This window comes from Dermacentor andersoni, chromosome 8 (assembly GCF_023375885.2).
Source record: "Dermacentor andersoni chromosome 8, qqDerAnde1_hic_scaffold, whole genome shotgun sequence".
Taxonomy (NCBI): domain Eukaryota; kingdom Metazoa; phylum Arthropoda; class Arachnida; order Ixodida; family Ixodidae; genus Dermacentor; species Dermacentor andersoni.
The window spans coordinates 109,278,817-109,350,905 of NC_092821.1; the positions used below are offsets into that span (position 1 = coordinate 109,278,817).

The 72,089-nt window shown below is 48.4% G+C and overlaps 1 long non-coding RNA gene across 5 annotated transcripts; it reads left to right on the plus strand.

Moving 5' to 3' along the window:
- The first annotated feature begins 2,774 nt into the window (after positions 1-2,774).
- Positions 2,775-31,156, plus strand: LOC129384347 (uncharacterized). Of its 5 annotated transcripts, XR_008612082.1 has the most exons (4): positions 9,607-10,090; positions 10,683-10,814; positions 30,545-30,620; positions 30,976-31,156. It is a non-coding gene; the product is annotated as an uncharacterized lncRNA (long non-coding RNA). The 5 variants fall into 5 exon arrangements; XR_008612084.2 differs by lacking the exons at positions 9,607-10,090; positions 10,683-10,814 and adding an exon at positions 2,775-2,982; XR_008612085.2 differs by lacking the exons at positions 9,607-10,090; positions 10,683-10,814 and adding an exon at positions 3,768-4,560.
- The last annotated feature ends 40,933 nt before the right edge of the window (positions 31,157-72,089 follow it).

A 72,089-nucleotide genomic window follows, 5' to 3' on the forward strand; every position in this document is an offset into this window, starting at 1 on the left:
TTCTTGATTTGGAGCAAACGTCCGTTATTTCCTCTCGTAACTTTAGCGCGTCTGAAACGTTTCACTTAGTTAAGTACCTTGTTTTCGTCTAACTTTATAGCTGCATTTTGGCCAGCGCGTGCTACCACGAATATGATTTATAGGCGCCTTCGGATGCCGAAAATAGTATTTATCGAGCACAGCATCTCCATACTTCTTGCATCAATGGCGAGTGGCTTTAATCCTCGGGGAATCTAGCACAGTGTGCTGAAACAGTTGTTTGTAGCTGGCCGTATAACCAACTTAACTGGCTGCTTCGAACGTGGTACGCATTGCTAAGTGCTCAGTTCATCGAGCATGTCTTCTGTAGCGCGAGTATTTCTCAAAGTAATCCTCGACCGAAATTACAATACTATTCGTTGAAATGTATATTAAGTAATAAGATACTTCCGCACCAGGCTACACAAAAAGCAAGTGAGTGTCATGCGAAGACAATTTTGTTTAGCTTTGGTATTTTTTTTGCAATATAGTCAATTGTTTGCCTGATACGAGCGCGTTATATCAAGTACTAAAAGTGAGAGTCCGCAAAGGTTCTCGTTATTTTTTTGTCTTTTTTAACTTTGCAAAGGCACTCGCAATGCTAATTGTTTAAAGAACACTACCGCAATTTTATCTGACACTAGTCGCGTTTACTGTTTTACCGCTTTATTTCACAGAAGTAACACAGATAGTTGTTCCGTTAAGGACGTTATTTGGCAGTTACCAAGACATAGTGCTTGACCATTTGTCATTTCTGTAAAAAAAAAAAAAGTGGCACAGTAGATTAAGAAACGAAATAACTCTTCAAAAGGTAACGCAACACACGGCAGAAGGCTGAAAGGTGACCTTATGATAGTCCTTTATTTATTTCTTCAAGTACCGTACAAAAATTCGATTTGAACATGCTCAATTGAAGGATAGCGATTACATTACCAGAAATTCATCCGGATATTAGCCATTAATTTGTATTCGTTCCCGCGTTGGATTATTATTATTATTATTATTATTATTTGTTTAGAAAACATGCATGCACTAAACAAGAAAAGGAAAGTGAGGAGGAGGCTGAAGCATATAAATGGAATACAGAAAGAAGAGGAGGGAACAGGAAGAGCAAGAACGTTGGAACTTGGTGATGCACAAATGCAAATTAAGCATTAGTTCACGAGCATCGCGCATGCTGTTCATAACATATTATTGTTTGCAATTCACCTCGGGAGGAGAGGGGGGGAGACCCCTTTTTGTTATATCCCTCTCTTTTTATCTTTTTTTTTTCTGAAAGTGAGCAAATTACATATAGTTGGAAAACTTGGCTTTCCATGGTATTTTACCATGGTAGGTTATCTATCCCGCAGTATGGATACAACTGTTCGTCTTGCTGAGGGAGCGAAACCTGCGATAGCTGACTCAGAAAACGGTTCAGTGATTAGTCATTACTCATTATGTAACCGTTAATCAGTCGCGATAGTAAGGCTTAAGTCATCGTTAATTACAGCCGGCCCCGAAACACTGCCAACACAAAAAACGTAAACTAAGCTTAAGGGACAGCGCGCATATTGTTACGTTGATTTTGTTTTTGCCCTTAGCCCTCATGGACCCGTGATGCAACAGATACCAATCGTAATGCACTAACGCATCACTCCGCTTTTACTTCTTTCTTTGGAGTTTGCATTTGTATGCTCTGCGAAGCTTGAACGGATCCTTCTTTACTCATTCATGGCGGATAGTGCAAATGGAGCAGACGAATGAAACATGCCACCATGAATCTGTTCGTTCTTCTGTTCCGTAAAAATTATCCAACTACCAAATGGAACAACAGACGAAAAACAAAATGCGAACGTCTGTTCGTTGGCTCGTTCCGCAAACATTGTCTAACTGGTCTACTTATCAAATGGAAGGACAGACGAACGAAAAACTTCGACTGTCTGTTCTTTCGTATGTTCTGCCAAGATTTTTTGAACAGGTGGTCCGGTTTTCAAACGAAACCACCGACGAACGAAAAATGCGATCATCTGTTCGTTCGTCTGGTCCGCCAAGATTGTCTAACAGGTGGCCCACTTTTCTACGCTGTTGCAATTCCTGCCACACCTTGCCTTCTGGCCTCGCTGAAAAGCGAATACGACAAGTGTCACTCCAGTCGTTGTTTGCGCCCCCTCCACTCCGTGGTCCCTGGAAGTCGTCGAGTGTGCTCATTCCTGGGTCCTGCGAAGCCGCCTTCATCTGGCATCCCCACGCTTATCTTTCCGCGGGCCTCGCTACGGTCGATAACCCCCCTCGAATATGAAAACAAAACAAACAAGCAAGAATTCTTGACATCTCGAGCGCTAGTCCTTTTAACCATCGAAGTTGAGAAAGGCTTCATATGCTTCCACGCGTTAGTTACTTTAACAATGCACACGTAAAAATTGGTCAGCTGTTTGCGCTTCACAAGCTGTCGCTACACCCGAGACATCTAATCCAACTCAAACTGAGCAAAAATAACGATATTATTAATCCTAATGCTTTACATTTTGATTCTAGATGGCGCATACGTCTGTTAAACGACCTGAATGTTGCGTACGGAAAGCGGTCGAGAATTGTTGTAAATTTTCGCTACTATCAGCGGCAAGTGTAGTCCAAGCCAACCGCCAACGCCTCCGTCGTCTTATGTGTCAATCTTGGCGGCGAAATGGGCTGCACGCTGGCAACAAGGGCGGCGGCGCGCACGCGCGCTCGCGCGCCTTTCCGTCGTCTGCTTCTCTTCGCTTGCGCATTTCGTCTGCGTCGTGCGTTCAAAGTCGCGAACGGCGGGGCGGTGGCGTTCTCTGTGTATGTGCGTGCGTGCGTATGTTTGTGTGTATGTGTGCTGGCTGGGTTCGCGGGGCAACAGTTTGTCCTTGACTCGCTATTTACCACCCCCGTCGTCGCATCCGCTGTCGTCACGCGCATCGTCCACGCGATCCGAACCTCGGGCTTCGAAGTGCACAGGTGAGTCCAACCTTTTCCTTTTTTGCTTTTAATTTCGTCTTTCGTTCTCCCCAAACCACCCTCTCGATTCGTCCGGCAGCTTGCTGTTTTTTTTTGTGTGTTTCGTTTTCTTTTTTATCTCTTCTTTTCGGGAAGCCCGCTGCTGCCGCGTTTCGAGAGCAGACGGCGCGCGGCGCAGCAGACGTGCGCACTCACGCTCGTCGTCGTCTGTGTGCGTGCAAATGGCGCTGTGCAGACGACGCACGCTTCTGCTCACGGCGTCGGTGGGAGGTTAGAAGGGGGAGACGCCATGCTATTGTTATCCTGCGCGGCGGGACCCGCAGACAGAACGTGTGCTTGGGCCGGCCGCTACGCTCTCGGAACACCCGACGACGGCTTGAAAGTTTAGAAAGCTCGCGGATGTGCATGGCGGCGGAAAACTCGGGGAAAAAAAGTTTTTCGCATCATAAACACCCGCGCGGAGAAAACCGCGTTCGTTCCTCGCGAACGTCTGCAGCGTGAGCAGACGAAAACGAAAAGAAGCGTAGATGTCCGACGCCCTTGGTTCTGCTAGAGTTTCGTCTGCAATCGTCGCTGACGGTTTGGATGGATGGCCATCCAAACCGTCAACGGCGATGGCTAGGGCTAGCGAAAGTGCTCGCTTCGACGCTCGTGCCAAAACTTTTGTTTACATCTCGCGCCACTCTGGGCGAAGCGATTAAGCCGAAATTTGGGGCTGCAATTGCTACGACACGACGCACATTCCAAATTTAGGAAAGCAAAGTTGACTGCGCCCCCCCCCCCCCCCCTCCTCATTGAACTATGCGCTGAGACCGGGCACAGGGAGTTTCCGTGACGCAGTTTCGAGCATCGCTGAAAAAAGAAAGTTCGAATACATATATATATTTTACAATACTTATAGTGTCTCCCAAGATTTTTTCACCGACGGCGATCATCATTTCGTTTTCGCAGCATTCCGCGGCGTTATGTCCAGGTTCTGAAAGGTTGCCGCCGCATACACGTTGAAGGCGCTTCGGTGTGGAACGATTGAGACGGGAGGTCTTTAAAAATGGCGTCCGTGCAAGATGCGGTTGATAAAGAAGCTCCGCCTTCACGCAAAAAAAAAGAGAGAGAGAAAAAGAAAGAAAGAAACCGAAAGAGAAGCGTCGACGTCGGTGTGGCGCTGTAAGCGCAAGAATGCGTGTGTTGTACACGTGGTACATAGCCTCTCTCCGGCGATGCACTGCGTCCTTCGCCGAGAGTGGCTTCGTTCGACGTCACTTCAACGAAAGCAAAAGAAAAAAAAAATGCGGAGCCTGCGGTGACCGTTGCTCGGAGTGCGCGGCCACACCCAACAAATTTCCATAGTTTGGGGCATTGTTGTGCCGCGAAAATTTATAGGCGCTAATTTGAGAGCGATGAAAAAAAAAAGAGAAGTGTTAGTTCTGTTAGAGAACTCCCTTTTTTTTTTGTTCTGTTCACCCGATATTCTCGTCCTCCAATTTGCGCTAGAAACTTTCCACGCCATCACGCCACGTGGTGGTGACGGTGGTGGCGGCACGGGATCACGTGGCCACCCGCGGAGACGCGCCTCGATCGGTAAGTTTTGCGACCGTCGCATCTCGAAATTTGGGCAGAAGCCCGCCATCAGAGAACGTTCTTTTTTAACCTAACCTCTTGGGCAGCTTCGAAGAATCGCCTGCCGTTTCATTTGAAGAGAAAAAAAAAAAGAAATCACGCGACAGCTGGCGCGCGCGCGGGAAAGTTTTGGCGCGAAATCTGTTTTTTGGCGCGAATCGGCGAAGCGCGGGCTTTCTAAGCCTCGCGGCGATGGATTAAGTGGAACGAAACGACAAATGCAATATTTTTTGGAAAGCGAAAGTCAAAGGCATCGATAGCAGGCAGTTTCGACGACGGTATTCCTTCTTTGGTGTCAGAGAGCATCATTAGGCGCGCCGCGAACAACCTCCACGGACCACATGATGCTCCGCGTACCTGAACTGCCGCACTTATTTCTCAGCGTGACGAAACGAGAAGGTTCGGCATGTATTTGTCTAACGTGCGCCTAAATTACGCCGTGTAGATCGCCGCTCGTTAATTAAGTTCTCGAAATAAGTAAAATTAAAAAAGCGTTCGCGTCGTCAAGTGTTCGGCATTCTCAGAGACTACGCGCGCTTTCGCGCCTTTGTCACGCTGTTGATTGTCAAGATTGTCGTTGTCAAGTTGATTGCCGCGCTTTCAGGGGTCGATGCTAATGTCGGTAGACATTAACGCTAATCAAACAGTGATGTCTTTTTTATCATATGCGTATTTTGCGGCAAGAACGCGTTTCAAAGACAACGAGAAGCTGCGCTGATTTGCGACGACACCGACCAGCGTTGACGAAGCTCGAGCATTCTCGCATGGTTTTCGTGCACGTAGCTTGGGTAATAAGTTTCGAAATGTTGCCATAACACGAGCCGTCGATAATGCATACTTAAAGTGTGAGTCTTATGTACAAGCGACAGGACGCGCGGGCCCGATAAAGATTGGCTGCGTGAACGGGTATAGCGCGCTCTGCGTTCTTGTGGAATGGAATACCGTGACGTGAAGTAACGCATAAACGGTGCCACACGAATTTCATTAGTGAACCGTGCTGCCGGCACTGTGGTTAGTTCGAACTTCTGATTCGACGATTTCTATGACGTTGGTGGGAAATGAGCCCTAAAGTTGGGGCTGGTTGGCTTTCCGTTCACAAAGCTATTTAGTTGTCTCGAACTTGCGTCACGCTTAAAAACTTGCTAAACAGTTTGTAACCCCCTCTCTGTGCGATTACCTCACTACGCGACTGCCCGCTCACAATGACGGTTAACACACGGGAATGCTCCTAGCTCTCGGTATGTTCAATGGATTTTATCGATTCACTGAGAGGTTGCACGCAGCAAACCGCGGAGACGCGTCAGCCATGACCTCACGCTTAAATATAACGTATATGTTTATGGATTTCGTAGTAAGTCCGCAACATGCGAATGACGGTTGATAAAAATGCGTCGTGTCCAGCGAAGTGGGATTTCATTGACTTATTTTATATAAGAATATAAGATTATCAAAAAATGGGTGAGGGGAAGGGGAATAAAACGCGCAGTGTCAGCGTTTGCTGGCTGGCGTTCATTCATCGACGTGTAGCTAGTCTTGAAATTGTATGACGCTAAATAACCAGCCGAGTAATTTTGTGACTACTTCCCATACAATTAAGCTTTGTAGCACCCAGACAGCGTGATAGCTCGCTAAGATTAAGTGTGCGTCTTCCTTCGTTAATGAATGCTATTTTACTGGTTAATTTAGGGGTTGTCTGCAGCAAACATCAGTGAGACGCTACTGCGAGGATGCGTCGCTCGACTAATTTCACGTTTTGTCAATCGTGCAGTAAGCGTAGAACGTCGGCATGGGACGACCGTCGATGAAAATGCTCTGTTTACGACGACTTGTGTTTTAAATTCGCATTTTTTGGGTGATAATTTCTAAAGAGGCGGAACTCGCAGTGTCATCGCTTGTCGCGGGACGTACTACGGTGACGTTGTTGACATTTAGCTTAAGCCGTTTCTCTCGGATTCATGGCCCTCTCACTTCCTTCATTTTGTTTCATTTCGTTTACTAACGTGTACGCAAGCGCATGGAGACTCGCATACCCGCATTCTAAAGAAAAGCTACCTACACTGGAAAATAATTTACCCCCTTAAAAGTGAAAAAGGGTGTAAATGCGCTTACAGCTCACATACTTAGGGTGTTATATATATAACGAACACCCTACGGGTGAGAGTTATAGACACATTTACACCCCTTTTTCACTTTTAAGGGTGTAAATTATTTTACAGTGTACGCTCTTACTGTTTGTACGGACAGTCAACCAGCGAGTCCGTAACGTCGTACGTGTTATTAGCGAAGGTGACCGATCAATGTCAGACAGCATTTACGCAGAAAACATAATGCTTTTTGAATTCGGCCCCTCGCCCGCAAAACAATTACTGAACTTGTTCTTAACTCCTATAGAAAACTGAGCATACATGTCGACCATGTACTTACATTTCCAAATAACCTTATGAGGATTCAAGCAAGTATTGCCGTGCAATCTACTATACGTTTTGTAGTTGTTTCAAAAAAGGCCTAGCTGTTTGCGTTTGGTCGGAACACGTTTACAAGACGTCTATTTGCCGTTGCGAAAACAGGCGCAAGCGCCGCTTTAGTCGACTTTTGGTTGAAAAGTTTGGCAAATATTTGTTATCGCGATTTCATTGCAGTTGGAGTGTAAGAAGCTGTGTTTGAACGTGCCCTCTTTAATAAGCTTACCAGTTTAATATTAGGAGAGACTGTGGACTGATGTTTTCAAACACGTCAATAACGTGTAACGGTGGAGCCAAAACTGGGGGATAGGCATGTACCTTATAACGAAAAGTGTACGTGACCACGAATTTCGTTTTACGAGTCGCTTCGTTGCAATGATTGCAGTTTCTCACAGCTCTAAGGGCACACTATAAGTGGGCTAAGAGACGCCCAGCATTTTCGAACACGAAAGTGGAAGTTCTCAATTGCTCAAAACTCCCAGTTTACTTTCGCCGAAAATATTTTCCGTTCTAACCTCACTGATTGCAACGCGTTCTTCAGGCAGAACGCAGCTGTCTACTTTGAAATGAAGTATTCAGTGTGCCCACTAAGCCTTTTTCTTAACAACAAACACAGCCAGAGCTTTGTATAGCTGCATTCGGTCACTTGTGTCATGGTGTGCAACTATAGCTTACAACGATCGAGTATATTCTCCAGATTTCATGACCTCTGTGACATGTGGTTTCTCTGGGAAGTTTCTGTACCAAAACTGGGTGCATTCTGGTAAACTGCAAATTTAAAGGGGCACACGTCGTTTGCAGCACTGCTGAAGGTACGTGGCGTACACGGGCAATATTCCGCTTGCGCGGCGAAATACAGTTCCAGGTATAAATGATATTCGATTATGGGCGGGATTCGAGAGTTTTGCTTTTGCTTGATACATGTTACGTTACAGCGATTAGTGACACGTTACGACCTTTGCATACGCACGTCGTATGCCGCGAATGCAGCAGACGCTGAGCAGACGACGCGGCGCGGATGAACACGTCTCGAGGGGCATAGGGCCAAGGAGTCTATACTGGCCAAGGAGTCTTGCCGCCTCCGCAGTGCCGTAAACGACTTGTGAGATGGAATGTCTAGATCAATTTGTACTGTCGAAGTGTTCGTTCAAAAATTTACTTTCGTTAATCTCAAGAGTACGTTTATTATTAGAAAATGAAATGACGAATAAAAGTTTCATTTTTGTGAATTTAACGTTGAAATCCCAGCGCTAGAACGTCATGGTGACGTCACATCTGTAAATGTGTTTTTCTCGTATTTGGATCGTTGTGAACGGTGTCCAAATTCTAGAAACTTGCTAAGTTCCATCTTTGGTTACCTTGTAGCATAGCCTGATCCATATTTACCGATAAGAAAATTTTGCTCCTGTCCTCGCAGACACCGCCAAAATTCATGACTTAATGGCGGGCTGGAGCTCCAAAAATGCTTCCGGCGCAAGCAGTTCCCAAGACCATAGCCTTCGAGATCTGTTCCACTTACACGCAGGGAACCGTCGCTGTGGCGCGGATTGGGACACCGCCTATATGTGTAGAAGGGAAATTTACTAATGCGGCACGACCCAACTTTTTTATTACCGTCTCTTTAAAGATGGGACGAACGTGCAATACGACAGACATGGACGCCCGCAGACTCGCAACCGATTTTCATTAAAACCAAGTGTTAAAAAAATTCTTGTAACCCTTCTACTTAGACATGTTGTGGTCAATTTCGAGCAGACGAGGGCAAACTGAGACAGTTATCAACACGATGATGGCTTACTCGTGGGACAGGTGCTCCAGAAGGAGAGGCAAACTTTTTTTTTCTGTAGCAATAAAACTGACGACTGGCTGTAGCATGTATCCTCAAGTTTTCCTGTAGACAAGCTTCGTGTTTGTAAACAAGAAGCCCATGACGTCGCCATCGCGCAGGCGCATTGGACAGAATAGGAAAAAAAAACTTTTACTTCTCGTCCACCCACTTCAGTTTATGGCCGCATTAATCTGCTGCTTTGCTTGGTTCCAGTGTATGAGGACAAATTGCTCAGGACCAATAGCATAATGCGCCTGCTATAGTGCCGGCTATAATCCCCATTCCTCTCTCAAGAGCGACGCTTCGAGGCAACTTCGCATTCTAGTACGCCCGATCTCCTTAGCAGAGTGGAATACCGCACATACAAGTCTCACCAGACTGCACGGACTAAACATTTAGGGCAACTCGGACCTCCGGCCGGCCTGCCGTCGGTTGTGGCTTGAAATTGCCTTCACGAATGTCTACTCAGCGCTAATTGGAATGGCTGATATTCCTGGATGTGAAGTTTGCGGATGCGAGGAGAACATTGACCACTTGCAGTGCCACTGTCCTCAATTTCAAGCACAAAGACAATCTTTGTCCAACACATTGAGGAAACTAGATGATCGTCCACTGAGTGAATAGACGGCACTAGAGCATCGTCCCCACCGATCATCGGCTCAGAAGGCAGAGAAGGCACTTTTGTGCTTTCTGAGAGCGTCTGGTTTGTACGAGTGGCTTTGACTCAATAACTGCCTGTGCACGTCTCTATACCTTCTCTCTCTCCCTTCTCTATCTTCCCCTTCTCCCTTCCCCCAGCGTAGGGTAGCCTTTCAGACGCTTGACTGGTTAACATCCCTGCCTTCTTCATATCCATCTCTCTCTCTCTCTCTCTCTCTCTCTCGTGCCGGCGCAGGTTCGCGGATGGCAACAGTGAGCAGCTCTCTGTATGACGTCATGGCCTGAAGCAGGCCTATATGTGAAGTGCCTCGAGAATACTGGCCGCGTCTTCGAAAACAAGTTGGCTCCTGCATCCACGGCAGTCCTCAGCTAAAAGCCAATTACTTATTTTGCCACTGCTCATTCTCCGCCAGCCTTTTTGTTTTACACATCAACCACTTTGGCCGATGCGCGGCCGTTTCAGCGCAGTTGAATGTAGCGAGTGGTATAGACTGCGCCGACTGTGCTGACGTCACTTCCGCCACCTCCGCTCCCTGTGAAGGTAAGACTTTATTTCTCGGGGTAGCACCGGCTGCAGTATAGCCCACGTTCGCATTTCTTATTTAACAACAATGGCAACTTATTTCTTCATGAAATCGCAGACCTTCAAAACTTATCCGCAGCAGAAAATGGTGTTTGCGCCCCACTATGGGTACCTATGTTCTCTAGTCCGTTTAGGCAACTTGTGCAGGCATGGTATTACTATGTGGTCTTCTGGAACATGTCATGGATGCACTCTTTTATCTTTTTCTTCATCTTATCGTCCTTTAGCACTGATATTAATCCGTGGCACACAATCGAGGCAGCGTGGTAAGAGTAACCTGCCACATTGTGAATGCCACATCGAAAAAAAAAACTGAAAACTTGAAATAATCCCATATGATATATCCTCGCGAAATGTACTATTTATTGCAATGACTTCAATCCTCCTCAAAACTAACTTTGCGTAATATTATAACAAACACGAATAAATAACTTTACGTAAGCTAAGGATGTAAAGTCGGACGCATGTGAAGCTGCATGGAAGTGCTTTTAATTACATTCCTGCCATCAGCATTCGTGAAAATTGACGCTAGTTTTATTTATACCGTTAGGTCCTTGCGTACAACAATAACGCACCCGTGAAGCGCGTTTAGAGTAGCCTGAGTTGGCACGAAAAACCCAAGATGTACAGTACCAATATTCGAACCTACCGCACGATGTTTCAACTTCATCTCTGTATACAGGTAAGTAAAAGCGGTTTTTAAACGAGATCATGTTCCTAGGGGTGGCCAGCGCAACCCCGACGAAAGACAAAAGGAAGTACGTGATACGAGCGCAGACTAACAACTGGTTTATTTTTTCAAAAAAAAATTTTCCTGCCCACCCCTTGGAGCATGTTCAATCACCAAATCGCCCAGCTGGCCGGGTTAATTCCCATTTAAACGAGTTCACGGGAAAACTGCTACATTGTCCGCGTATATACGGGATGATTCTGCCTTCAGAAAATAACCGTGGCGTTTTAAAGAGAAATGATTTTGGCCGAAACCATCACGAGAGAAATGTCGGCGTTAATGCGAAGAACATTGAAGCAATGTAACGACGCACACCGTATTGCCAACGTCAAAGCGTGCAATGCACGAGACACCTGTGCACCTAGGATGCTGTCTCGCGCTACCCCGCCCCCCCCGCCCTCTCTCCTGTGGGCACGCTGCTCCATCTGGCGGCGCCGCCGTGAAGTAGGGACGCGGTCCGTGGTCTGAATGTATTCGAGGTGAGATTGATTCCGCCTAGCACCGGAGAAATTCGAAAATTTATTTTTTCGTTGAAGACCGGCGCACAAAATCAGTGGAACGCACCCAGATACCGAAGTTGGTGCTACGGTTGGTGTGCATCCCGGTTCCCCCAGCCCAATGCTCTATACCGTTAAAGACTATTAACTGCTTGGTGACCGAAAATGGCCGGAAAAGGATTAGTGACACGCTGGAAAGTGCGCGAAGTGTATCCTAAAAAAATGCTAATAGCGTCGAAATGCGTTTCATTCTTTTTTTTTCACTTTCGTAATTTACCACTTGGCAATAAAAACCGATTTGGGAAACGATTATGTCCCTAGTTAATCGTCTTCGCTTCTGAGGAGGAAATGGGAATATCCATTTGGTATTTGGCAACATAACGGTTCTTGTGTGGGATCCCATATGCAATTGTAGTAATGGTGGTTGTGGGTCGCGCGCGCGTGTACGTGCGTGCGTGCGTGCGTGCGTGCGTGCGTGCGTGCGCGTGTGTGTGTGTGTGTGTGTGTGTGTGTGTGTGTGTGTGTGTGTGTGTGTGTGTGTGTGTGTGTGTGTGTGTGTGTGTGTGTGTGTGTGTGTGTGTGTGTGTGTGTGTGTGTGTGTGTGTGTGTGTGTGTGTGTGTGTGTGTGTGTGTGTGTGTGTGTGTGTGTGTGTGTGTGTGTGTGTGTGTGTGTGTGTGTGTGTGTGTGTGTGTGTGTGTGTGTGTGTGTGTGTGTGTGTGTGTGTGTGTGTGTGTGTGTGTGTGTGTGTGTGTGTGTGTGTGTGTGTGTGTGTGTGTGTGTGTGTGTGTGTGTGTGTGTGTGTGTGTGTGTGTGTGTGTGTTTTCGGCGCTCACTTGTATACACCAACTACTTCCTCAGACATTCCTTTTAGAACTTACACAGGTGTTCGGGAGCGTCAGAAGTATGTTTTAAGAACCACACTGAATGTCCGCCTGGTTTCCTGAAAGGTTGCACAAAGCTCATGAATGATGCACAGAGATTGCATTAGCCGGGGAAAAAATGTCCTTTGTGGATGAGCGGGCAAAGTTTCAAAAGCCTCACCTAATTACTGGTATCGCAAAAAAAAGTACTTATGCAAGTGCTCGAAAGCACTATGCAGCCGCTGTCTGCAATGTTTGCCATTGTGTAGGGGGAATTGAATATGGCACCTTGTTCCATTTAGTAGAAATGAGAGGAGAAGGGGCGACGGCACGTTAAGGGTGATGGACCGCCAGTGTTCAATGTTCGCGGATTAATTACTGGCTTTGCAGCTAGTTACTAAATACTCTTTCTCTGTTTTCATAGGTTACACGAAGCGTGTAGAAAGCTGCCCGCCGGGTGTCATCGCAGAGCTGAATCTGGCACGTAGTTTAAAAATCTGGCAGAACTAAGGGACAAGTTACGCGTGATGCGTGTACAAGGTTTAGAATGTGGGAGAATTACTGTCTTTGGAGTGAATTATACTTATGCGTGCACTCCAAAGGGTACTGCTACACGTATTCTGTCTACCGCCTAAAACGTCTTTCAAGCTCTCTTCGTTGGACGGGATGTGACACCGGCTTGGTGGAAATGGGCGCCACCTTGTGGGTGGTATGCGCGCAACGTTTGCAGTTTTTCAGGACAACATTCATTTGGGCTAGATGGTGCATACTTGAATTAGGAAGGAACAGCGCCAACTAAGACCACCACGAGAGGGAGAACGACACAGGACAAGGCGCTTGTCCTGTGTCGTTCTCCCTCTCGTGGTGGTCTTAGTTGGCGCTGTTCCTTCCTAACTTACAGTTTTCTCGGCTCAATACCGCCTATTTATTGCCTCCCTCGAAACATCTGCGCATGTGCGCTGAACGCGTATTGTCCGGGTGTCCTGGGAGAACGAAATGTTAAATTTAATTTAATTAAATTGTCGGCTTTCACGTGCCAGAACCACGATCTGGTTATGAGGCACGCCGTAGTGGGGCACTCCGGAATTGTTTGGGTTACCCGGGGTTCTTTAACGTGCACCTAAATCTAAGTACACCGGAGTTTTTGCATTTCGCCCCCCATCGAAATGCGGCCGCCGTGGCCGGGATTCGGTCCCGAGACCTCGTGTACAGCAGACCCACACCATAGCCACTAAGGAACCGCGGCGGGTAGAACGAAATGTGACGCCATGTTTAAATCTGAAGCAAATAAGGACCATGATATATGGGTGATACGTGCGGGCAAGGAATTTTAATATGTGGGGTTCGAAATGCGAGCATTAAAAAACTATATATTACAGAACAGTTAACCGAAGAAGAAAAAAGAATTATGGGGTTTTACGTGCCAAAACCACTTTCTGATTATGAGGCACGCCTTAGTGGAGGACTCCGGAAATTTCGACCACCTGGGGTTCTTTAACGAGCACCTAAATCTAAGCTCACGGGTGTTTTCGCCCCCATCGAAATGCGGCCGCCGTGGCCGGGATTCGATCCCGCGACCTCGTGCTCAGCAGCCCAACACCATAGCCACTGAGCAACCACGGCGGGTTGCCGAAGAAGAGCAGCTTAGCTGAAAACGTGGCTGTGGTTACGAAAGGTCGCAGTCATGGCGCTCTTTGGCCAAACCTGGCCCTTGCGCCACAAAACACTACACATCATCATCACGAAAGGTCGCACAGGTCTGCCGTTACTTTCCTTTTAACCACGGCAATAAACAAAAAACAAAGAAAAATGAACGTTTTTTTCCGTAAGTGCGTTCACTCCTTGGAGGTCTGTAACGTTTATCTGCGCTTTCGAGAGAGAGAGAGAATAAACGACTGATGGTATACCGATGTCAAACCAGCAAAGCAAACGACGCCCAAGCAACCCTTACCGACTTCCGCGTAACGACGGCAGCTTTGAACATTCGTGCTGGCGTCCTTCTGCACACGGCTCACTCTTACGTGGCGGTTCCTCGTAAACGGCTCGTTGGAGGTGAACACCAAGTCGACTAAGATGTCACGCGTGGGCAGTTTACTGTGAAACACACCCATCGTTCTGCGTAGAACATCCCGGAAACATTCAAAATGCGACCAGGAAGTTGCCAGTTCTTATTTATTAATTTCCTTCTCCTTCCTTTTTTTTTTTTGGGGGGGGGGGGGGGCATTCGGTTCCGGCGCATTACTTGGTAAAATCGACGAACTCGTTCCGGATGGCTTCTCCGCCCTTGGTAAATGAAAAGTGACGTTTAGGCGCACCGCATGTTCGAGCAAAGAGCCGTCCCGCATGATAAATGCGTGCACGACGCCCGCTAGTTGTTGTTGTGCGAGTCCTTAACCATTCGATGCGGAACTTAAGAAATAGGGTGCGCTATATGTGCGCAGTTTAACGCATCAAATGTCGTATTTGCAAGCACGCGAAACGCGTAGCCTATGGCAGCGCTTTTGGTACGCTGGAGCGAGCCTCGAGTTGTGGATAGTTGAGCAGGCAGATTACGAAATAATTGTTCACTGTACTAACTAGATTTTTAACCCAATTAACAAATCGTCCTTTTGCGCGGATGTACTCTTAATGAGCAGAAATAAAGGATGAACAAGTTGCAAGTTGTAATTTCCTTTGATGTGGAACTGGGTTCGAGCAATGCAGCGTTAAAGACGCAGTGCATACCCACAAGGAGAACTGGCTACTCAGCGAGAAATCAGCGGGCGAACTATAATGCCACAATTTGCGGGGGAAAAGAAATAAAAAATGAAAGAAAAAGCATATAGTGTTGGTTAATAGCGAGAGTCACGAGGAAGGCAGTGGCCGATCTAGGTCAATTACTCACAGGGGACCCTGATAATGAGACAGAAATTTACAGAAAAATAAGAATGGGTTCAAGTACACACGGCAGGCATAAACAAATCCTGACTGGTAGCTTACTACTGTCGTCGAAAGTTGAAGTGTACAGTCATTGCATTCTACAGGCGATAACATATGGGGCAGAAACTTGGAGGTTAGCACAGAAGCGCGAGAATAAGTGAAGGACTGCTCAAAGTGAGATGCAACGAAAAAAAAAAAAATGGACGGGAACCATCTAGGCTTTTTCCGAATGTTTAGTTATCAAAGTGTTATATTTAAGCTTGTGAACGGGCCCTTCGGACGCGAACGTTTATATATAATCGTGATATACTGTCTACTCTCACCATCACCCTTCTTTCTTTCCTAGTCCCCTCCTCCCATCTGACTATTATCTCAGGCCGACCCCACTGCGTTTACTCAATAAATTCTTCTCTCTGTCTCTCTCTCTTTCCCGTATTTCCGTATCTGTTTGCTTCACGTATCGTGACGGCGGTTAGCTGGAAACTGGCTTGATTGCTTCCCTCTTTGTCCGTTACGCTGTCGTCGGGGTCGGACCACTTCGTCTTCACCATATGTAATATTTTTTTTAATATAAAGATTTGGCCCACCACGAGCTCTGGATATTGAATTCGTGCCCCTTGCTGCGATGCAAAGCGTGGGGTCGGAAGCGCTAACGACTCGGCTGGTTTGGTTTACCTCTTGTTTAATTTTTTTTTAATCTTTATTGCGTGCAAATATCAGTAACGCCGAGCGAAGGTTATTTTATTACATTTAGATTTACACCGTAAAACACACACACACACACACACACCGCTGCACCGTCCAACAAAAGTTAGAAAATTGGGCATAAAAAACACAAGCGACTGCAGTTGCGAACGCCGCTGATGAACGGCTCCGAAAGTTTCGACCACGTACGCACTCGAGCAGCATTCCCTCTCGAAAGAGACACCTGTGGACGTATTCCGGGACGATCACTTTCGGCGATGGCATCGCCTCGGCCGTCAGGCGCACGGTGATTGGCTGGTTTTGAGCACTACGTCACGCGAAGGCGATAGTATCGCCGAAAGTGATTGTTCTAGAATACGTCCCTCCCTGGCTTAATTTATTGTGGCTAATGCATGGGACACCCAGATGCAAAGGAGGCACCTGTATCAACAGAGACGAAACACACCTGTCTCCAAAAAAAAGGAAAAAAGGGCACCCACAGTGGCAGACGCGCTTGCACCGAGTACCCACTAGGCACAAGTGCGATACAGATTCACGAAAAAATGACCGTGGCATAGATCTGGGGGTGTCTGCACATCTGTAACACCTCCGCTGACTTTTGGCCGAAGACACTGTAGTCCCAACAAGCTGAGGTAGCGGACACTCCTTTCTCTACCTCAACGTTCGCCTTATTTCGGCTTGGACCGGTACGGCGTCTATGCCCCATGCGATTTTTTTTTCACTAAATGCCTCCTCCCTCCCTCCTTACCTCCCTCCCTCCCTCTGCACCTCCAGCACCACCCCAGATGACACCTTTCCCCCAACAAGATGAAACACGTCATTCGAATGGCCGCGGGGTATTCAACATGGTGGAAAACCCCATCGAATAGGGAGTAATGTCCACCTCTTTTCCCAAGCGTCTAAGGCAGAATTTCCCGAAAGAACACCGAATCTCTACGATATACAAAGAAAAAAAATGATAGTGAGTGCCTCTCGCACGCAGCTATCGGGAAACGTTTGTGCTCGTCAATCAGCGCTGGGTTTAGGGCGCCTCGCAGACTCTGAGAGTGTTGCGTGCTGCCCACGCGTTTCGGAGGCCACAGCAAACAATAGGCTGAAGACGACCGTCGTATGCATTGCAACGAAGTTGTTCTCGAATGTATGGTGCCGTCCGTTGTGAGAATGGGCTCCAGTCGCAGTAAATGAGTTCTGCAGAGTCCAAGGAATTGCTGAAGCCTGCCGATATTTTTTTTTTTTCTTTCTCCCTGTGGGTGTCCATTTCCGATGACATCCCCAATGACGCGTGCTCTTGTGGGCGCCTTTGTGTGCTCGTTGAGCCCGTTTATAGCATGCAACCGCCGTTCATGAAAAGACACGTGATTCGTCGTCGTGAATTTGTACATTCGCAGTGACGGGGGCGGATGCGCGGCTGGCGTCGTCAGCTGACAAGTCCGGGTTCAGTGGACTCTCGATGCTTAGTTATTCTTTTGGGCGTCTCACTTATTGCTTTACGCTTCATAGTGACGATGTTGCTGTTTTTACTTGGAGCAGTTCGCGAGGGTATTTCATATTCTTAACCTGTGATTGAGTTTGCTTGCGTTATGTCTATTTCCATGCTATGCTCCGGGATTAAAATGGCATGTAGCTTGGCATGTAGAGAAAGCACAAAGGGAAGGATACCTTTTCCTATTACAGCAACTTTTGATACAGACATGACGCAACCAACGTGCCACTATTTGCAGTCACCGTCAAAGTATTCAGTGAACATGTGAGCACGAGCTTGATGAAAAAGAAACCAGAGATCACTTCGAGGATTTCAGCCTGAGAACAAAATTATTGCAACCATCGTCCGTATCAATGCTTATACTACCCAGTTCTTCAGCAAACCCCTAGAGTGTATGTATTATCCTCTTAGTATAGCCATACACTTCGCTTATTTACATAGATTGTAGTGACGCTATTTGTGTATTATAATGACGCGGTACGTACCTTCTTAACATACTGATATTCGCCAAACCAAAACCATGTGAGAACCGCGCGGTATCTGCCCTTCTTTGTCGATTCAGGGCCGGGAATGCTTGTGCAGCTGTTCCGTCATTTTCTTTCATTTATAACATGGGCTCTAACATCTGCGTTCCTGCACGGATGCTATGTTGGAAGTCATGTAAAAATCTCACGGCTTTGTTTTGTAACACGAAACATTGCTCAGTCATTCTAGAACCATGCTGCAGCTAGCACTGGTCGCAGCACCACTAACAATAATTTTTGGATCGTCGGAATTCGCTGTTCCCAACTTTCCGCCTTTACGTCGTGTGCGCTAATAATATAATACAACCAGCACTGATCGTGCCACTAGCTACCACTTGCGTGTCTGAGTGTGTGTGTGTGTGTGTTTGCCACTTTTTAACGGACGCTTCAGCAGAAAAGTATCCGGCGATTCAGACCGATTCGAAATCCTCCTAGTGTATATCTAAAAAGTATATATATTTACCCCGTCATCTTAAGTAGGCTGGCCTGCGTCAACTCAAGCCATACAGGCAGATTTCGACAGAACTAAGCAGACGATGAATGTGCGCAGGCTAGCCTGAACAAAGCTCCAGATGGGCACCGCTTACCGCGGGAAGCACAAAGTACCCGAAGGTAGGGGAAGAAGAAATAAAGGAACTTGCTCGGACACTCAAGAAGACAAGCAGCCAACCGTATAACCGTCATCGGTATCCTCAACAGGAGCAACATCACATTCCGAGCGTATCGAGCAGGATGTAAGTCCGTACCATTCATTGTTCCAGAATCTTTTGCTCTGCCAGCAGGCGGCACCACAGCCTATACCTGTAATCTAGACAGAACGCAGCGGTAACTATACAGCCTACCTGCAAACCAAGGAGGTTGGCCTCGCAACTGACTGACCGTGATGGCAGCATCCGCACTAGAGCTCAAGCTGCAGCAGGTCGGTAATGTAGAAATACAGCGCAGCGAGCCGTCGCGGTACTATAAGCCGTGGTCTTCATTCTCAGCTTGCAGGTATGAAGTGAATTCGCGTGCATTTTAGGCCTGCCATGGAATTCCTTCTGTTGTTTTCCTCAAGCCAGCTTCACCCAATATATGATGTCTCTTCTGCCGATACTTGCGCGACTTTATTAATAGTTGCAATTAAAAAAACTGAAAATCGAAGCCCACGTGCACGTCATAAGCGCCGACTAGCATTCTAGCGCGGTGTCACTGATGACGCCACAGGCGGAGTTACAACGCCGAATCTTTGTGTCTAAATGCGCTAAGTATTTGAGCTCTTTTCATTCGAAGTTCACGGTCGTCGACTGACACGCACAAACTGGTTCATTGAACCATGCGTGCGCAGACTCTGGTCGGCAAAAATGTGGGCAGGATAAAAAGGGCCCGAAATGTCTACACTAGGCAATCTGATCGACGTTGCAGGCAACTGTTCACGCACCTTCCGTGGAACGTTTAAATAAAGTAATAATGATGTGATTTCGAAACTTACCTCGACGACTCCATTGCATGCTAGCTGACACAGCTGGGACTACTGCTGTAGTGCCTATATATGCTCCCTAAAACTACACGAACAGCCATACGATCATTCACCCGTGGGACGACGCCCTTCTCTGTGGATTTTCTAGATCGCGAATACTTACATCAGTGATTGTTTGAAAGAGGATACGTATCGTACGAAGGCGGCGATTAGCAGTTTCACATGGTTAACCGTTAAGCGAAGAAAGGGGTAAGACAGGCAGTTGCATATCGTTACCTGCATCTGATTTACTATTGCTCGTCGCTCCGAAAGATGAGTTCACACACAGCACCAAGCTTTGCCGCTTCATCTGTATAGCGGCGTCTGCCTAAACTCGGTACACCGAGTGCAAGACTATTAATTCCTGACGTCTTTATCTTCGGCGAGCAGGTTTAGCCTAACGCTCCTTAATTCCACCAGCAGTCGCATTAGTTCGCCCGATCACGTGCGACTCCCCCCCCCCCCCCTCACTGCCACGTCCATTCTACAGAAACCGTACCGATCGAACGCTGATCGGTTGCCTTTCCTCTTAATTAGGCAGCGCTTCAGTGGCGATTAATTCTAAACGGCTAATCTTCTGAAGTTACGTGCCTCGAAGAAGGCCGAGTGAACGTGTCCTATTAGTATTCTACACGGACACGCACGAGATATATAGTTGCGGTGGTCAGGCAACTCGCCTTCAATCGCACAGGTTATAGTTATGATACAGAGTGTGGTTATAAGATCGCTGTTTTGTAGTGGCGCTCGCAGGCAAGATAAGTCATGAAAATCCGCAAGCCAGAACGGCTGACAAAGAAAAAAAAAAGTGTGGTCATTATGCAAGTGCCACCTAGCTTCTTCGCGATGTCGATTACTTGAGAGTACTCGGAGATCGCAATCGTAAAACTGGTAGCGTCTTTACCCCCCTCTCTCTTGTGGCTTCGTGAGAAGCACAACTGATGCATCGTTTAATCAATTTATTTGTCAAACCGTTGGACACTGTGGCGTCATAACAGACGACCGCGTGAGGCAGAACGAGTGCCACCAAAGAACCACGACGGTGTTACACCACGTGACCACCTTCCGCGTAATGAACTTACGACACATGCAGATCCTCGGAATCGAAACCGAAAATGGTTTGGGAAGAAGCCGGTACAGAAATTTATTTGGAATGTTCGGAGACTTCCAGCATCCTTTCGTGGTTTTCAGAGTGCCGAAACCCTTGCAGACATTACGGGTGACATTCAATTGAATTTCAACAGACAGTCCATTAAATGCAACGTTAAGTCAATAGAAATCCAACGCAATCTGTATAACGACATTTCGTACGGGAGTGTCCATGTATAACCGAATTTCGCCATAGACTGGCCGAATAAGTTTTCAGCGGGGCTCCAGCTGTCAGATTTCAAGCTTATTTTTTGCCCGTAATAAAAAAATATAATACTAACATACGTTAATGCCAAAGTGTGCGAAGCTAGGCTGGTTGTTTTCAACATGGCTCGTAATGACTAACAGTGCAGTAACACTAGGAAGCAGCTAGGACGGCAAGAAACGCAATAAAAGAAAGCGTTGATAGCCAACAGGGTCGCCGCGTGAACTGCATCGCTAAAAGCGATCAGTGGCCAGAGAACGGGCCTGACATGACCTATCGGGATCATGATCATCATTGAGTTGATGTCCATTGCAGGATGAAGGCCTCTCCAAGCGATGTCCGATTACCCCTGTCTCGCGCAAGCTGACGCCCCCTATCATATGCTTGCAAATTTTATCATTTCATCACACCGCCACGTTCTATGCCGTGCTCAACGCACGCTTCCCTTCCTTTGGCTCTAATAGATCACTAGTTATCTGCCCTACGCACTACGCGGCCTGCCCAGCTCCACTTATTCCTCTTAATCTTGACTAGGATATCAACTACGTCACGTTACTTCTCAATCCGCACCGCTGTCTTCCTGTCTCTCAACGTAATGTCAGGTAGTCTTTGTTGCCATCTTGCGCGAGCCTTAGTTCCCCTCCACCTTCTCTGTTGACCAAACAAAATCCAAACTAACCTATGTGCATACAAGGGATGAAGTGTAATAGAAGATGAGGATGACTATACTTATTCGAAAAAAAAAAACAGACGTGATATGCCATTCCGGACGCCGTCAAATTCTGCCATATGCCAAATTATGCAATGGCGGCGCCGCGAGCCAATCAGAGAGGCCGCAGCATGCCCTCTGAGCCATTCACGGCGCTGTCAAGATGGTGAATCGGACAACACGGTGGAATTTCAAAAGATCCAGAGTAGCACCCCCTCCCCCGTCCCGAAGTGGACACATTTGGGCATGGCGGTCTGCACACCGTCTATAAACCGGCTGACTTCATTTTTTTAGTATTGCCCATGATCGTCAAACACTTGGCGATCTTTAATTTTTTTTTTTTTGAAAGCGAGGGAATTAGGGTGGTTGCTTGGGCTAGTTGCTAACTCATGATAAAAACGAGGTAGAGCGGTGGGTTCTTGATCACGTTCATGTTCATGTTCAGATCGTGTTCTTAGTACGATGACTTGACGTTAGAACACCCCTTGTGACTGCCTTTCGTTTTTCTGCGCATGCCCCCTCTCGTATATACACACGCGATGAGGCAACGCGACATCGTCGGAAGTCAGCACAGTGTATGTCCTGTCTCGCAGTCCTTTCCTTCGCTCTGCGCATCGTTTTTATCGAGGGAACTTCGCGGCTGTAGAAGCAAAAAAAAAAAATGGCTGGGCGAATTGAGAACGGGAGCAAAAGGGGTGTAGGGTGAAGAAGCGGAGGAAGATGACCGGCAATTCCTCGTCGTTCGTCTCTTCGCGTGACGGAGGAGCGCTCGATGAAGAAGGACAGTGGCGTCGGACGCCGACAACAAGCGAGCCGGAGGCGCGGGTGGACGCGGCTCGCGAGCGGCTCCAAAGGGCACACGCAACGGCATCGACGACGAAGAAGAAGACGAAGCGACGGGAGGCGTCTGTGGTTCGGCGGCCGAGGAAGAAGAAGGAGCGAGCCGCTGCCTCCTCCTCCTCCTCCGAAGCGAGGCCGTCGCTTTCTCAGGGGTGGGCTGGCGGCTGCGCAAGCCACTTCCGGATTCCAGCGGGAGAGTTACCCCCGCTGCCGGATGGGCCGGCCGTCTGCTCCCCGCTCTTCGTCGTCGTTCTCTGGGTCCGCGAAAGAGATCAATAAACGGCCGAGTGGTGGCCCGGGCCGCTTGCGCGTGTGCCCGTTGCCTTTCGTTTCTTTCTCTCTTTGGCTCCGCAAGCATTCCGCTTGCAGGAAGATTTGAAGTCCATTACGATGGCCGTTAAAAGAAAACAAGAAAAGTCATTTCCACGAAGGGTCTAAAAAATTTCTAGCTCAACGAGTTACAACGAGAAATAACGTGTTCTTTTTTTCTTTGTTTCTGTTTTCTCATCCCTTGCGGGCGCCAGTCAATTAGATCCTTTGAAAGTTCAGAAGTTACTGACAGGGGTTGAAGGAGCAGTGTCACTGAAATGAGCGTTTCGAGAGCACGACTCACCTTGGCCCGGGTAGCAACTCTCTGACTTTGCTATCCCTGATGAAGACGAGTTCTGTTGCCGAAACGTTCGCTTCAGTGACATTCCTCGTTCTACCATGTGTCTATCACTTCGAGCTTCCATCTTCTGTCAACCTCCCTCTTGTTTTGCATTGAAAGTTTAGTTTCACCATGCTTTTTATTTTGTCATCTTCAAACGCTGAAGAACGTATTACTGCACAGTGGATCAAAAATATTCAATCGTTCAGTGAATTTTTCTTTTCTCAAGTGTACAGAATGCGTACCTACGGGAACGTCAGATGTGAGAAAATCAACTATTTCTTTGCTAGCTTACTTTAAAAAAAAAACACCTATCCGGTCACTCGAAATATATGCTGGACGCAAACGTTCAGATAAACAGTGAAACGAGTGAATCCACTACATGATGACATACGGATACCGAGTGCAAACACCCCGGAAGTCTACGTTCCAATTCGTTTTACTAAAAACATTTTACGCGTGTTGTTCAAGCTTGCAGTACGGTTTGAATCAGAAGGGTTTCAATTTGTTTACGACAAATTTTAAATAATGTATTATTTTCTTCCGTGTAAATTTCGCTCCGCAATGCGCTGTCTTGGCGTTCACAATTGTGCACACAGCGCCTTGATGGGTTGTGTTCCTGCATTCTCGTCTGATAGCAATTCTAGAAACACACCTCATACGCATGGAAATTCAAAACTGGTCCATAGAAAAAAAGATAGTGTTATGGTTAACCATCGAACGGGAACTCTTGCACGTGCCAGAAGTTATCCAAGGTTTGGGGCGTTCGGGTTCGTCGCGTAAAGCGAGGAAATGACAAATCGAAACTATAACGCTTGAGCAGCAAAATGGCAGCGAGCAGCTAATGCAATTCTATCGTGCCCGACGTGTGGCAGTTGTATAACCGGACGCGTATTCTAGAGCTCTCCTGCGCTCAACAGTACCCCCCCCCCCCCCTCCATCGACTCCAGAAAGTAGATCGCAGCGCCCTCCCTCGACAGAAATAGTTACTGCGCTTCGTTGGTATTTCATGGCGATTCCTGAGAAGCGATGCGTCTTCATTGTCCGAGCCGTGGCGCTGGGATCAGCTGACTGGAACGTTAACAGGTCAGCAGTCGAGATAAGCAAGAAATGTTTAGTGTATTGGTGGGGGGGGGGGGGGGGGAATAGGCAAGAGGTTGATAGGACTGGACCCGTTACAGGTATAGGTAAAGGTACGAGCTATATATCGAAGTTTTCAGTAAGGGAAAAAAAAACATTAAGGAGATGCATGCAAAAATGACAGACTGAAAAGCATGCATAGCATACCTCATCAGCTCGAGCAGACTAGGTGAGTATTTGTGACCACCCCGTTTCAACGGGGACGCCAATAAATTATCATCATCATGGAACGGAGGAAGAGTTTCCTTCGAGTCGGAAGTCGTTTGAGAATGCGGCTCAAGGTTCCGGTCTCGCGACTATCCTCACTGAACACCTTTGTCTTTGCATTGTTTCAAAGCAGCGATCCAACTGTGTTGTTAAAAGGAAGCTTTAGCTCAGGGGACTCTGTGTAAGCACATGGCAAAGGAGAAATTGTACACATCCTATGGCAATTTATAGCCTAATGTTTGTAGGCCACTATACAGCCCTGTCCCATATACCCTTTGATATTGGCCACACCATCGACTATATCATACTATTTCTTGGCGCTTTTTGGCAATTACTAGCCCTTGCGCCACAATACCATGTGCATAATCATCATCATCATCATCATCAAAGGAGAAATCGTTTTTCTCGACAATCACTGCGCCTAATTCAGTGAGATTTGTTGTATTAAAGACGTTAGAATGTTGTAGGCGTACGAAGTTGAGTCTGAATTCATTTCATCTATTTTTTTTCATGGTGTGAAATTCTTGAAAGCTGGAAAATTAAAAAAGACGGTAGTATCAAATTCGCAGCTCTGTGACTGGGCAATCAAAAAAGAAAGAATGCAATAATTCTGTAAACAGTGTCTAGTAATACGTCTAAAGTGGACAAAAATGATTTATTGTAAATCGCTCTGAAGTGCACTGCTATGCCTTATGAGCAGGACTTTTGAAGAACCCTCGGAAACTTTGCAACAACTTAACGTAAACTGTAAATTCACATATCACTTTTGTCCTCTGGCGATGCTCTAAAAGCCGAAGCTTACAAAACTGCGAAATCTGATTTTGGCTCGGAGTTACGGACTTGCGAATGTCGTGCATCATTTTGCTTCCTTGCAAACCCTGGCAGTTCAATAAAAAAAAAGCATCATTCTAAATAAGAACACTATAAATAAAAAGTTTCTCGTCTAGAATTGTTATGATTAAACTTTTCTTCTCAAATGCAACAAATTTCACTGAAACCGGTCCAGCGCTAAATGCCACGAAAATCTTTGTATGTTTTTTTTTTATTATTATTGTAGGAATATTTGAGTAGGGAAATCAGACCTGAGCCCACGCTAAAGCTTCTCGTGCGTTGAACTGGAATGTGTTTTTTTTTTTCTTTTTTGTGTACACGTGGTTGGGCATAAAAGCGTTCGGGCCTTGGCTTGTTCCGGCTGAACGCCTTTTGTCTGTCCGTTATCTCGCTGGCGTTGATCCCGCTGTGTTGTTGCTAAGATAATCGTGTTACGGTTTGTGTCTTCTTCGTGGGTGCGTGTGCGCGTGCGCGGACTTGGCGAGGACGCGACGCGCTCGTTCGTTGCACCTCGCTGTCTTGTCAGCGCATCGTTTCACTGTCAATAAAGCGAAGCGCCCCCCTTGTGCCGTCCATGAAACTAAATAATAATGAAAAAAAAAGCAAACATTAGGTTGGAAAGATAACGTTGGAATGTCGTGTCGGCCTCGCGTTCCTCGGAAGGGCCTTCTTCTGGGTGTTTCCTGCTCCTCCTTTTTTTTTATACAGTCGTTGACGTCATCATTGCGTCACGAGAGAGAGAGAGAGAGAGAGAGAGGGGTCTGGGAGCTCTCGTCGGGAATCGCTCGCATTCCAAGGTCGCCCCTCCCTCCACATCCCCCCCCCCTCCATCCACCCGGACTGACAACCTGCGCGACATAAGCATAGTGGGTGTGTTTGGTTGTTTCGTTGTTTAGTTAGTTTTTTTTTGTTTTTTTTTCAATTTACCTGTGGCAGTTATACTCACTGAATTGGATTTCCCGAAGAGGCGAGCATAACTTACACGAGAAATTGTAATTGTAATTGGCCACTTGTGGTGAGGTTTGATCGATTAACTTTCAGACCGTTCACTTTACGGCGCGTGCTGACCGGCGTGTAGCTCCACTTTTGATTAAAGGATAAAGCTTTGGCTCCGGGATTAAACTTTGCTTTCCTCTATTGAAATACGCGCAAAACGCGGGAATGCTTTTATTGAGACAGCCGCTGGATCAATTTCAATGAAACTCATTGAATTCGACAGAGATAATTTAATTCTAGCAACTCTAGGAAGCAGGGAGCCCGAGTTCACAAAACTCTCCTGTTTTTAAGCGTTCTTTACTATTGGCCAGCGGCGTTCTCTAATGTTTCCTGCATCAGGATTGGTCTAGCATTTTCTCTTACGAACAATTCTAGCGCAAATCTTTCCGTGAACGGGGGCCCAGAATTTTTATATAAGACCTCGAATTATTTACAAAAGATTGTCGAAAATCGATAACATTAAGAAAAATATAAGAATGCGATGTCTCCAAACCTATCTATCTCTTCGCACCAAATATATATAATTGTATTGGCGTTGCGCGACAAAGTAGATGCTCATGCGCGAAGAAACAGAAGATCAGGGGATGATGACGGATGTACGTACGTACAAAATAATGGTAATAATAATAAAATAATAATAATTCATTACTTGAACGCATAAGCAAAGTCTGCCCGACTCTTGGTCAATCCCCGTGAGTGGGTATTCGCCGAATCCATCAAGGGCATCATCATCATAATCATCATCATCATAATCATCATCATCATCATCATCATCATCATCATCGTATGAAAGCGATGAAGTAAAATCGTTTGCACTGACGAGCCATGTTTTGAGGCAACAGCAACTTCCTTCCTCCCCGTCCTAGAAGTGCGGCGAAGCTGGCCGCGACTTCGAAGAACGCCTGAACGGCGGGCTTCATCCGCGAGACGTGAACGATTTCTACGCTCCGGCGACGGCGGTCACGTGACGGAGTCTTAACCAGGGCCACGAGACAGTTGCTTGCGCAGCTTTGTCGCACACCGGTGCATGGCGCCGACGTAGCGCGGCGGGAACTTGAAATTGATTATGAAGAACGACCGAGGAATATGGAAGGAAGTAAATAGGGGCTGCGAGAGCGTCGAGGTATTTGTACAGGGAAAAAAAATTGATTCACAGTGGGGGAAAAGAACCAGGAGATTATACTAGCAAGTATGCGGCCTGTAGGGTGAGCAACAGAGGAACTAACAACGTCAAGCGGAAAGTCAGATAGTCTGAAATAATCTCGTGGGTGGCGGCAACGGAAAAGAAACCTGCCACGAGTAACTACTTGAGAGGAAAAAAAATGAAATCAGGAAAGAAACAATTTATAACTCAAAGGGAAGCTCATTGCTTTTCGAAGCGAGATCGGGTTGCCTTAGAACACGCACCTATAAAGCGAGATATAAGAAGGAAGAAGAAGCATGTGCTTGCTGCGGTAAAGCTAGGGAAACGACGGAGCATGTTTTATTAGAAATGTGAAGACGTCTGCCCAGCGGTCGATTAAGGCACCACTGGCCTCCTTGAAGCCCTTGGGTTCAGCGACAGCAGGGGGAAAGTAAACATGTCTGCAATAGAGATTAGTAAGAGGTGATTGGAAGTTTGGTGGGAGAAAAGTAGGGGAACGACAAAAAGCGGAGACGCACGAAGACAAAGTTTACAATATGGGCTCAGAAAATTTGGTTATGGGAATTCATCGTGTTTTTTTTTTTAACCTAGATAGGAGATTAGGCAGCACAATAGCAAGAGCTCGGTGGCGCAACCCACCGCCCCGTTCGAAGGGGGACGCTCATAACATCCATCCATCCAGAGAGAGCATATCTTACACGTTCGCGCCGACGTCACATCCGTTACGGGAAGGTGATGGTGGACCCCGGCATAAAGCACTTTCGTGTTAAAAAAAGCCATGCATTTTGTGAGAACAATGTCAACCGGTTAAGACGGTGTATGAAGCACAGTCACGATGTGAATGCTAATGATGTCAAGATAGCCATAGCTTCATCGGGGTCACAGAACCTGCACTGTTATACGCGCAATTTGTAAAGCTTAGTCGCAGCTTTTTTGAACTTTTTTTAACAGAAAGTGTGTCTAATAAAACCATTACTGAAGCAACTTTTCTATCTTGGAAGTCGCTAAAGATGTCGCCGGTCACTAAACAACAAAATTTGTCGCCGAACAGGCAAGAAAGGCGCTAATTCTTGCGACGACGTTGCTACAAACAGAATCGCACTGCTGCTGCTAGTGCACTGTGAAGCATTTCACGTGTCCGTGCTAACTAAAGAAGCCGCCATTTTTTGCGCAAACGGAGATGTCGTAATTAATTCGAACATATATTTTTTCTAGGATTATGAGAACCGTAAATGGCGGAAATATTCGCAAAGAAAATTATTGCTGGCATCGCTCCTTTAACCGACTTTTTTTTTGCGTTTGCAACAAGAAAATAGATCTATGGTAAGTACTGCCAGCAGTCCAAAGTCCGCGCCCTCGAAGATCGCGCGGATGGGACCGCGCTATTCAGGACTCCGACAGTAGTGCTTCGCGTTTAAATTGGGGATAAGGATGAGGGAAACGGAGTTGCTTGATCTTTTGTCAGTTACGACCAGGGAGATTAAAAACAATATTTATGCAGATGCCACGCACCGAGGGAATCGGTGTACGCGAAGCTTTCACGAGCTAGGAATGGGAGGGGGGGAATCGCGCATTACGACAAGGGACATGCTACAAAATTTCAGTGATGATAGACGCCTCAGCGACCATGGTGGACCTTGCAGATCAAGCAGAAGGTTCATTCAGCGGTAAAACGTTTTATTTCGGCAAGAAAACGGGCCTCGCGCGCGTGACCCTGTAGAAACGCGCCTCGGGGGCCACAGTATGCCCGAAATTGAGGGCCGGGGTGACGCTGCCCGAATGCTGGCAACTTTGTTTCCAGCCTCCACGTTTGTGGCAGCCCACGTGCGAATCACTCCGTAAAATATCGAACGACATCGAGCCATCCGGAATCGGAAATTTCCTTCGCTGTCACGCAGCTCCTGTGTGTGACGAAGGACGCGCAGCGCTATTCCGGCAGGCAGACCGTATCGCGTAACTTCTGCGTCCACCTTATGCTAAAAGATGCACGCTCACATTTTGTGAATTGGTTCTGTGGGGCGCTGAAAGTGTCTCAAAGCGCTCGCTGGCACGAGGGAAATTTGTGCTTTTTAACGCGACAGCGTTAAGGAGCTCGTGTCCAGAAAAGCCGGCGTCGTCGGCGTCGGTGTCGGCGGCGTTGGCCGTGAGCGATAAATCCCGGGAGGCACTTCAAGAATAAAAAAAAAACAATTTGCATGATGGGCTGGGTGGGAATCGAACCAGGGTCTCCGGAGTGTGAGACGGAGACGTTACCACTCAGTCATGAGTTTTTTTTACATCCTTCTTCAGGCAGGCATGCGTCCCCGGCATTGTGGTTAAAAGCATAGAATTTCTTACAATAAGTAATTCATAGGGGGAAAGCTGTGGCGTTGTGCTGATTCATCCACCGTGGTAATGGTAGGTGGTACGTGAATACTCGTGCTTGTGACTGGAGACGTTCTTGTGGCTTTGTTTATTACCCATCATATGCCTTCATATTAGCCTAATTTTTAAAACAATATATACCTTAAATGGAGAAGGTAGTGAGACTGAGAACACGCATAATCGCTGCTAACTGCAGCGGTTCCAGCTGTCCACGCGACCGTGGTGTAATGGTTTCAATGTCGGGCTTCCATGCTAGAGGTCCCGTGCTTGAATCCTGCCGTCGGAGAATTTTAGTAATGTTCATTGAATTGTTTAAAAAAAGGCAGTACTTCATCAAAAATCAACAGTTTTTGCAAAGCAACGAAGCAGCTTAGAGCCAGAAAGACAAGGTTTAGGTCCATGTACTAAGCATCATTTCCATGCTGGCTGCAGAACCGCCCTGCTTGCAGGTTCCGTAGACATTAGCGCCACAGTTCGCTCTATAGTGGCTGTATGAAAGTCTATGGTCAAAGTAACGGGCTTCTGTGCTAGGGGGAACAGGGCTCGAAACGAACCATTGAAAATGTAATTTCTTTATCTATGTATACAACTATATATCTTGCGCCGCGATTTCCGTGACCTCTGGGAGCTTGGTGTTGTGACGTCAGTGTGCGCCTGCGCAGTCGCAGATGCATGCCTGCAAAGTGCCGGAAGAGGCTAACACAGCTTCGCCTTTTAAGCTAGCAGTTTCTTCAGAAGGGCGAAGTATTGCCTGCGATAGCAAGGCTAAGCGTGTTGCTTGAACTCCTCGTACGGTTTGACGTAATAGTTCTGCGGAAACTCGCAAGGTTGAGAAAAGTAATTGAGAAAGGGGAAACGACGCGATGTTTCCACTATATCTGCACAGGTGACACAAAATATAGAGCGCAGCACTGCTTTCTGAGGCTCCTGCTGGACGGTGTTAATTGAATTTGTTTCGTTTCAGGAAGAAAGTAATGTACTGGAAACTCTACGAAGCAGAATCTTGACCTGGAATGCCGTACGAACATACCCTAAAATAGGTAAGTTTCAAAAAAAAAATTTGAAGCACGATGTTTACAAATCTGCAGCTGCACAACCAAAGATGTCGCAGTTGTGTAAACTACGCATTCCTTAGAGCTCCTAAAGCGGACAAACTTGATGTACGCATTCACAGCTCACGTAGACCTGTCGTGGTGTTCATGAGGGCTTTGCGAAAGTCCTACTCTGAAATTTGTCGCGTATATACTAAGCAGCGGTGCATAGTACATCAAATATGTCCCTTCTATATGTATTATTAGGTGCAGTTTACAGAATTGTGATATCGATTATTTTTTATTATTGGTGAGTTATGCAGGTGTAAACTGAATTCTAACTTCCTTTTTTTTTTCAACACAGTCAAACGCCTTTATATGAGGTACTGGGGACCTACGTAATCCTTCTCTCTACATGTCGCTTAGTTGTAAAGGCCGCGCGCCGTACCACTCACACTGGAGCCGGGTAAGCCGGTTCACCAAGAGAAAGCCTTTATTTAACGGAGTTCAAGAGATACTTAGTAAACAAGCCGTGTTTTTCTTTTTGTGTTGTTGTTGTTTTTCATTTTTTGAGCGCGGTTCGTCTCCGAAGAATGTGCAACAGCACCAAACCTAGTTGTACCGATGTTCCCAGCATGCCCCGTGGCGAAACGCAGGAGCTAGGCAAAGTGAAGCTGTGCAGACATCAGCGAACTCACCGCCCAGGCGGCACGTCAGGTCGGGCCAACGTTGGAAACATATTGGCACTTCCTGGCCCAATGACGGCCCAAGATTACCAGCGTGGTTCCAATATTGGCAGTGCCATTCTGAATCCTGGCCCAATGATGGCCTAAGGTTAACAGCGTAGCGCGAATATTGGCTGTGCCATTCTGATAGAGATCCAACGTTGGCCCACAATACACAGTCAGTAAACAATATTGGCTGTGCCATTCTGATAGAGATCCAATGTTGGCCCACATTACACAGTCAGTAAACAATATTGGCGCTGCCATTCAACAAGGCGGGAATTATTGAACCGACTTTCGTACGGATTTGCCAATATGGGTTAATAGTTGGCTTTCTTTGGAGGACATTGGCCCGTAATAAGCCAATTTTCCCATTGTTGGTTTTTAGTGCTCTACGACTTGCTGATATTGAACAACGTGTTTTGAAAACTAATGCACTGATCACAGGCACACTGCGCAGGAACCAGAAATATGCTCTCCCGTGTCAACTCCATGCATGGTACACCGCCATTTTTGTACTACGCGTTCAGCGAAATGCGCCCCCTAAAGAGAAAAGCCAGTGCACCACGTAGCAAGCAGGGGAAGTCGCATAAAATTAGCCGCTGCTTTATTGATCGTGCATGGGAACATGAGCTTTCCATAAGAAGCAACGGTATTGCGAATTTGTCTGCGCATTGTATATTTTGCATGTACGCTCCGCGGCTTTGGATGATCAGGATTCCGAGGGGAATCGATAATTACAGTGCCACAGAGTTGATGGAACCGTTTTATATTGCATCGAGATGGAGCGCATATGTATTAGTGAAACTTTTGCTTGTTTGTTTAGCATGCATGGCATGTTGCGGTGACATAATCATCATGCTCCTATTCCAATATATTTGTTTTTTCGTGCATGTTTAGTAAGCTCCTTGTATGAATGCCCCTGACAGAAAAAAAAAATTATTGCACGTTTTGGCTTTTCCTCTTGTCTTTGCCTGTAGTTGGCACGGCGCATTCCGGATTTTTTTTTCCGCCTAACTTTTCGTCCTTCAGCCCCCACTCGCCTCTCCTCCACACACCCACGTGAGCCTGTTCAAAGCTATCAGCCAAGCACTCAGGCAGCTATAAGCTGCTGTGTCGAATTGGCTGCTCTCGGAATACGGGGAAAAGCAGTGGGGTCACTATTGTCCTCCTTGTCTCCCTCCGTCGCTGCCGCCGAAGGAACGCGGTCGGGCTAGGTCCAGCGGGGGAAAGTGGCGTTTACACCGTTTTCTTCATTCACCCTTTCCTTTCACTCTTTCCTTCTATGCATCGCTAGCACGCCGACTGGGTGCAACACCACCTGAGTGCTTGCCGTCTTGTCCGTGTTTGTCAGCGCGCTCCTATCGTGAAAAATGCTCGCTTGTGGTCGTCATTCCTACTGAGAAGCCTGCATCTTGAAATACACAGCAAAGTGGCCACGAATTTTTGTGAGTTAGAATTATTATACGCGAAACAACAACCAGAAAGAAAGTCGGCGCTCGTGGCCACCGTCTTCGATGTGGGATGAACTCGGATACACATCGCATGGAGCATGGATCTTACAATGGTGAGTGCATTTGTTTTGCGCATGTTATAAGTTTTATAAGGAGCAATATCACCCAAGCAATATCACGCGGTATATATATTACTGAAACAGGCCTGGCTAATGTAGAGTGCCTGTAATTACATAGCTCTTTTTATTTGCAGCCTTTGAATAGTGCCCGGAGTAGAACCACGTGTAAATCTCTGTGAATTTCACCCAAATTCCAGGACTATGATTTTATTAAGCCACGCGTGCGGCCTGATCCTGCTAGTGATACCGAGGAACCACGCTTCTTCTCACTGTTCTAGGTCAAGCATCATTTCCAGCCGACAGTATTTCTTTCTTTTCGTATAATAAATGCCTCTTTTACTAGTGTTTCCTGACGGAACTTCTCGGTTTCCACATTAAAAATTTCGCACGAAGATCGCATTGTGTCTACACAGTCTGAAACTAAGCTTTTTGTGCTGTAGCAGGTTTTGCTGCAATTTTTCAATTATAATGTGCTACGCTGACTAGGTGTGGGTTGTAAACAAGGCGGACGGATCCTGTGCATTTTATGTCTGTTCTAAATATTACGTTGCACCTTGTACAAGATATGCCATATATGTCGAAATATTAAGAAGTGCTACCTGACAAATCTCTTGCAAGAAAGTTTCTTGATTCACCCCTTCGAACTCTCTGATCAGACTTATAATATTGTTGCAGTATGGCGATTTTTCAAATGAAAACGCTGCCACATACATTTGTCATACCAACATCTCTGATAATGTTTCTTTTTATTTTACAGTGCAAGGATTTCCTCCAAGTAATGGTGAAGTCGCTATGGGATATGGTAGCAATATCAACGAAACCACCGCGTTATCGTGGTCCTCGCGGGGCCTGATCAGCCCGCCGAAATCCAAGCACTAACCAACCTGCCTACCGACGTCAGCTCCCTGCCCTGAAACCCCTGGCCAGCCCACCGTCCTCGGCACCTTGCCCAATTCCTATCCTGAGGGCAGTGCCTGTAAATAAACTGTTTGAAGATAACCGAGCGTCACCCATCTAGGTCCACGGAAAATGCCTGTTTGTGAAAATTTATTCGCAAATAAATTGTCATAAACGTCAATTTCAGTATTCTTTTATTATTATTTGCAAGCATATATGACTTCTGCTTCTTGACATCTTTTTGTCGAGCTTTCCTAGCTACTATTGAGGAAGACGGTAAGGGGACAATTGCTACAAAAAATGCCGCTAGCAAAATGTTTGCGGTAAGAATGTGTGCGTGCTCTAAAGCCAGCATATCTAGAATATTCGTCATGCAAAGGGCATTGGCTCAAAGCTGGCATTAATAATGGCAACGATATGGCTCAACACTGGTCCTACGCTGGCAGCACGATGGCTGCTGCATTGGCATAACATTGGTCCAATCTTGGCTTTAACGCTGGTCCTACGATGGCTGCTGCATTGGCATAACATTGGTCCAATCTTGGCTTTAACGCTGGTCCTACGCTGGAAGCACAATGGCTGCTGCACTGGCATAACATTGGTCCAATCTTGGCTTTAACGCTGGGCCAGCATTGGATTGGGTTGCACTTTGCCAATATGCCAACATTGGTCCAACATTGGTACCAATTTCTGCCAGCATTGGGCCATGGTTGGACCAATGCTGGTGTGCTGCCTGGGCGCTAATTTCCTTCTTTCCTTCCCTCCTCTCTCTCCCTGTCATCTTTGCTTTCCCCTTTCCCGTTCCCCCGGTGTAAGGTAGCCAACCGGACGTTATTCCGATTAACCTCCCTGCCTTCTGCTTTTCTCTTTCCTCCTCCTCCTGCAAACGGCCTGACGCCTGTATCGCCTACCGTGCTCCCAAACGTCCTTGTTTCGCGTATAGGATCTCCATCACAGTTATACCTCCGCTGTCATTTGCGTCTTTTCCGCCTCAAATGACTTTGAAGAAGACAATGCCGCCGGTCGTCGGTTACAATTAGATCGGAATGTAGTCGTTAACTGCGACGTATGCATCATCCGCCGCACCCGCTGTTGCTTCGCAACAAGCAGTGTGCGACTGTGAGCGGTTACCGGAACAGTGCGTCAGTTCTGCTGACATCAGCTCTCTCGTCGAGTGCGTCTCTAACACCACCGTTAGCGCTGTAGCGCCGAGCGCAATAACTTACCCCCGTATTCAGAAATGCACCTTAACTTGAAGCCCATGCTTGGCTTGATATAAATGACGCCTGGTGCGAACTCGCCAAAGACGCTTATTGCGTTTCCTCTGGTGCGTTCACGACAGGCGTCGTTTAAATCGAGTCAAGCGTGGGCTTCGAGTTAAGATCCATTTCTGAATGCGGGGGTTAGTGACGCCTGCGGAGGGCAGCGGCGGCACCGCTGCACGCATTTCGTTGTAAAACAACAAATCACTCCATCGGGAACTCCTCAATTCCTTCGTTGTACAGGCACATTCGTTGTAGCGGTGTTCGTTGTATAGAGGCATTCGCAATTACATAATAAAGATGGAAATTTAGCTGGGGTGTAATCAACCCTTCGTTCTACAGGTCGTTTTGCAGTAGAACGCGTTCGACTGCATAGGGATTTTCAAGAATTTGTGTGGAAAGAATATTGACGGCCCGATTGCAAACTACGATTCCTTCAGTGGCTCGATTCCAGCTTTTTCTTTTTCTTTCAAACGCAACAAACCTCATCAAATACGGCGCAGTGGTTGCCAAGCAAGATTATTTCTCCATTCCCGTGTATTTAGATATAGGAGCTCCCGAGCCACAGCTTCCTCTTGATTACCCCTAAGCTTTTTCTGGCTTCATTATCGGTTCTTTTCATTTTTCAATGACTTTTGCAAACTCGAGGCGGGCACGTGCTGCTCACTATAGAGCTTGCTGCAAAATATTTTAGAGGGAACTGTGGCACCAGTGTCTGTGGGAACTTGAAGCGTGACTCCGTGGGTAGCGTGGGAATAATAGGTAGAAATATGGGAAATCGCCTTCTATCTGCGTCCTTCTGGGTTGAAACGGCTTTCTAACTTTGCAAATTGATCATTGATCAATGCAATACTTCGCGATACTTGTGCACGCGCGCGTAAGGTTATTTGCTTGGCGCATTTAGAAAAAGAAAGAAGTTGCGACAGAACCCATGTCACGATGACTGTCGGAGGTAATGCGTTAGCATTGAATCAGTATAGCGACACAACGTAGCCCCACAGTGGGAACGCGGTTCGTATGAGGTGTGCACTGCAGCGGGACTCCTCTTTCGCGTTTACATAAGAACTCGTGGCGCCATCTAGTGGCACTGCCGAGAAGTGCACGTGTGGCCTCCGAGACGAGAAGCTTGGCATGCCCGGCTCCTGCGAACGCTGCAAATTGATCCCTCTCTTGCCGCAACACTAAGTGGGACATACTCAGTGATCCAAGTTCGTTGAATACGTTCATTGAAGAGCGGCACATATACCCAGTGAATTTGTGGCGCAGCCTGCTAATGCATCGGACTTGAGCATCCCTTGTGAGGTGGGCTCGATTCCGTTCGTCATCGCAGAAATTTAAGCGACATTTTTTTTCGTCGTTGTAGAACGGCGCGTTCCCAGTGTGACATACACCTAGTTACTCAAGTTCGCATCAAGGAGGTTCCTCAGAGACCAACGCAGAACGAGTGGCACGTACTCAGTAGTCCAAGTCGGCTTCGAACAGCGTTACTTCGAACAGCGGCACCTACCGGGTCCCGCGTCCACAGTGACCCATGTCGGTGTGATATGGTTCGTTGAAGAACGGCCCGTATATATATGTACACATTGCCACATACTCGGTGACTCGAGTTGGTCGCATGGTTGGTTTTGAACCGTGTTACCTCAGCACTGCCGCCCGATGCGCTACCCATTCCACCACTGACTACACGTGACCCAAGTAGGCGGGAAAGCGGTTACATACATACATACATACATACATACATACATACATACATACATACATACATACATGCATACATACACACATACACACACACACACACACACATACATACATACATACATACATACATACATACATAGCCCCCGGAAAGCGCGTGAGGTAGCCTAAGAATACTAAGGCAACTAAATATGTGTCCCTGCAAATGCAGAAGGCTAAAAGCGTAATCAACAGAGACGAAAGCAACGCCTTAAGCCGCAAGCACGAAGATGAGACAAGTGCATCTAATGTCCATCGTTTCCGGGGCACAGGTGCACGCTCGCAACGCCGGAGTTGCCTCTAGCAATTATTGTAAGAAACTGTTCGCCGTACGAAGCAGCACGCAAAGTGTTGAATCTTTTTGTACAAGATGCGAGGCTCCATTTTTCTATCCATCTATCTATCTATCTATCTATCTATCTATCTATCTATCTATCTATCTATCTATGTCTGTCTGTCTGTCTGTCTGTCTGTCTGTCTGTCTGTCTGTCTGTCTGTCTGTCTGTCTGTCTGTCTGTCTGTCTGTCTGTCTGTCTGTCTGTCTGTCTGTCTGTCTGTCTGTCTGTCTGTCTGTCTGTCTGTCTGTCTGTCTGTCTGTCTGTCTGTCTGTCTGTCTGTCTGTCTGTCTGTCTGTCTGTCTGCCCGTCTGTCTGTCTGTCTGCCCGTCTGTCTGTCCGTCTGTCCGGCCGTCTGTCCGTCTGTCTATATGCCCGTCTGGCCGTGTGTCTGTCTGTGTGAGTAGCGGTTCGCACGCCCGATGGCTGGCCGCGGCGTTGGCACGTGGCTCTCCTCCGTATATCGCCGCACGGCCTCTCAGGAACGCCGCGTTCCGAGGTGGCTTTGCCGGCGGCGCACGTGTAGCTGACCCCGGCGTGTGCGCACGCACACACACTGGGTTACAGAATCGTTACCCCCCGCGACCTCCTCGCTGCTTTTTTGGGTTACCCTTTCCCGTGGCATGCGGACGTCGCGCCCAGCCTGCCGCATAGTACATGTTTGGTCGCTGCTCCCCCTTTCTCGCGTCCTGCCCGCCTTGTGTACGGCGCGGTCCCCGCAACGTTATCGGCAGTGCGAATGGAAAGCTCCGCCGATTGAACTTGGCCTCAACTTCAATGAAACTGGAGGGTGAGAGAAGGAAAAGGAGAAAGAGATACATGCAGAGAGATAGCTGAAAATATAGATGCAGGGAGATAGAGATTGAGAGAAGGAAGACACACTCGTAACGTCACACGCTAGTCACATCTGTCGCGATAGTTAACGTCACACGACAGCCAATAGTCGCATCAAACTGTCATACCTAGCGTCCCCGCTTTCCCTCCCTTGCGGTTCATTCAGTTCTCCTTCCAATTCCGTCCGGTTCTTGGCCAACCACGCATCTGCGTTTGAGCCATGTATAGAGGCAAACCGACAAGCCAACCTACCGACCAACCAATAAATTCCCTTTGTAGCCGGGCGAGCCAGGTGTCGCCCAGCTCGTTTATTACGAAACTGCCTCCAGCTTGCTATATATACATCGCTCGATAACAATTAAACCTTAGATGGGAGTCGGCGCTTCTTTCCGTGCGCAATCGTTCCTGGCCCCGTCACATTCGCTGTCCCTCTGGAAAGAAGGGGAGTCGTAGTGACTCTTTTTGCGGGAGGGAGTATTATCCCTGACAAACCCGAGCCCTTTTGAAGTAAACTCCTTTCTTTTACATTGAAGGACTCCTTACCAGAAGGAGTTGCGACACTGACACATTGCACGGCGTGGTCTCCGTTTTTATGTTTTCGGCAAGCAACGCAACAAGGCATATGGTGCTGTTTAATTAAATTGCATTTGACAAAACGTTAAAAGCAGATAGTGTACTTGTCGAATTGCGTCCCTCCTATGCGTAAAATTGTTTTTGCAAGCACTAAATTATTAATTAGTAGCCGTGACGTTTCACTAGGTTTTTGTGCGGTTCAAGAGGCATGTACGGGCCTCTCGTGGGCCGTTTAGGCCCACGAGAGAGTTCTGATACCTCCCTTTCCGCAAGGTACCTTCAGTGAAAAAGGAGACACTCCTTTGTCGCGTGTCAGGCGGCACGATGGTCTTTTCTATAAGTGTTCCGTATTTCAGAGGCCTATTGAAGTGTGCGTGTTTCAGTGTTATAACTACCTCTTGAATATTCAACGCCGCTCATTCAATGTGGTTTTGCGTTTCTTTGTTAACTATCTTTGCATTACTGACTGTTCACGGAACGATAAACTGACACCAGGTAACGTGTAATGCCAACCTTTTCTAGCACAGCTTTCCTAGCCAGCCTTTCCACGAACTTTGCGGACAGTGCTGCCTCGCCGATCAGATCGCACACGGAAAAGAAAAATAACGACGTGTGCGACGACGGGATCGGACCTCGGACTCCTAATCGTAACAGCCCGTTGCTCTCCATGGCTAGACCAAAATCGCACGCGCGGTTCTCACGCGCCAACGCCAACCGGCATTTTTTGACACGACTGGCGCGTGCGACCACATCGCGTCGCACGTGGCTGAGAGCACGTGCAAGCGAAAGCAGCTGTGTACGCGCCAATTACCAATAGGCCGCAGACGCAGGAATGAAGCGGCCGAGCCAGCCGGACCACCCGTCTTCCACCTCGCCCTAATTCTCCCTTAGGAATGATCAGATCTCCAGATCATATCCCTCAAGTCCTGGCTGTCCAGTACGCCCGTGATAGGGCTAGGAGGCTTGACCTCCCGGTCCCAACATGGGACTAGCCAGGCAGGGGGCAACACCTTGTACAGGACAATAAAGTTTTTTCCTCCTCCTCCTCCTCCTCCTCCTCCTCCCCTCTGTGTCGACGCCTCGCGGTGTGCATTCGCGTGAACTACTGTTTGCGATTCGGCATAGCTTGTCAATGGCGTGTAGTACGAATAGGTAAACTTCGCATGCCATCTAAGTTGTGACCTGCGCGGTGGATTAGAATGTGATCGCGCTATGCAAAGGATGATGATAAGCACAATTGTATGCATTGCTTTTTTTTCGTTTTATAGCGTTTAACTGACCGCTTCGCGAATGTTTCACGCCGCAGCGATTTGTACAAGTGCTTTGGGTCCGTATATACAGGTTGTTTCAGCGAACACTTTCATATTTTGTTTTTGTTTTTATATAATTGCCCGTGGTAGATAGCAAACTTCTGGTTCGTGAGCTGATTTACTCGAAGGGGCGGACATTACTTACAAAAAAAAAAAAACTGAAATGCATAATCGACTAATTAACGAAAAAAGCACTAATTAAGATTTTTAACTAACTGCCTTATGGGACATATTGAAATTTTCAAATTCTAGCGGGTGAGACTGTAAGGCATATCCGCTTGAAAAGAATTGGGTGGATTACAGCGCTTGCGAGATATGCGCCGCCAAACTTGCGGTAAAAATGCATTGTCGTTCCACGTACTTTCTTAACGAAATGTCGTTTTATGCATTGAAGCCCAAACGTAATGCATGGAACTGCAATGCATTCGTTTCACATGCTCTCTTAGCAAAATGTCGTTTTATGCATTGAAGCCCAAACGTAACTGGAACTCCAATGCATCTCTCTGCAAATTTCGGGAATTAATATCTCGAAACTGGTGTCATCCTGACAATTCGTTCCAAGTGGATCCGCCTTGCGAACTCCCCGACTAGAATTTGTAAATTGCAATAAGTGCCATAAGATGATTGGTTAAAACATATAGTGAATTTTTGTTAATTAGTCGAATAAGAATTTCTGTAATTTGCGCGAGTACCGTCTGCCTCTTCGAGTAGGGAAGCTGATGGACTAGACTTGTGCCATCTGCCACAGGAAATTTAAAGGAAAAAATTGAAAGCGTGCGCTGAAATACACACTATTTTTCATTACAAGTACTTGCGCCTCGCAATGTGTCGTTTAATAGTTGTTTTTTTTTGTTGTTGTTGTTGTGGTAAGTGAAGAGTGCCCAAGGGTCGCAAAATATATCGAGACCTTGCTGCCGGCGGAGTATTTGTTTACTCCATTCGTGTGCAAGAAATGCGCACGTACTCCACTTGAAGGGTCAGCTTACTCGATCTATTGTTTATGCAAGAACTCTCTAAGACGGAGTGAAACATGGGACAGTACTTCAAGAAAAGGAGTTACCGGCACTCGTATTGATTTTAGTGTGCGAACCTTAGAATATTCGGAATCTCGGATAACTCGCTTCCGCTGAAACGTCTCGATTACTCTCTGTGCAGGCAAACATGTGACTACTATTTCAAAAACTGGCGACACTGCCTTTGTTCTTGGGAATATATCAACCCTGGAAAACGAACAATGTCGGTGTAGACACCACTGGTGGAACATCTCGATTGTTGTTGAATCCTGATAAGCATCAAACCATAGCACAGCCGAATGAGTCCCTATTTCTTTGAATGAGCTTACTCCTGAAGTGACATTAAAGAGAAGCACTAGATGAGATTGACACTGATATATATATTTTAAACTCTATTCTCGTCAAATTCGTGGTAATAGGTGAATTAGGGGCAAATAGAAAAAATTAAGCAACACATCCAGTCCAGGCATTTCGAGCTGAAATCGCAGCGCCCCTACGTCAGTGTGACGGCACGCATGCAAACGTACTTCTTTCCTATACGAGCCGATGTGGCGCAAGAATTGTTCTTGAAGCGTCTAACATTCAAGCAATTGCTCCTTTTAGAATACAATGCAGTCCCTCTTCTACCGATGAAAAAATAACTGTAGGGCCGGAACAGAGGCCGTCGAAAATCCCTGACGTCACGGTTTGCTGATGCGCAAACCTCAAGGTGCTGTCGTCACCCGTCTTTCGGGTCTGCCTCCTCTTTTTTTTTTTTTTTTCATTAGGAAGTTATAGCGTGTCCGGTATTCCGGTACACGAAACGGCGTTTGCGCAATACCGGGTTACCGGACGCTTGTAGCAACATCTTGTGACGTTTCGTCTAACCACAATGCCTTATAAGACGCGCATTCGTGTTCCATGCATAGAGAGCTTCATAGAATAATTGCTAGAGGAAGCCAAGGAGGTTATATACTAAAAGTTCTGCAGTGGAGGTGGCTCACCGAAAGTGAAGCTGGTCGCCACCATCTTGCTCGGGGAGAGAAGCCGGCGCCGCCGTGGTTAGTCTATAGTCGTATATAGCAGAGCACTAAGTGTGCTGCCGCGCTGCTCTTATAATGATATTATTAATGATTGTAACATGCTCTTCTAGAGCATTGCAGCATCTCAGTAGGCCACGCTGGCATAGTGCGTTGCCTTCGGCTGTACATGTCGTCTTAAGGAGACGCCCGGAACAACGTTTCACCTGTAAGTACACGTTTATCTTTGTTTGTTTACGGTCGCCTGTATGTATGATATGCGTTTTCTTCAGTTGGAAACCGTCTAGAAGATGCAGGTGCATGACGTATTACATTACACGTGTCTCGATGTTAAGTGTACGCCTTAAATACGCGTTGGCGCGTCGCTGCCTGTGGTTTGGCTGGGATTTCAGCGCTAGCGTAAGCGCGCTCGAGTTCTGCTCAAGTACGCGTGCGGTTTGATTGAGCGTGACGCAGTACGTCGGCTTATAATAGTACTTAAGCACAAGGACGCTCATGTACCGAACATTAGGGACTAGTGGATACTAGTAAGCAGCTGTGGGCTTGCTTTAAATTGCGACTTTCTTAGTGCGCAAACATTCTTTGGCGAGTACCCCAGATCCGTCACGGGAGCTGGGGTGGCAGATGTCGGAATACATGCGCCTACTGATATGCGTGTCGATCACCCCTGTCAGGGCCCGCTGTATGGGACATCGCTGTGGAACGACGTACACTGAATACACTGAATGCGTCACCCTTTCTGCGCCCATGTACACCGACCCAAAAGAGCTAAATAATTCAGCGAACAAATCCAACAAATGCATTACCCACCGTGGCGCTTATTTCAGCGCGCATTATTTTGCCTTACGTTTAATTTATTTGACTTTTCTTTCTTTTTGCAGTTCCTAAGCGGAGTATAGCTAACACTGCGCTCGCGTCCACGGCGTCGCACGTGTTATATTTGTGGCTTCGCAAGGCTGCGTGGAAATAACGGGTGGCAGAACGAAGCGTGTGTTCCGAGACGTCTCGACATGCAAGCGCACAACAGTCATCCGCGCACACGCTAGCCGAGAAAGAGGCGCACGCCGAACAATACACACGCACGCACGCACACCTTCCCACTCTATAGTGCATACGCGCACAGTTTCGCAACCACACACACGGGCAGGCACAAACAAACGCACACTTGTACACACACATGCACACACACACACGCCCACACACGTTCACGCATGCGAGAGCACACAAACGCACACCTGTAGGCATAGACGCAGTACTCGCACGCACGTTCAGACACACCGAGAAAACGCAAACGGGCCCACTAGAACGCGCTCGTGCGCATGCGTGTACGCACAATAAGGTAAAGCCCAGATCGAGTGTAAACAATATGTACAACAGTGTAGAACTCGAAAGCGCCGCTTTGTCGCCCGTCACGCGACTGTGACCCTGCGGTTGTCGTCCCGGTCGCGGCGGGACCGTGATGTGTGCGTGTCCCCCTTCGCTCTCCCGCAGAGGCACAAATCACGCGACCCGTGAAACGAGAGTGAGAGAGAGAAAAAGAGAGAGGTCGTAAGGAGAGGGCACAATGTTGTCTGCCTCAAGGTGATAACAGCGCCTCTCCCCCTAACTCGAGTGGTCTGTACAGGCGAGGTGGAATGGCGCCAGGGGGGCGGGGGGGGGGGCGACCCTCTCCCACTCGCGCACACACCACGCGTGCGGCGCGCGTCGCATGAATGCATAACAGCTCGTGCATTACGGGGCACCGGCTCGAACGCAGCGTGTGGCGTCAATGGTGGAACGCCCCCACCCGAGCAGGCGCACGGCACGTATGCATTGACAATGAGCCTCGCAGCTGCGGGATCGTCTCGTTTGGTGCCCGCCCGAAATTGGACAACGCCGCAATGAGCATGCTGCGGCCATTGCTGAAGAAAGCGTATAGATACCTATTAACGAGGAGCTTCCTCGGCGAACACTTGCGGAGTTTGCCGACCGTGGCTGCTTCTGCTGCTGTCTTGCCGAGCGGCGCACACGCGGGAAATTAAAGACGTGGAGATCTGGCGCGGATCTCGGAACTTATGTGAAGCGAATTGGTTTCATGAAGCGGTTAGTCAATTTCTATGAATTTGCCCATATCGTTCCCGTGTCTTTGGCGCAAAGGAAACGAACGCGCGCACGTGCTCGCGCCCGCACGAGCTCTCGCGCACCCGTGCTGCGCAGTTTGACACGCGCGGTTATCGTCTCAAAGAGCTCGTTGCCGTTGGCAACGATGGAAGTACACGTGCCATTGTGGCCTAATGGCCAAACAATATAGGGCTGTTATACTGGGGAAACGAACTTCGATGCAAGCAGACACATAATTCAATTAGGCGCAAGATACTTCGTAAGACAGCGGCCCGGAAAGTCCGCGAGAGGGCTCCTAATGAAAGCTTCGCTTTAAAGAAAAAAGCACCGCCCAAGCACTCCGTACACATGGTTAACGAGGAAGCTGAAACGTGCGGCCCCGGCGTTTTTCACTAGGTTAATCACGGCTTGGTAGGCAGCCGGGTCCTCGATACGCAGTTGCTGCTTGCGCTCGGCTGCACGAGCATGTTCTTGTGCCCGGGCTGCGGCATCGACACAGCGTAGATGAGCTCGTTCCCAGTTCCACTCGTGGCGTTGCTGATCAAAAGCTGCCTGCTCCTCAGGAGTGCGTATGACGCGTGGCCTACCCATTTCGAAGCCGGAGAGAAAACTGCTGCGCGCGCGCTCGGCAGCGACGGACAACAACGACGTCACTACTGGCGCATCCAATCACGCGCCTCTCTTTCTGTTTTTTTCGCGCATGCGCGTGAGATTGCGCCGGAGGACTTTTCGGCATACAGGTGACAGACGGACGTGTGGGCGAATCGGCTAGCCATATACAGCTTCGCTGCAAAAATAATTACGTGCCCGACGGGCGTTGCTCTGAACCATTTGCATACTTCTCTCGCACGAAGGCCATGCAAGTATAGACGGTTTCACTCGCGCGATAACTGCGGCGAGAGCGCGCCTCCAAGAAACTACCGGTCACGGGCATTATCAGTCTACTGCGACGGAACACAAAGCGCGTTTTTAAGTTGTTTTACTGGCGGAAAGTCTATTTCTAAGTATTCAGGCAAAATACATGCGCATTACGCCTCAAGACAAGTACATCCAAATTTTCGTCTAACTTAGGCAACATTCACTTGTAACATTGTTCTTGTGTACAGATGAAAAGTGTTGAAAATCTGCGGGCTTCGATTTTAACGCACTCTCGTTAGTCAATATCGCAGCCAATGCCTTTCTTGCTCGCTAAATTTAGCGGGCTACGTCAATGAGCAAAACCGGAAACAGTCCAGGGCCTATATGCTTGTAAACAGTGAAAGGCTGGCTCTCCGAGACGAATGGCGCATGCGCCAGTCCTCGTATGTAGCACGTAATCTCACAGCACGAGTGTGCGCCGGTTTCCGTCATGGCTGCACGTGCTCTCGTGCGAGAGCTTTTGTGGCACCTAAATTTAGTGCTGTGGTTTGTGTTGTGTCGCGTTTCTCTACCGCCTACATAGGGTGATGGTTGCGGGGTACGTGTCCATCGCCTAACCCCACTGCGCGTACTGTTTTCGAGATGCGCTCTTTTCTCGTGACAGTTAACCAAGGGGAGGCATTCTGCGAGAGTCCGCCTTCTGGACTTGTCCATTTCGTCCGCTGCTGAAGTGCTGATTGGCTGTGGCGCCTCGCGGCTGCTGACGCGCAGCCCAGCCCAGCCAATCAGAACTACAGCGGGCGAAATGGACATGTCCACTGGGCGGATACTTCCAGAATGCCTCCCCTGAGCTTCGACTGAGCCTATTCACACAGTGCGGTTGATCTGAATGTTTTTTTTTTTTTTATATATTGGCGCAGTGCCTTTTGTCGATGGGCTAGTTAGTAGGCCACTCTGATTAGGTGATCTCACTTTAAAGAGACCGCTGAAGGGAAACCCTAAATAAGTTTAAGGATGAAATTTTGTGGCGTGAAGGCTATTCATTAATTAGCTTCGCGGTAAGACGTTGACGACCGATACAGAGAATCCAATGCATTGAATTTATAAGTTCTCGAAGTATTAAAATCGGGTACCACGTTACACTCAACGGCATTAGATTCGGCGGTTTCCTCAGATTTTCGTCGACATTTTTGGGCGAACGTACTTAGCTGTGTAGTTTCCCTGGGTATACTGCAAACATCCTCGGTATTACAAGGGCGCTGAAGAGAAGCACGAGGTTAGATTATAGACTGATGAAGCATTGTTCGATAACCCTACTTTTGTAAACATTGTTGTAATAGGTATATTACACGAAAATAAAATTAAGGGCACACTCCCACAGTTCCTTTCCAAAGAGAGAGAGAGAGAGACGCTAATGAGCTATACCCATTGTCTGTAGGCGATGAGATAGATGTTTCGGACGTTTGTTCTTTCTTACACTGGACAAAAAAAAAATGTCTGGGCGCGTTAATCTCAACATGAATGCAATATTGCGGTGGTTTCGATTTTTCTATTGTTATTCGCCGAGTCCACTGATATGCGTCTAAAGTAATGCGTAAGCGCCTTTATGATGCAACTTTTACGCTTCATTTATGCACACAAAAAATAGATGTGGCTAACTTTAGTACAGGTTGATGTGACAGAGGCTCAATACATCGTGTCAGTATGTAATACTAATCGTAACGATACGAATACAAGAACGAAATTTTGCTGCGAAATTTTGGTCCGTATAAAAAGCCTATAGTTTGAGAGAGTGTAGATATGGAGTACCTTCCCTGCAGTATCGTTTGAAGTGTGAGTGGATGGATCAAGAAGAGCTTCCAAAAGTAGACGTTCTTGACACTGAAATTTAAAATAACGCCGCCATTACCGGTCGCCGGAAGTGACATTACGGGAAGTGACGCAAAACCCAGAAAGCGCGGCTCCTCGGCGTAGCCTCCGAGATCGGGAACGCCCACGGTCTGCTGAAAAAATCTTGCAGGTGACACGCTGGGATTTATGTCTTATCCACTAACCACCAGATGCACGCCTCCTCCGCTAGGGGATACTTAAAGGCCGCTAATGAGAAAGTGGCATAATTATCTGCTTTGCAGCTTAGCCAAGATTGATTCACTACTAACTGATAGCCAATTCAGCCAAAGTGAAATTTTGTTGAAGTTGGTCATTCAAGAAGAGTTTAAAGGGCCAGTCGAACCTTTCCCTAAAACAGCACAAACAAGTAGCGGCACTAGAAGAGACACGAAGAAACGACAGTAAAACGCTAACTAAAAATAACTGATGATTTATTGACGAAACACTCATTTTATAGGCACAAGCATGTGACTAACGCACGCACTACGTCAAATCCCAGCATTTCCCCCATGCGCATGCAATGTGTCTTCTTCAGAAGTGATGTTCATCTATCTCGTAGCCTACTGTTAAGGAAGCTTGGATTATGCGTCTGTCGCCATTCTGCTTACAAAAATGTGCTTCCATAATCTCTCGAAACATAGTGTGTGTGTCTGTAGCATCACTGAGGTCGCATGATACAACGATTCCGAGCGCATGATCCGTTCCGCCTTATTACATTGTAATAACAAAAGAGCCATTAATATACTTTCGGCTAAGCCCTCCGGAATGCAAGTTACAAAAGCTTATAAATACATAGAACCCTGCAGCTGGCACCAACATTGCTGTACATTTGGAGCGTTCGACAAGTTAATTTTATCGTGCTAAGTGCATCAAAACCTGCACACGTGCGGTAGACATATTTGGGCGCATACCTTCTATTTGAACGCATCAAGTACCTGTGCCCATAGTATGCCATGTGCCTAAGTGTCACAGACCGGCGCCAACCATGTTATATGTATATTTCTCTAGAGTGCGTTTTTTTCGGGCATCCCGTTCCGAAGCTACGGGAAGAGGCCGCGAGAGAGGGCGGAGAGGACTGCCCAGGGTCGAGGGGCATCTGGAGACGGTCGGCTTTGTGAGCCGCGCAAGCGGCTGTTTTTCGGAGGCGGCTTCGCTGTCCCCTTCGACGGAGTCGGGGCTTGGCCGCGGTGTAAGATTACCAGAGTGGAGCAGGCAGAGCGCACGGTGAAGCGAGTTGTGCGCCCTGTGTCCACTGTTCGGTCGCTTCCGCTGGTCGGGATCGCGGAGACGGCCGGGCCATAAATCGACAGTGCGCATGCTGTCGTCGGTGGCACCGAGAAAAAAAAAAAAACGCCCGTAAATAACCGCTGGGCACAGCGCTGTCTTTAACCAGCGTCTTCCCTCCGCCAGCTCGTTAGCAGTTCGGTGGGAAGCGACACAGTCGGTTGGAAAGAGGCAGCGAAGAAGGTTGTGTGAGTCTTTGCGGCGTGCGGGGCCGAATTCCTGACGGCGAGGCGCGCGCTTCATCGCACCGGGCCCGCCGCCTTCGAGCCATCGCCGCAACGACTGCCACACGAGCCGTCCCCGTTCTTCGCCGCGCTCCGATATGGTCTGTCCGCCGGCTTGTCCTCTTCTTCTTTGTTCTGTTAACTCTCAATGACTCCTGTGCCTCTAAACTCCTTTGTTTACTGTTGTTGTGTAACGCTACCTGATTATTGTATGTTCTGGTCGTGTTTCCAATTGTGTGTGCTTCTCGCCAATTCTGTTCGTTCCTACTTTGAGTTCTTTGTTCCCTTATTGTCCGTGATCAGTTTTGTGTATGATTAAATGCTTGTTATCCCCCTTCAGCGAGTTGCTTCGTGATTGCCGACGCACCGATACACGAGCGCCTTGCTCGGGCTGACCAACCCTGAATAAATAAATGTTGCACAAAGACCTCTCGCTTGTAGGCCAGGGCGAAGCGTAAAGCGGACCCCTGTGTTCCGTCGGCTTGCGCCTGGCAGCCGGATCGGCGAGCGACTTGTAGGTTTTTGTGACAATAATTGGCGTCCGGCGACAGGACCTGGTCAGCCACGTGTCGGTGCTGAGGATACGAAGGAACTCGTTTGAGGGGTCGTGCTAGTGGCAAGAAGTCCACTGTTTCTTTGAGCACGATGGCAGAGGCAGAGTTTGATAAACTCGTTGATCAGGGACGGAGCTTCGGCTTCGAAGGTAAAGAATTGTTTTCTTGGATAGAGCAAGAGAGAGCTAGACGTCGAGAAGAGCGCAATGCAGAACGCACTTGGCGGAGGGAAGAAGCTGAACGCGAAAAGACTATGAGAGAGGAGGAGTCCAAATTAAAGCTCGAGAGGGAAAGAGAACAGTCCACCTTAAGAATGGCTCTGCTTGAAAAAGAAAAAGAGGTGTTGTTGCTGAGGCAGCAACCTGGCAGTTCCTCGGAAACGGACTCTAGGTCGGGGTCGGAAGAGAGGGGAGCTTTGTCAGGAAACAAAGTGAACCCGCACAAAGTTATGCCTGTGTTCAATGAGCAACGTGATGACCTCGACGCGTATTTGATGCGTTTTGAGCGCGTGGCTCGAGGTCAAGGTTGGCCACGAGACCAGTGGTCCACTGCATTGAGCCTGTGTTTGAGCGGTGAGGCACTGAGCGTTTTCAGTAGGATGTCCGCGCCAGATTGCACGGATTATGAAAAGTTAAAGCAAGCATTGATGCTACGTTTTAGAATGACCGAGGAAGGGTTTAGAGAAAAGTTTAAGGGTGCATCCCCTATGAACGGGGAAACGTGCTCCCAGTTTGTTACTCGGCTCACGAATTTCCTTGAGCGGTGGGTCGAGCTGTCCAACACCAAGAAGGAATACAATGATCTGTTCGAGCTGATGGTGAAGGACCAGTTCCTTTCAAGCTGCGCGGCACCACTGGAACTCTTCCTAAAAGAGAAAAAAGATGCTACTCTTCACGAAATGATAGAAAGAGCGGAGCATTATGTAGACGCGCATGGATGGCCGAATTTCGCAAGACGTCCAGCTGCGAGGAAAGAGCCGTCAGCTACAGCAGATGCGGAACAAAGAGCTGAAAGGAAAGACAGGAGCCAGTCAGCTGTGAAGGCGAGGGATCAGGAAGTGCAGAAATGCTTCCTTTGCTCTCGTATCGGCCATCGAGCCGAAAACTGTCGCGTGGGCAGAGCGGAGGGCAACAACCAACCTCTGAAATGTTTCAAGTGTGGCAAAAGCGGCCACACTAGTTGGAAGTGTTGGCAGAAGGGTCCAAACAAGCCAAAAGGCACGGCAGAAGAATCAGCGTCGTTGTGCATTGAGAACGGATACATTGAGCTGAAGAATGGGGAAAAGGTCCCGGTTGTTGGCGTGGGCCTGACAGATGAGCCCGTAAATGTTAATGAGAAACTTCCAGTAGTCACCGGAGTGGTCGGTAACCAAAGGGTTCGGGTCCTTAGAGACACAGGATGCAGCACAGTAATAGTAAGGAGGAGTCTGGTCAAGGATGGTGACCTCATAGGGTCCAACTCTCCCGTGTACCTCCTCGATCGGTCGGTTGTCGTGCTTCCAGAGGCTTGGATCAGCGTGGACACACCTTACTTCAAGGGCCGTCTTCGGGTGAAGTGTATGAAGGATCCCCTTTATGACCTGGTACTCGGCAACGTTGAAGGAGTTAGAAATGCCGCCGATCCGGATCTCGACTGGAGATTGGATACGATGGCCGCGACTGTGCCCTCCTCGAAAGAAGTACAACCCTCAAGGAGTATTAGCGCTGAGCAGGAGTGCGACACTGCTGGAGGCGAGCGCTCGGCTATCACAGACTCGGATGGTGACCATGCAAAGGCCGTAGTGGCGAGATCGCAAGCCCGTGAGAAAAGACCGTTAAAGGGCCTTCGGGTGTCGGAGAATTCAGATAACGTAAGCCGGGAAGGCCTAATCAAGGAGCAGACTATAGGAGTCGGATAGACTAATTCGCGGAGGCGTGTTGTTATCACTGTATAATGATGTTTGTTTTTCTCAACGTCAGGGCTTCTATGTATCCATGCCACTGACGACCTCATGCAGTGTTCTGTATTATGTTCTTCCATGTGTTCTGTATGGAGGCATTAGGTCTAGCTTTGTGCAGCTATGATATAATACGATGTGGTTGCTGTCTTTTTGCCGTGCGTTATCATGTGCTTCTTAGTATGGACAATACTGTGGACTTCGCGAGTGCAGTGGGTGCGCGTCAGCTGACAGTGCCAGAGAACTGACAGTGCCCATGAGACTGGGTCCAGATCCTCATGCCATTGGGATTGGACTATTTTTTTTTTTTTTCTTGGACAATGCAACCGTGAAGTGTGCATATCCACCTGTGCGTCCGTAGATTCTACATTAGTTTTGAGAGTACCTTCCTGCTCTGACGTTCGACGCTCATAGATTTCCTGTTGTTATTGTGTGTGATTTGTCGCTGGCCTGTGGCTAGTAAAATATTACGCTGTAATATTCTTGAGCGGGGAGCAGTGTCACAGACCGGCGCCAACCATGTTATATGTATATTTCTCTAGAGTGCGTTTTTTCGGGCATCCCGTTCCGAAGCTACGGGAAGAGGCCGCGAGAGAGGGCGGAGAGGACTGCCCAGGGTCGAGGGGCATCTGGAGACGGTCGGCTTTGTGAGCCGCGCAAGCGGCTGTTTTTCGGAGGCGGCTTCGCTGTCCCCTTCGACGGAGTCGGGGCTTGGCCGCGGTGTAAGATTACCAGAGTGGAGCAGGCAGAGCGCACGGTGAAGCGAGTTGTGCGCCCTGTGTCCACTGTTCGGTCGCTTCCGCTGGTCGGGATCGCGGAGACGGCCGGGCCATAAATCGACAGTGCGCATGCTGTCGTCGGTGGCACCGAGAAAAAAAAAAAAACGCCCGTAAATAACCGCTGGGCACAGCGCTGTCTTTAACCAGCGTCTTCCCTCCGCCAGCTCGTTAGCAGTTCGGTGGGAAGCGACACAGTCGGTTGGAAAGAGGCAGCGAAGAAGGTTGTGTGAGTCTTTGCGGCGTGCGGGGCCGAATTCCTGACGGCGAGGCGCGCGCTTCATCGCACCGGGCCCGCCGCCTTCGAGCCATCGCCGCAACGACTGCCACACGAGCCGTCCCCGTTCTTCGCCGCGCTCCGATATGGTCTGTCCGCCGGCTTGTCCTCTTCTTCTTTGTTCTGTTAACTCTCAATGACTCCTGTGCCTCTAAACTCCTTTGTTTACTGTTGTTGTGTAACGCTACCTGATTATTGTATGTTCTGGTCGTGTTTCCAATTGTGTGTGCTTCTCGCCAATTCTGTTCGTTCCTACTTTGAGTTCTTTGTTCCCTTATTGTCCGTGATCAGTTTTGTGTATGATTAAATGCTTGTTATCCCCCTTCAGCGAGTTGCTTCGTGATTGCCGACGCACCGATACACGAGCGCCTTGCTCGGGCTGACCAACCCTGAATAAATAAATGTTGCACAGAGGCCTCTCGCTTGTAGGCCAGGGCGAAGCGTAAAGCGGACCCCTGTGTTCCGTCGGCTTGCGCCTGGCAGCCGGATCGGCGAGCGACTTGTAGGTTTCTGTGACACTAAGCAATTTTTTGTTTCGTTGGCTAACTTGGCTGTCAAAAATTCATGACTGGAAGCTTTCTGCGGCCATGAACACTCCACTGCCACAGAGCGGATAAAAAGAGTATTTGCTGTGAGTGGCGCGGCGTACGTTGAAAACGTATTGCTGTTTCAACCCGGAACAGCGCAGATTGTTTCTTTTTTTTCTTTTCTTCGCATTTTCACTCTCACGTAGGCATCGTTGTCTGTTCGCGTTCCAACAGCCGTGCACGCATTGTGGCCCTCGTGTCATGACCTCGGCCACTGAAAGGACAAGGCGGGGGAGGATGGGAGAGGGGAGGTAGGCAGCTCGGGCTTTTCAGCCTCGCAAACTTTCGCCGAGGTTTCTTTCCTTTCCCTCGTCTTTCTTTGTTGATCCACGTCATCTGTCAACGGGTGACATCGCGCGGACTGTTGCCACTTTTGAACGCAGCTGCCGGCCGCTGCAGCGTAGACACTTGCGACCCCAACTGTCGCATGTGCTGGCGTCTGCTCTCTCGAGTCCTGGCCCCCACCTCCGCCATTTCATCTCGGAAGCGCCCCGCGATATGTATCTGCATTCCATCTTACGAATCGTTTGTGTCCTAAGGAGTCGCCAAGGAGTCCTGCAGCACTGTCGAAGCTGCAGGACTTCTTTAGCTAAGAGGAAGGCCGAATGCCCTTCCTCGAGATGTATTCGTCCGCGCCGCGTCGTCTGCTCGCTGAGACAGCAATTCACGGTATACGACGTACGTGCGCAAAGCTCGTAGCGCGTCATGTATCGCTGTAACGTATCACGCATCAAGCAAAAATAAAACTCTCTAATCGAGCCAATAATCTCACAGTTCACGCCCGGAACTACATTCCGTAGCGCAACGGTATTTATTACCTGTGCGAGCCTCGTACCTTCGGTGGCTGCAAGCGACTTGTGCAATTGGGTGTAGGCGTAGGTACACTTTCTAGCCTGCTACAAGGTGTTACTATACCATACGTATCGTAGCCGCGGCTGTATATATTGAGTGACCTATAGGAATACTGGGGCCACATGTTGTCGAAACTGATAGCAAATCTAGCTTAAGCTTCTCGCTCGTAGAATGACGACACATATAGCACGTCTGAGGGTCGTCAAGCACTTGTAATATACAGTATCATCGAAATGATGGACCCGACGTCATCGATATCATCGCGACATCATGACACGGAGCAACCTTTGAGGACGTAGTGCAGCGAGACCGCTAGGTAAGGCTCACGAAAAACAAAATACAAGAACAATCGACAGGATCCATCTCGCGATGACTGTCGACGGCTATGCGTTTAACATTGAAGCAATGCAGCGTAGCAAGGTACAGCCACCGTCGTAACGCGTTATGTATGAGGCAGCGTGCTGCAACGGCACTCCTACGTCGCACTACCGTATGAACAGTAAGCACCATCTAGCGGTGCCTCCGCGAAGGTGCGTTTGGCCTCCGAAATGCGCGGCGCGCCGGTGCGGGGCGAACTCTGAGAAGCGCGTCATGCTGCATCCAGGCTCCTCTGTCGCGTTTTCTTTCTTTTTTTTTGCTGGATACGTCGCGCCACCTAGTGGTGCAGCCGAACAGTCCGCGCGTGGTCTCCCAAACGAGACGCTTGGCGGCGCCGGTGTTCCCTCGCTTGCCGCCCAACCGGTGGCCCGCGCTCGGTGACCCAAGTCGGCGAGATGTTCATCGAAGGGCGCCGCATACCGGGTGCACTTGCGGCGCAGCCATGCCAAGTCGTCTGGTTGTTGTTCTTGAAGGAAGGGCTGTGACGCGGGTACGATTCCAGCCAACATCCGCGGCATTTGAAGCACCTATTTCGTTATTGTAGAAGCCGCACGGCCACAGTGTGGCACGCACCTAGTTACCAAGTTGGTTGCAAAGACGTTCATGGAAGAGCGCGACACACACCTAGCAGCACGCACCCAGTGACCCTAGTTGGCATCAAAGAAGGAAGGAAGGAAAAAGTGGAGAAGGAAAGGCAGGGAGGTTAAGCAGTTTAGCTTAACCGGTTTGCTACCCTACACATGGGAGCGGGACGGGGGGGAGGAAAGATGTGGAGAAGAGATAGAGAGACCACATAACACGGCACACACACATCGTTAGTTACAGTCTGTCACTCTTGCGCGGTGCGCGACGTCACTGTAACAGCCGCTTGTCCAAGCCCGTCTCTTTCATAAACCATAGTAGTCCCTTCGTCGCCTTCAGCTACGATGCCTTCTGTCGGCGATATGTTAAAATAGTCGCAACTGACAAGGATCTATTGTCAAGGTGCGCTAGAACGGACGCCAGGGACTGTCTCCGAACATTATATTCAGGACAGTCGCACAGAATGTGTTCCTGCCTCTCCTCGCAAAGACAGACATTGCAGAGAGCGTTGTCGGCCATTCCAATGCGAAATGAGTAAGATTTCGGGAAGGCCACCCCTAGCCATGAGCGATAAAGCAGGGTGGCCTCACTTCGGCGGAGTCCAGTTGGCATACAGAGATGCATCAAAGAGGGCAGGTCGTATTGACGGTTGCTCCGGTTGGTCTGGCTGATTGGTGTGCACCATAGAGAGAGCGTGATCTCCAGTGCGAGCACTCGAAGTCTGCTGGCTACGTCTGCTGGCTGCGTCGGACCATGAAAGTGGTATGGCCTCTTCCTGTGTGTCTTCAAGAGCTACTCGAGCGGCTTTATCGGCGTCTTCATTTCCCATGACGCCGCAGTGACTTGGCAGCCACTGAAACGTCACGAGTTGTCCTTTCTCATGTGATGTATGGAGTAGGCATCTAATATCGAACACGAGCTGTTCGAATAGCCCGCGACGCAGAGCTGATAGCATAGATTGTAGGGCTGCCTTTGAGTCACTGAAGATTGAACATTGTCGAGGTGGTCCCCGATTGACGAAACAAAGTGCAGTGCGAAGAGCAGCTAGTTCCGCAGATGTCGATGTCGTTGGGTGGTCAGTCCTAAAGCTGATGGTAATAGCTCTTGCTGGGACGACCACAGCACCGGACGAACACTGGATGTTTGTGGAACCATCAGTTAAATATGTACACTGTCCGCGTACCTCTCGTGCAGAAGAAGCAGAGACAGTTGTTTCAGCGCAGGCGATGACAGCTCAGACTTTTTCCCGATTCCTGGTACGCTGACAAGACACCAAGGTGGTATCGATGGTTTAGATGCCGCGGTGAATCCCGAGGGAAGTTTGTCGTTGTACTCGACGATAGTTTTAGAGAATGATGCTTGGTGCCTGTCTGAAGGTAGTGTTGCAAGGTAGTGATAGGGGGCACGTGCAAAATTTCTGATGTGCGTTCTCAGGGCTTCCACTGTAATACGAGCTCGCATTGGATGGTCCCGAGCAATCGCAATAGTTGCCTCTGTTGACGTGCATCTGGGCAAACCAAGGTAAACTCTGAGTGCTTGAGCTTGTGCTGCCTGCAGAACACGAGGCATCTAAGAGATTCGTTGAATACCAACACAGTTCATCGGAGGCTAGTACAGACCGAGTGGCATATGCCCAGTGCTCCAAGTCGGCGTCAAAGAGTTTCATTAAACAGCGGTACGTATACCCAGTTCCGCATCTACGGTGTCCCATGTCGGCGTCAAAGAGGTTCGTTGAAGAGCGGCACATAGGTACACAGTACCCCATACTCAGTGACCCAAGTTGTTTCGGTTGGCTTCAAACCCTGTTCATCACAGCAGCCTGGTGCGCTGCCCATTGGACCTTGAACTACCCATGGCCCAGGCTGGCGGAAAGACGGTTAAAGACTGACAGTCAAATAAATGACAATCAACCTCCGAAAAGTGTGTAAAGTACCCAAAGAATGGTAATCGCATTAAAAAGAAAAGGATGCCACCACTGGTTCATTTCTCCGCTGGAAATTACAAATCCTTACTTTAATGTACGCACCACAAAAGATTGTTTAATTCCTTATAGGCGAATTTAGACATATCAATTTATCTAATATATCGAACAATTTTTTGGGATGAGCGTGATTGTAATTGGTTCGAACCGTAGTTATGCCGTGGACCTTCCCGTAAGCGCTGTGATTCTTTTGTCTCTCACTCTTAGGCTAAGTCAATGGACAAATCGATCAATGAATCGATCAGTTAATGGACCAGTCTTTGAAGCAGTTGACGGAACAATAATTGTTACTAATGCGAGAGGAAAAACCTTGACGCAGCTTAGCTGTTACCACTCCCTACACAAAATCCTTGATGACTGGCAAGAAAGGTGGGAACGTTCACGTATGGTTCAGACTGGACGCTGCAGTCGGCTGAAGCTGCTGCACATGGTGCGATAAAGGTACCGCCGTTGTGCAGCCTAGTAACATACGCGCACTAACAAATGATGGTGAAGTATGCAAATCCAAGTGTAATTCTCGCAGAGCAGGACGAACTGCGTGAACTAGCGTGATTTTACAACTGTCTCACATTGATCTTGTAACTAGATGTGGTCCCGTCTTTCTCTTTCCCCGTTCTTTGTTTAGCTGCGCGCTGCTAATCATGGATAAGCTCCGACTCACCTTGATTCGCCACTCCCGAGAACTAGCATATTCGCTGAAGGAGAGAACACGAACGCCCACTTAAAGAGACGTGGCACAGCAAAGATTAAAAAAGAAAGGTTTATTTCTGATTGCTGTTCGCAGAAATAACCATCTCATTTTTAAAGCCTACCTTCGACAATATCGACGTCGTTTACTTCGTTCTAGTTCCTCTCCATCTCCTAGCAAACATCCCGCGATGACTGTTCACGCTCTTCGTCCTTCGACCCCCCATGAAATCAGAATTCCCGCGCATACATTCGTCGCTGGTGTCCCACGTACTCGTGGCATCCGGTACCACCTACCTGCCCGCTGTGCCCCCGCCCCCACGACAAGTGTGCAGCGCATGGCCGACAGGGCCTCCCTGCGACCTCCCCTCCGTGCATACTTGCGCGCGTTTACGTACGTATGTCTGTGCATGTTTGCTCGTTTAGCTTTGCTCGTGTACGTTCGTTCGTGTATGTGGGCACGTGTGTGAACGCGTACGTGTCTGCGGGCGCCCGAACGAGTCGCCCTTGCCCGTTTCATTCGTGGCCCTGTAGGAGCGGTTCGCGCTCAGAATCGTCGCAGTGCAATGGAGTGTCTCAGTGTTGCGAATTCGCACTCGAGGGGATGGGTGGCGCGGAGGGGCAGAGGGGGGGGATCGCATTGATCGGGCCGCTTCCTCCGCTCTCGGAGAGAACCCGCTGGAAGGAAGGAAGGAAGCAAGCAGAGCACGAGGAAGAATAAGAATAAGACGAGACCGGGAAAGGGGTGGCCCGCTGCTGTCTACAATATCACGAGGTACGCTGCTCTCTGCAGTTTCTCCTCCGTTCTCGGAGGGCCACCCGTTCAGGGTGGTCGACCAGCGACCGCGCCGAAGTAGGCACCTCGACCCCCTCCCCTCCCTCCCCTTCCCCGTCCTCTCCCTCGAGCACCCTTCTCACCATCACTATAACGTTGCTACCCTCCCTCCCTCCCCCGCTGTGGAATGCGGGGCGTCCCGGCTGTGTATATATACAGTATAGAGCTACCGCCCGGTCTAATACCCCCTCCCTCTACCACACACTCTGCCCCTCACCTCATCCCCTTCCTCTGAAACCGCAGGGCTTCTCCGTGTCCCTGCAGGCGCTGCTGGAGCAAATCGGACAGTCACTGTAGTTCTCCGGCGTCGGCTAAATATGCCAGTTCGCGCTTGTTGAATGGGTAAAGTGGAGAGCGAGGAGGACAAGACGGGAAGGGGTAGACGCACGCATAGTTGAGTTTTCAACGCATTTTATTGAAAACAAAAACAAAAACAACCCCGCCCACATCTTATACGCACTCGTAATCACGCTGGCGAGTCGCAATGGTGACGCTGCACCCCGCACAGATGCATCACATAGCATGCGTAGACACTATAGCGTGCCCACAAACGATCAAGAACACAAACACAAAAAAAAATATTTATCCTTGACATGTCACTTTTACCGTAAATGTCTATGAAGGAAGCTTAACCCTTTGAACGGGGGCTGAAACCCGGGGCTATCTGTTTATGCTCGCGATAGCTTTCTTCGTAGGCGCCTGTAGTGAAACTGAGGCGCACGTCACTCATCGCGAAAGAGTCGCTCGTGCCCTTCAATGAGTGCCTTCTCCGCGCTTTCAAAGTAATCGGCAGCGATATCAAGGGCACTGAAACACTTGAAACAGACTTTTACCGAACGTTTGACGCAACGGCCCACTTTAGGCGACTGACTATGGCCAATCGCCCTGTTTTGACATTGTCTTATTCGGCGGAACCTATAGGAATAGGCAAGAATCAGATGTATGCGTTAAGAGACAAAGCCGGCAATATCGTTACTAATACGGATGAGATAGTTCAAGTGGCTGAGGAGTTCTATAGAGATTTATACAGTACCAGTAGCACCCACGACGATAATGTGAGAGAGAATTGTCTAGAGGAACTTGAAATCCCACAAGTAACGCCGGAAGAAGTAAAGAACGCCTTGGGAGCTATGCAAAGGGGGAAGGCAGCTGGGGAGGATCAGGTAACAGCAGATTTGTTGAACGATGGTGGGAACATTGTCCTAGAAAGACTGGCCACCCTATATACACAATGCCTCATGACCTCGAACGTACCGGAATCTTGGAAGAACGCTAACAAACTCCTATCTAAATACACAGGAACGGAGAAATCATTTTTCTCGGCAACCATTGAACCAAATCTGAAAATATGATGAGGGTTGTCGCATTTAAAAGAAAGAGTTGAAACAGTTGGAACAGTCCATACTGACTGCTGGAGGTGAAATTCTGATTTATGCCGGCAATATTTCTTTAATAGTTGAAAAATTTTCAATTCTCAGAAAATAAGTCTGTCAAATTTAGAACTCTAACTCAGCGATAAAAAAACGACATCGCGATTATGTAAGCTCCATCTTACAGTAAATATAAAGAGGACAAAATTGATGTATTATACCTGGTTCTCAGATACGCCACTAATATTCGAGTAGGACTTTCGCAGGACCCTCGTAAAAATTGTAATGCGTTCACGTTATATATAAGATCATATTTGCCCGCTTTAAATGCTCTAACAGATGGAGTTTACAGAATAGCGGTTTCAGATTTTTGTACGGTGGTACCGAATCGTAAACTTCGGGCTTGTAACTTCTCTAGGTAACTTTTCTATGTAAATGAGAGGGGGGGGGGGGGGTACCTTTACTACTACAAATGTGAATAACGCCCGCCGTTTGCCATAAAGACGCGTAAACCCGCAAACGAGAAACGAAATACGGTGTCTCTCACAGGTACGCCTGTGAGATACACCTCTTCTTTACTTGGCAAACAAGGAGCCACTTCGAATGGACTTGCGCAGGAAAGAAGCGCAGGACGAACACTGCCAAGAACAAGTAAACACGAAAGTGCAAAATAAAAATTTATATCATCGTCATCAGCCTATTTTATGTCCACTGCAAGGACGAAGGCCTCTCCCTATAGTAGATTTCTATAATAGCATACAACTTAAAAAAAAAGAAACAGTTGGCAACCAAAGCACACGGACCGCGCGGGGTTGTGTTACTACGCCAGCCAATCAAAGAAGCAAACAAAATCGTCTTCATGCGGCCTTTTCAAGATCGCGTCGTACTTGATAACTTCGGAGCGTCTGCTGTTATTGAAGAGTCTTTTCATCGACGGAAGCAACGAGGTGGGCAAGAGACATGGACAAAGCGTATGAAGTCTGAGCATTTCACTCTTCAAAGGTCTACCCGCCGTGGTTGTTTAGTGGCTAGGGTGTTGGGCTACTAAGCACGAGGTCGCGGGATCGAATCCCGGCCACCGCGGCTGCATTTCGATGGGGACGAAATGCGAAAACACCTGTCTGCTTAGCTTTAGATGCACGTTAAAAAACCCCAGGTGGTCCAAATTTCCGGAGTTCCCCACTACGGCGTGCCTCATTATCAGATCGTGGTGTTATCACGTAGAGCTTCATAATTAATTAAATCTTAAAAAGTCTACGGTACAGTTCATTTCACTGGTGAGCCCGTTTTACTCATGAAATTTCACTGCCAACTGAAGTGAAACTTCAAAATAAATAGTTGAAGCGAGGCAATCATTTTATTTCACTTCAATAAAGAATTAGGCTTTCGCCATTCCCCTATAATAGGCGAAGGAAAATGTATAAAATTGCGCGCTAATAATTTAATTTTTTGCGGTTACCGCCGTATTTGGGTAACAGGAGAAGTTTGAAGTACGACTTATTTGCAGCCTCGCGGAGGAGGAGGGGAGGAAAGAGAAAAGTAGAAGGCAGGGAGGTTAACCAGAATAACGTCCGGTTGGCTACCCTACACCGGGGGAATGGGAAAGGGGAAAACAAAGATCACAGGGAGAGAGAGGAGGGAAGGAAAGAAGGAAATTGCGGCGAGTTCGCTGACGCGAGTGGTCTTACAGAAATCGCGTTAATAGTCACAGAGGAACAGTGGCTGGCGGTTATGAGCTCGTGGGCGGGGCTTCATTGCAGACTTAAGTTGTATCCGACTTTAGTGGCATTTCTTTTTATTGGCTCTGGAAGAATTATATAAAAATATATATTTGCGGAACAACAAGAGTTCTTTTGGATCCCTCGTTTACTTCCCTACCAAGTGAAGTGCCAAAACCGACTCGTATTGTTATTTGGGAAGTTGCGTAATGATGAGTGGCCGCCAGTCCCGTACAACCGCGTAGAGCGCAGGACGCTGCGGTTCTAGACGTACTACGCCGACCACGGAAGGTTAGAAAAACGCCTACATAAGCACAGCAGAGAGGCGGCTACGTCAGGCAGCTCGACGGATAAGTGTAGAAGTGTAAAAAAAAATACAAAAAATTGTTCTCCACTTCCGGCAGCGTTTCCTCTACATCCTTTTTAAATAAAAAGATGTTGATCCATAAATATTTTCATAAACAATGGTTAAATTTGTTAATTTTCGCTTTTCCTTCCTGTTTGGCCGTTGCCTTGGCACAATTTCTCAACTCCTTGAGACTCTTGTTTACAGTTGCCAATTTTGCACAAAAAGTGCTGTACAATTAGCGAAAAAGAACACGAGGTAACGGGTGACAGTCATATTGCTTATGCGTATAAGGGTTATTGCAGGGTTTGATCATGGACGCTGTCTCGCATTATTTTAATTTGCACTTTATTTAACCCATATCGCGGATATATGGTTCCGACGATCTGCCAGCGTCGCGGCGAGCCGCCACTCGAGGGAATAATGAAGCAAAAGGAAAAGTTAAACTCAACTGGCGTTTTCTCCGGCTGCAACTCGTTCCTCATGTGTACAGACCAGCTGACTACGAACCGAATCTCTTCCTGGTCCCTGGATCAGTCTTAACGAAGAAGGTTGAACTAACGAAGCAACAGCCATGCGCGGGATCGTTGAACAGATGGGGACAACTGAGCGCATCTCGAGTTAATCGAATTGAGGAGAAAACTGGCCTTCACACCCCAGGTGATGCCGATAAATACCGTCATCCGAAAGGAGTGAAAAAGGCGGCAAAATGTTGACCACCGAATAGCTGTCAAGTCTCAACATTGATTTGGCGGCACTTTAGGAATGTGTGTGCAGGTTGGTGGCGTGGACGGGGAGAGGGGGAGGGGGTATGCCGCTAAACTTCTGGGGGGGGGCGGACCCGCCCCGGTCCCCCCCCCCCCCCGGGTACTTGCCTGCCCTCCTTCCTGTGCTTCCGCGCTCCAAAGTACTATAGCAACCGAGGCAACACAGAACATCGAAAGAAGTTCGCTTCCACCGGTGACGTCATGGAAATAACAAAACGTAATTGGCTGAAGCATACGTAGACATTTCGTTTGAGCGGACAGCGGCCTCTTTGCCATGGTGTTCTTGACACTAATGCCACTAATGCATGCGTTCCCTAGCAAGGACACTGTCTTTCCGCATGTCTTGTTGTTCTTGCGTTATTACGTCGAGGAGAATCTAATGGTATACATTCGACTGGTTGCTACTGTGCTCCAAATCGGTTCGCCCCGGTGCGCAGCCCAGCTCGAGATTGGAGCAAGAGGAAGGCTGCCCCGGCCCAAACGTGCCGTGTGCTCCCGGGGAAGTCGGAGCAGCCTCGTGATCGAGTTTCTGTCGGATCTCGGTCGTACTCCCAGGCTGATGGTGGGATTGCCTCCGAGCGCGTTCTGAGCTAGAACTGGGCGCTCTGAACAAACCAACCGAATGTTCTCCGAGCGCTCGATTTCAACCTGCCGATTATAAAACGCGCCGCGAGAGCGCTTTAGAGCGCACGAAATCGACCAGACGAAACACGTGACATGACCGGGACAACGGAGAAGGATCGAGACGGACGGACGGACGGACGGACGGACGGACGGACTGCCCTGCTGACCGCACCGTAACTGCCCAGCGCGCGGCTGGTACCTGAAGTCCAAATGATCGGAGTAACCCACAGAACAACACACGAGAACAAACACTGAGTAGCTAATGTTCTGCGTGGGACTAATAGAGAGCCTTAGACTTAGGTAGGCTAACTGGCGCTTTGAGGAGACCCAGTGTAAATTCGAGTAAGTATAATGGGTGCCAAGGAAAGACAAACGCTCTCAAGGGTGACAGAAATTCAAGTGACATTAAGAAATCCGCAGGCACATCATGGAGCCGGCCTACGCAATAAGAAGAAAAAGAAATAGAAGAAAAAAGAAAGCTATATGGGAAGATTGTCTGTCGCATGCAGCAGACCTCTAAATGGGCAAATCATAATGTTTACATCGATGCGAGATCGAACGCACCACTACATTGACGTCCATTGCGGGGTTTATTAAGTTATTCAATGTTGCAGGTCACGCGCAAGTGCATAATATACGTATATGCATATTTCAACCTGCCTTCCGCATAAGGTATCTTTACCACACCGGCTGTCTGGTTTAAATTAGGAGGAGGGGGAAAAAAAGGGGGGCGGTGTCGAGCCATTGTTGTAGTGCGTAGAGAGGACAACCGCCGTGGTGGTCTGTTTAAAATAACAGAACAAATGGAGGGCAAGCGCAGCGGTGTACGACGGCAAAGGAATAGTTAGTGTAACGAGATGAGATTTACCGGCTCGTGATGGAGTCGACTGAGGCGATACAGCGATAATTGGATTTCTCTGGACGGTACCTTACGTCCTGTAAAAACTGGGCATAGACGATGACGATGGTGATGACTATCTTCATCACGCTGTTGCACGCTCGCTGCGTATGCTCTTGAATGGCTCCTAGCGAGGCTTTGCCCCGATATTCGACACCCTGTAACACACCAAATATATCTCCGTTCCCTGGTATACGTGTTCTTCCTGCCTCGATTTAATAATTGCGTACATACATACATACATACATACATACATACATACATACATACATACATACATACATACATACATACATACATACATACATACATACATACAATGTGTGTATGTGTGTGTGTGTTGCATCATTCATTCATATAATGAACTCCATGCAAAAAAGGTATATTTGTTCTTTCGGCCTCAACATTTACACATTGCTCGAGAAGTTCATTTCTTCAAATGAGACGACACTAATTTATGACTACATAGAGCCAACAAGCAGTGAATCCAAGGAAAGCGTACGGACTGATTAGCTATGGTCGAAATTTAAATGTACAAAGACAACGAGGAACAGCTAGGGGAAAATGAAAGTGGCCGACAAATTATCTCCCACCGTTCACTCCCACCGGCGACAGGTCATCTATACGTCCGCTTTTGTTTTCCCTTTTCCTCATTGTTTTACGAATTTAAATTTCAGCCACGGCTAATTAGCCCTATAAGCATTCCTTAGCTTCGTTGCCTATATAGGCTAAATTTATACGGTCGCGATTAACAAAGAATCGGGCCCCCTCTGTCGGCCTTCTTCTCGTTCAGCACTAATTTACTTAGTTCAGTGAAACGGTTACAAAGAAAAGTACTGCCGCCCTGAAATTCAGAAATATTTTTTTTGGTCGGGACCCACGTTCCAGTAGCTCAGCATATCGCTACGCTTTCTCCGGGAGCCTTTCGGGAACTGCCCTGGCTCTACTTCAAAGCTGGCGTTATAGACCGTGGCAATGACTAACTAGGCGTGAAATACCCTACACAGCCGCAAAAATCACGGGTCAGCAAACCGTCACCAAGGCTTCGTTTTTGATAGGATTTAGAGGGCTTCGCAGACTATCCTCCCACGTGAATGTCCTCTTTGCTATAGGCTCCTGCGGACACCTATACGAGGTTAAAAAAAATAAAGAAAGAACGACACTGTTTGCGCCGATGCCGGATTCAGTGCCAAATGCTGCAACGCCGTCGATGATGTCATCCGCCAGAGCGCTGATCGTTGCCTGTGCATCGACGAGCGGCTCGTCATCGATTGGGCATCTTCCAGCGGCTTGCGTAGGCCCGAAGCAAGGATGCGTCTCGGACGGCAAAGCATGGCGTGGCACATTCACGACGACCACGTAAGGTCCGTGGCATCTATCGCCTGTATCCAATAACGAAGAAACGAAATTATAAAAGAAAACGTTTTGTTTATTACGAACCTCTTCAGACCCTACCCCAGCAAGGTGCAGCAGCACGAAGCGTTTTTTTTTTTTGTTATTTTAGCGCATTCGTGTTGGCAAGTAGTGTCTCATGAACCATAAAAAGAAAAATAGAGAGAATAAAGAAACTTCTTTTTTGTTTTACGACTCGCGTTAGTATGTTAACACAGAGGAATTTCCATGTATGTGTACGAAGTGACATTCTCTGAAGTAGGGTCTGGCTAAAAAAAAAATGAAAAATGCAAAACACAGAAAGATCCAAAACAATGTTGAAATCTCTATAGGTTTACAGCGCGGTATAGCGGTTGCAGATGACGCTATCATGACACGCGGACGATCACGTCGCCGGTAAAGCTCTATGTGTCGCGAGGACATGCCACGAGGACATGTGACCAAAGAGATGCGCGATGCTTGTCGAGGGGATACATGGCGATGATAAGAGAAACTTCGAGGCCTACCTATCGATAATGCAATGCATCATGTAACCGCACTGAAAAACAAGGGACAAGGAAGGAACACACAAGACAGTGTGTGTTCCTTCCTTGTCCCTTGTTTTTCACTGCGGTTACATGATGCATTCCATTAACGACCACCAACTAGCCCGCTTATCCCTGTTAAATAAACTACCTATCGATACTGGTGGTGGCCCCCTGGCTTCGTCAAGCTGTACTCTTACAGCTTCCTTGCCAGGGTGGCCTTCAACACTGTACTCTGTACACGTTGTAAATGAACTTGACTAGACTTGACATTTCAGGCATAACGCGGGTGTCAAAGTAGAGCGCATACGCATACGCGTTCTGGTGTGTTATGCGAAAATGCGCACATACCGAGTAGCCCACACCCGTCGGCACAAGAATGAGACATGCCAAATATATAGAAAATTAAGAGAATAGCAAACATATACCTTGAGCGTCATGCGCTATTCAATCGAGACGTATGTGCGCTTCATAGATACCTATGCGCCCTCATAATATGTACAAGTTTGATGTGATTTATTGCATTATTACGCACAAGAGAGGTGCACTCGCTCGCATTAATCCGCTGCCCAACATTCGGTGCTATTTAAGAAGCATACACAGCGAGAAACTTGTGTACTGTTGATTATAATAATGATAATAGCGGGCGAGAGTGGTACGAAAATGGTCCGAAGGTAAGTGGCTTTCTAAGATAGGGTAAAAGCGAAGTGCCAGGGACATTACTTTTTATGGTTGCAATATATATATACGTTATGTAATAAAATTCCGTTTGGCCGAAGGAACAGGCCACCCCACCGTTTCACAGCGGATAATCGTGAAAATTCGTTCGTTAATCGATCCATCCAATTTGTCACGCTTACATTGTTTGCTTTTCGCCAGTGAAGTGTTTTTTTTCGTGGGATTATCCCTGTTATGTATATATATTTATCGCTCGAGGCGAGACGCGCCTAATGTGTATCCGCAAGTTCTGGGATGTCGATGTCGATCGACATTTCACGGCTACGTCACGGCGAGTCGGTCGGTCACGTGGTCTTCGGATGCACGCGGAAGTGGCGGAAGTGCTTGGTGCACACAAAAAAAAGGGAGAGAGAAAATTTGCGCCGCCCACGCGCGCGTTTTGGTATGCGCTGATAACAGATTCGTGCGTGTTTTTTTTTTTTGCTTTTTCTTTTTTTGCTCGTGTGCCCAGTCGGTTCGTCGGGCCGGCGAATTGTTGAGCGGTTTGATGCGTGAACCGCACGAAAAATGACAAAAAACTGTGGGATCGGTTTTTCGTTTCTTTATTGTTCTTTTTTTTTCCCCTAGGTACGAGAAGCGGCGACGAACGTGCCTATACTGGCAATGCGGCGCGTCAAATGGCAGCCGCCAGAAGCGCTCACAGAATCTGCGAAGTTTGGCTCGCGCTTCTCTCAAGAACTCTTAACCAAGCGGATGCCGCGTTGGCATTGTCATCGCATCGTGCCGTTTTCGTGCTGGATGATGTCCATTTAGAGCGCGAACGCGGAAAGCAACCACCGGTTAAAATCGGTCCTTTTGTGTTCGCGTTTACGTGACGTAAATAAGCCGCACGTGACTCGTAGGCAGCTCTGCATACTTGACATGCTGTATTAGATTAGCGTGAACTACGTGAACAGCTGTTTGCCCACTGCGGTCGAACGAGTGTTTAAACCTCCTGCCGCATCGATTGACGTCACACGAACACCTTCCGTTGCGGCCGAGCCAGATCCGGATAGAGAGTGCTGCTGCACGGGCATCTCCGGTCGCGACGTTGCTCGATCCGGATCCATTCAATCGTGATCGAGCTTCTCGATCGCGATCGTAGATGTCGATCGTCTGCACCATTCTCAATGCTCAGCGAGATCAGCCACCCATGTGCGCGCATGTGAAGTTGAGCACATGTCTCTCCACGGCAAGGCCGTACGCAAGCGCATAAACCAGAGTGAGCGTCGCTTGCTATCGTCGCTTGCAGTAGTATGAAAGAAATACTGAAACCGCATGGCAGATGACACGATATATAGCCATGCACTTGCTCCGTTCTACACCGTTCTTTTCTGTTTTTTTTCTTAGCGGGACCGCGCAGATAGCTCCGGAAGGGCGTGGGTCTTCCTGAAGTGAACAGCGTGTACCGGGCGACGTTCGCACTGGAGTGTTCTTTCCTTTAAAAGACGCGTAATACTACCGGTAAGTCTCACCGTTTGACGGCGCTGAAATACGGCGCAGTCGACGCTCGCGCGGTGTCCTTAAAGATCCGGGAGGCTGTGGTACATTTCTCAAATGCACGCGAGCACCAGCGATCAGCCTATGGCATGTACGGGGATACGTGTTGTTAAGGGGCGCGGTTTTGTGGCCTTCAACAGCGGCTGCTTGGAACTCGAACCAGGTTGACCATGAGAGAGGGTTCGGCAGGGAAGACGAGGTTACGTTAAAGATAAATAACAGGGTGTCAATAGATCATTACGGGTGAGCGGTGCGCTCCAAGACAGAAAATGCAGAAATGTTCGGCGCGCGTTTACATGCATGAAAGGGCAGAGAAGATGCGACCACACGTGACGGCTCGCTGGCTTTGTTGTACCCTCCACCATCCCGGCATCCTCATTCTCTGCTGCCTCCTCGTAGAGGGCCTTGTCAGTACACGTCAGGGCAATCCCCATAGAGAGACACGGGTGGTAATCCACCCCTTGGCGTATAGGGGCACGGGAGGTAATCCACTCCTTGGCGTAGAGGGGTTGAGCTTAGGACACGTCGGGGCAACCCACACAAAGGGACACGGGAGCACATCCAGTCCTTGGCGTAGAGGGGTTCAGCGTAGAACACGTCGGGTCAACCGCACGGGCGGTAATCCACTTCTTGGCGTTGATGTGTTGAGCGTAGGACACGTCGGGACAACCCACACAAAGGGGCACGGGAGCACATCCACTCCTTGGCGTAGAAGGGTTGAGCGTACGGCACGTCGGGTCAACCACACGGGCGGTAATCCACTTCTTGGCGGTGATGTGTTGAGCGTAGGACACGTCGGGACAACTCACACAAAGAAGCACGGGAGCACATCCACTCCTCGGCGTAGAAGGGTTGAGCGTACGGCACGTCGGGTCAACCACACGGGCGGTAATCCACTTTTTGGCGGTGATGTGTTGAGCGTAGGACACGTCGGGACAACCCACACAAAGGGGCACGGGAGCACATCCACTCCTTGGCGTAGAAGGGTTGAGCGTGCGGCACGTCGGGTCAACCACACGGGCGGTAATCCACTTCTTGGCGGTGATGTGTTGAGCGTAGGACACGTCGGGACAACCCACACAAAGGGGCACGGCAGCACATCCACTCCTTGGCGTAGAAGGGTTGAGCGTACGGCACGTCGGGTCAACCACACGGGTGGTAATCCACTTCTTGGCGGTGATGTGTTGAGCGTAGGACACGTCGGGACAACTCACACAAAGGGGCACGGGAGCACATCCACTCCTTGGCGTAGAAGGGTTGAGCGTACGGCACGTCGGGTCAACTACACGGGCGGTAATCCACTTTTTGGCGGTGATGTGTTGAGCGTAGAACACGTCGGGGCAACCCACACAAAGGGCACGGGAGCACATCCACTCCTTGGCGTAGAAGGGTTGAGCGTACGGCACGTCGGGTCAACCACACAGGCGGTAACCCACTTCTTGGCGGTGATGTGTTGAGCGTAGGACACATCGGGGCAACCCACACAAAGGGGCATGGAAGCAAATTCATTCCTAGGCGTAGAGGGGTTGAGCGTAGGACACGTCAGGGCGACCCACACAGAGGGGCACGGGAAGAAATCCACTCCTTGGCGTAGAGGGGTTGAGCGTAGAACAGAGGGAGGTAGGATTTGCACATTCCGCAGCATAATCCCGTAGCGCACACATCTGACGGACAAGTCTTTTTACGTTGACGAGCGTGACGATTAGGCACGCCACGTCCCGGTAGTTGGGCACTTGTTCCATTCACTGCCGCGCAAAGTGAACCGTAACAAGGTGTAAATTGAGGGCGGACCTGACCGGTCGGGTCGGACCCTCGACGAGCGACGACTATGCTCGCCGCTTTCGTTGTGGTTTGTGCGGTCGATCACTTGTTCTTTGGGGGCACGAGTTTTGCGTGCCGAAACCACGATCTGATTACGAGGCACCGCCGTAGTGGGGACTGCGGATTAATTTCGGCCAGCTGGATGTTAAGTTAACATGCACCTAAATCTGTAGGGACATGTGCAGGAGTGTTTTTTCGCATTTCACCCCTCCCCCATCGAAATGGAGCAGCGCCGCGGCGGGGATCGAGCCCGCGATCTCGAGCTCAGCGACTTGACGCTATTAGCCACTATAAGCTATAACCGCTGTGTGTTAGTTGGGTCCTTGACTCACAGTTTGTGCGGTGCTTGGACTAACAAACTGCAGCGTGACGAGGTGAGCTGCTGTGTACCATTGATGCGCGCAGGTATCGCAGGTCCTTGGTGCGCAGTGTATTCGACGCATGATTTGCGTTCGATTTTATAGGGTGCTACATCGAAAGCTGTCGAATCTCGCCATGTTTGAGTGTTTAGCCAATTGGAGAAGGCGCAGCAGCTCCGCGAGCCAATGGGAGTTGACATGGTGGCGAACTCGAATTTTGTCCAGGATAGCACTCTCACACGACCTCTCGTTGCATTTCTTCCAGCTTCTCTTTGGATTATCATTCGATTAACTTTGTTTTTGTATGGATTGTTGTTGTTGTCGTAGTAGTAGTAGTAGTAGTAGTAATTTATTGGCATACAATAATCACATTGTGAAATCAGGAAGAAGTCCCTGAGTATACTTAAATGGATGGGACCTATTGTGTATTACACACATAAAACTTGTGAATAGTACCATAGAAGCATCTCTAGTAACAATGGTGCTTACAGGCAAAGTAAGTATAGAAATAAATTGAGCGGAACAAATAGCAAATAATTGATACACGAGATCGTGTTCAAAGCAATGTCGATATTCTAAAAAGGCCATTTAAGATAACGCGAGTAACTTGTTTCATGCTCACTTCGAAAACACAACGTCGGGGACAATCCCCCTGCACGAAGGACGAGTTCAAGGACGTATGGGAGGTGAGGTGGGGGTACGAAAGGGCGGAAGGAGGAAGGGTACGGAAACGCTTCCGGCCACGGCGGTGACACTTTGGCTCCGCAGCAGCAGCAGCCCAGCCGCGATTCTCGTTTCGGCGGCTGCGGCATGGCCCACCACCAGCAAACCGCCGAGACACGCCGGAATTCGCCCGGAATCTCGCCGGATTCCGCGGCGGGACGCGAAACGGTGGCCAGGAGGAAGAGGGAAAGGGGTGCGCGGCGCGGCCGCCAAAGAAGAAACAAGGCCCGGCTGGAGCGCATTCCTACGCACCGCCAGCTACAGCGTGCACCTCTATAACCGTGCCCCCCCCCCCCCACCTTAACACCCCCCCTCCCTCTGACCCGAGTAATACGGCGCAGCACACGCGAATGCTACAGAGTAGGTACATATGAAGCGGTGAGGACATTGAGGAAGTCACCGGTATGCGTGTCGCCAGGACTTGTTGATGGTAGGCAAGTATACGGGCGTTAGGTACGTTGCTCAGCGATTCGAAACGTGATAATTGGCCCGCGTGGCGGCAGGCGCTTTTTTGCACCACCTGTGATCGCTTGGTGTTCGCTAGGGGGTGGGGAGGGGGACCAAATTAAATGGAAACGTGTCACAAAAGCCCTCGCTTTCATCGTATACCACAACGCATTATGATGATGAGGTTGATTTATTGACGTCACCTTTTATTCACATCGCCACGATAGCCACCTAGCCTACTTGAGTTAATCAGGTTCTATACGTGCTTTCCCTTCGAGCATATTTTTGCGTACGTCTCCTTAAAATGTACTCTTCCTCAGAGCTTCTCTACCTACCTTGCTTGCACCGCTACCTATTCCTGAAACGGATACGGTGCTTTATATATATATAAAGATATATATATATATATATATATATATATACATATATATATATATATATATATATATATATATATATATATATATATATATATATATATATATATATATATATATAATCGTCTCTTGCTTGTCTCGACTGATGTCCCCAGCGCCTTCTGGTGGCGAAAAAAGAAAGCGCTGGTGATTATGTTGGTCGATTATCGCGCTCCAATCGCTGAGCACAGTACGCACGACGTGTTGTCAATCAGGCGCAGATTAACAGGCGAGCCCGAGATGTACGGTGGACAGTTTAAGCGAGGTGGTCGACATCCACCTGTCTTTTCCGCACAACAGGCAAGTAAATCACGTCTCCTTCCTTCTGTGCACTTGTACGTCACTGTTTCGCTGCGAGAGAGAGAGAGAGAGAGAACTGGGCCAGTTGACGTACGCGTTCACGGTCAGAACATTGCGACGGGACCCTCGACACCAACTAGAAGCAAAGAAGCATGTATATACAAAGCAAACAGAACTTTGATGAGAGATAAGGGAGAATGAACGTTAAACTTCTGGCGTTTTACGTGCCAAACCCACGGTCTGTTTATGAGGCATGCGGTGTAGTGGGTGACTCGGCGATTAATTTTGCGCCACCTGTGGGTACTATCGAAGTGCACCCTATAAGTCTAAGTGCACCACGCCCCGCGTGCTTGGATTGCGGCGAGGAGGAGACGCTTGAGCACCTTCTGCTCCGCTGCCCGGCCTTCGATGTTGAGCGCACTGCGCTCTTTGCATCATACCGTCGTGTGGGACTGCCCTGTGACTCGGAGGGAGCAC